Source organism: Primulina huaijiensis, chromosome 3, assembly GCF_012295235.1.
Source record: "Primulina huaijiensis isolate GDHJ02 chromosome 3, ASM1229523v2, whole genome shotgun sequence".
Classification (NCBI taxonomy): Eukaryota; Viridiplantae; Streptophyta; class Magnoliopsida; order Lamiales; family Gesneriaceae; genus Primulina; species Primulina huaijiensis.
The window spans coordinates 28,729,734-28,786,931 of NC_133308.1; the positions used below are offsets into that span (position 1 = coordinate 28,729,734).

At 35.1% G+C, this 57,198-nt stretch overlaps 7 protein-coding genes and 1 pseudogene across 14 annotated transcripts; 7 read left to right on the forward strand and 1 right to left on the reverse strand.

The window, feature by feature from the left end:
- Positions 1-9,492: 9,492 nt before the first annotated feature.
- On the forward strand, positions 9,493-12,003 carry LOC140974425 (ninja-family protein AFP3-like). The gene is made up of 2 exons (XM_073437874.1): positions 9,493-10,531; positions 11,389-12,003. Exons 1-2 carry the CDS (start codon positions 9,934-9,936, stop codon positions 11,739-11,741), a joined length of 951 nt encoding a protein of 316 aa, XP_073293975.1. The 5' UTR covers positions 9,493-9,933; the 3' UTR covers positions 11,742-12,003.
- A 909-nt stretch (positions 12,004-12,912) lies between these two features.
- On the reverse strand, positions 12,913-15,025 carry LOC140974429 (uncharacterized). Its single transcript, XM_073437878.1, has 3 exons — positions 14,746-15,025; positions 13,324-14,181; positions 12,913-13,182 (listed from the first exon to the last, which is right to left on the reverse strand). The coding sequence occupies exons 2-3, from the start codon at positions 14,172-14,174 to the stop codon at positions 13,026-13,028; spliced, it is 1,008 nt and encodes a 335-aa protein (XP_073293979.1). The 5' UTR covers positions 14,175-14,181; positions 14,746-15,025; the 3' UTR covers positions 12,913-13,025.
- Positions 15,026-18,766: 3,741 nt separating this feature from the next.
- On the forward strand, positions 18,767-22,104 carry LOC140974428 (serine carboxypeptidase-like 25). Its single transcript, XM_073437877.1, has 7 exons — positions 18,767-19,146; positions 20,216-20,419; positions 20,510-20,685; positions 20,799-21,083; positions 21,178-21,407; positions 21,499-21,604; positions 21,796-22,104. Exons 1-7 carry the CDS (start codon positions 18,867-18,869, stop codon positions 21,937-21,939), a joined length of 1,425 nt encoding a protein of 474 aa, XP_073293978.1. The 5' UTR covers positions 18,767-18,866; the 3' UTR covers positions 21,940-22,104.
- Positions 22,105-23,688: 1,584 nt separating this feature from the next.
- On the forward strand, positions 23,689-26,398 carry LOC140974426 (exocyst complex component EXO70E2-like). Its single transcript, XM_073437876.1, has one exon. The coding sequence runs from the start codon at positions 24,376-24,378 to the stop codon at positions 26,353-26,355; it is 1,980 nt and encodes a 659-aa protein (XP_073293977.1). The 5' UTR covers positions 23,689-24,375; the 3' UTR covers positions 26,356-26,398.
- Positions 26,399-32,667: 6,269 nt separating this feature from the next.
- Positions 32,668-35,876, forward strand: LOC140974430 (alpha/beta hydrolase domain-containing protein VTE7-like). 2 transcript variants are annotated; one of them, XM_073437881.1, is made up of 11 exons: positions 32,717-32,732; positions 32,879-33,188; positions 33,822-33,916; positions 34,022-34,119; positions 34,202-34,251; positions 34,369-34,464; positions 34,617-34,706; positions 34,894-34,986; positions 35,095-35,190; positions 35,350-35,415; positions 35,531-35,876. In XM_073437881.1, the coding sequence occupies exons 2-11, from the start codon at positions 32,973-32,975 to the stop codon at positions 35,744-35,746; spliced, it is 1,116 nt and encodes a 371-aa protein (XP_073293982.1). In that variant the 5' UTR covers positions 32,717-32,732; positions 32,879-32,972; the 3' UTR covers positions 35,747-35,876. The 2 variants fall into 2 exon arrangements, with proteins under 2 accessions (XP_073293980.1, XP_073293982.1); XM_073437879.1 differs by having other exon boundaries at positions 32,668-33,188.
- Positions 35,877-36,567: 691 nt separating this feature from the next.
- Positions 36,568-41,750, forward strand: LOC140974431 (ribosome biogenesis protein WDR12 homolog). 2 transcript variants are annotated; one of them, XM_073437882.1, is made up of 14 exons: positions 36,568-36,839; positions 37,020-37,120; positions 37,359-37,465; positions 37,620-37,655; positions 37,746-37,831; positions 38,410-38,474; positions 38,579-38,689; positions 38,782-38,907; positions 39,470-39,613; positions 40,182-40,290; positions 40,382-40,518; positions 40,597-40,632; positions 40,711-40,810; positions 41,349-41,750. In XM_073437882.1, exons 1-13 carry the CDS (start codon positions 36,677-36,679, stop codon positions 40,798-40,800), a joined length of 1,311 nt encoding a protein of 436 aa, XP_073293983.1. In that variant the 5' UTR covers positions 36,568-36,676; the 3' UTR covers positions 40,801-40,810; positions 41,349-41,750. The 2 variants fall into 2 exon arrangements, with proteins under 2 accessions (XP_073293983.1, XP_073293984.1); XM_073437883.1 differs by having other exon boundaries at positions 41,502-41,750.
- A 1,703-nt stretch (positions 41,751-43,453) lies between these two features.
- Positions 43,454-50,409, forward strand: LOC140974432 (uncharacterized). 6 transcript variants are annotated; one of them, XR_012174786.1, is made up of 11 exons: positions 43,454-43,624; positions 44,538-46,008; positions 46,366-46,448; positions 46,541-46,668; positions 46,914-47,148; positions 47,282-48,603; positions 48,874-48,925; positions 49,014-49,103; positions 49,184-49,243; positions 49,373-49,480; positions 49,837-49,969. XR_012174786.1 is itself a non-coding variant. In XM_073437884.1 (10 exons), exons 2-10 carry the CDS (start codon positions 44,598-44,600, stop codon positions 50,066-50,068), a joined length of 3,801 nt encoding a protein of 1,266 aa, XP_073293985.1. In that variant the 5' UTR covers positions 43,456-43,624; positions 44,538-44,597; the 3' UTR covers positions 50,069-50,409. The 6 variants fall into 6 exon arrangements, 4 of the variants coding, with proteins under 4 accessions (XP_073293985.1, XP_073293987.1, XP_073293986.1 ...); XR_012174787.1 differs by having other exon boundaries at positions 48,877-48,925; XM_073437884.1 differs by having other exon boundaries at positions 43,456-43,624; positions 49,014-49,243; positions 49,837-50,409.
- A 1,919-nt stretch (positions 50,410-52,328) lies between these two features.
- On the forward strand, positions 52,329-54,359 carry LOC140972384 (UDP-glycosyltransferase 83A1-like; annotated as a pseudogene).
- The last annotated feature ends 2,839 nt before the right edge of the window (positions 54,360-57,198 follow it).

A 57,198-nucleotide genomic window follows, 5' to 3' on the forward strand; every position in this document is an offset into this window, starting at 1 on the left:
TTATTATTATTATTTAGAACCATTTTAAAAAATATATAACAATAATCATTTTCAATTTATTTATTTTTTAATCATTACCATAATGATAATTAATATCACTGGCATGGTGAAGGGTGTATCTGCGATTCTTCACAGCTTTCTCTGCCCATCAGTGGCTGCATTAATATTCAGTACTGCTAGCATTTAAAACCCCCATTATATATCAATTACATACACACGCACATGCATAAAGGCATATCTATACAAATATACGTACAAATGTGAGCGTGTAGCTAAGCTAGCTTGGTAGGGTTTACATGTCTTTTTCATCAACAGAAGATAACACAATTCTGCCAAATTGCTCGAATGAAGGGCCGGATTTCATTTTATTGTCTCATTTTTGGGTTTTCTAAATCCTAAATCATGTACATGTTTGGATCTTTTCATTATTTTTCAATAATATACTAAATTTCAAAAGATATTAATTACTACTATATATTTTTTTATTTTAATACTCCATCCATCCGGGTTTATTTGTTTTAACACATATTTTAAAAAATATTATTAGAAAAATAGAGTTTACAGACAAATTTCTTAATTTTTTTTTAAATTTAATTCGTTCAAAATATTGTCGCTTGTTTTTCGAAACTTAATAAATTGGGACGTGAGTATAAAATGAAAAGACAGACAACTACCTATGTCCACTATTTATAAAATTTGCCTCTTATTAAAGAAGCTAACTAAACAAGACAACCGATTGTTAAGGCGATGCTGATGCTTGCTTGCATATTAATTTTCCATTTAAAATCGAGGTCTCTGAAATTAGTTAGTTATCATAGTCATAATATTTTTAATTTGGGTTTTTCTGATGTCTTTTAATTCTATATTAAATGTTCTCAAATGTATATCAATCACTACAAAGAAAACGCAAAATTGCGATATCCATCGCATTTATTGTTGTGATGAACATTCTTAGGGTGAAAGATGACAAAAATAAATGAAAGATTGTCAAGTTTATATAAAGTTAAGATCACAAGTTTATGATAAATTCTCGAATTTGATACTTTATTATAACGAAAACTCATCCTCCACCCCAAAAAATAATATAAATAAAGTAGAGCTCCGGTGGTTCACATCCATTCCAACTCCGTAAGGGATCCATTGCAAACTCGTGGGCTTGCATCAAGTTCTGGAGTTTTCATGGATGCATCTCTGGACCATTTTTATAGCTACTTAAATTTCATTATACATTTTTGAAAATTTAAAAACTTATACTTTTATACAATTTAATTTTAATCAAGATAAAATTTGCTCGTGTATAATATATATAACTATGTAACTTATCAAAATTTGAAACAATAAACTAGATTTGACGATTTATTCACATCCACTTCAAGAAGAACAGCTTTTTTTTAAAAAAAAAAAAAAACAGTGTGTATTTGAATAAATATTACAAATTGGACAAAGTTTTATCTCGAAAATTTAACTGCAAGAATTATTAAATGATTATAACAAAAATTGAATATTAGCTAACTGGTAAGTCTATAACCATAATTCCTTTATGCTTTTTGATAAGATGTAAAGTTTATTAATTAGATGAAAATAAATTCATGAGAAAATACCTATTTTAATATTTAATAAAGGAACATATATCGGACTCATAAAAGACGATGGCAGTAAATGAGAAATGGCAAATCGGGCTAATATCCAAAAACCCTATGGACTCAGACTTTTAAAAATCAAGCCCGATTCAATTAATTAAAATCATGTCTAATTATCTTAAATTTAATACTCGTAAGTCGTACCCGAGCTTAGACCCATTTTTTTTTTCACTCATACCCACCCTAAATGTACGGGTCGGGTATGGATTTTTATACTTTTTCTATCAAAACTTTGAAAAGTTCAGAATTCACCACTCCCTTTATAATTTGACAAATACTTGTGTGAGACGGTCTCACGAGTCATATTTGTGAGACGGATCTCTTATTTGGGTCATCCATGAAAAAATATTACTTTTTATATTAAGAGTATTACTTTTTATTGTGAATATGGGTAGGGTTGACCCGTCTCACAAATTAAGATCTGACCCCACTCTTATAATTTATAAATACTATATTTTCATTATATTAACTTGTTAAAATTAAGTACCGGATAATAATTAAATTTTAGGAATATCCATAATATCTAGTCTGATATTGTTCAAAAAATAAAATATCTAAGTCACCACAAAATTCCAGAGTTCGTACGGACGGAGATATATCTGACACGTCACATGCGTGCGAACGCCGCATGACGTGATCATTTGGTTCTCTGATTTACACGTCAGTCCATCAGGAATGCAACACGTGTCCAACAACCTTTTTAAATGCTTATCTAACGACTTGTCCGGGCCCCACTACACATCTCCTTTCTTTGCGGATATTCTCTCTGTTTAGGTTTGTGGCCCAGACTTCAATCTACCTATTAAATAATTATATTTGGATCCATTTATTCGATAAACTAAAAATTTGGTAAAACAAAAATTATTATAATTATTTTGATGTTTTGAATAAGGAAGATTGAAAATCGATAATAAATAATAATTTAATGGTATCAGAATGCAAATTTCAGATTTATTTTTTAAAAAAAATAAATCAGATAATTATACAGAAAGTATGAGTTGGAAAACTGGACGCAATTAGTGTTGCAAGTTGAGCAATTAGGAATTAATTAATGTTCGTTGGTCAAGATGGGATTAACAAAGCTTAATTAATTAATACATCCATCCAACTTGATCTGACTGTCCCACGAATTATTTAATTTATCTTTCGTGCTACTTGATGGGAACTATATAAAAGACGGGGATATATTTTATTACAACCCAATTTAAGGTTGTCCCAGACATGTATTTCTTTTTTGAATATTAATATTAGATAGTTATCATATTGCGTGTGAATGATAATTAAATTTTAAGAATATTTTTAAAATATAAAACACCTAAAGTACTTTTAAAATAAATTTTATGATTTAACAATGAGAATAAATTTAAGTATATTATGGATAATATTGTATTGAGCGAGCTGTTGTAAATTTTAATAAAAATTTAAAGGTTGAATAAAAAATTGTGTCTCATGAATGTGGGAGTGTCTTTTGGCTCTCCACATTCTTGAGTTAATTGAAGAGTTTTGACTCTTCATATTCTTGAGTTAATGGGAAGATTAATTGAGTTAATTAATCTTCCATGACTCTTGGTGTGCATTTTGGGGCTTATAAATAGTGGGTTCATTTCCTCATTTCAAGTACATGAAATTTTCTCTCTTTCAAGCTCTCTCTTGCATTACATATTGTTATCTTTCCATTTGGCCTCTCGTAAAATCTCGGTGATAAAGTAAAGGTACGTTTTCAGTTCGCCGTAGTAGTGTCTCGTGCTAAGTCACTGCTGGTTGTTCCGTTGTATCCTGGGAAACAGACGTCCGCTGAAACCTCGAAGCACATACCGGAGAGGGCGAATCTGTTTTAAGGAAACTGTACATGCTACAGGCCTCGGTTTGGTTTTGTTTTCTTTTACATAATAGTCATACTGTAAACATCACACTTGTTTCGGTTATTACTTTATCTCTACAAGTTTGTTTTTACGCTACTGGTTTTAGCAATTTTTCTAACAATCTTAAAACAGATTACTCATTACGTGTTGTTTCAGATATGGCTACTGAAACCAGTGTGCAAAGGGAAACTGGTCATGTTGTCCCTCCTCAAGTTGTCCCTCATGGTACCCCACGTGCTGCTGCGGTTACTGTTCCAGCCAGTCACGGTGAAAAACCTGAGAAGTTCACTGGTGTGGACTTCAAAAGGTGGCAGCAGAAGATGCTGTTTTACTTGACGATGCTGAACCTGGCAAGATTCCTTACTGAGGAGGCTCCTAAACTCAACGAGGGTGAGGGAGATGTTGAATCTGTTAGTGCGGTTGAGGCATGGAATCATTCTGATTTCTTATGCCGAAACTATGTACTAAACGGATTGGCCGATTCGCTCTACAACGTGTTTTGCGAAAAGAAAACGGCTAAAGAACTGTGGGAATCTCTTGACAGAAAGTACAAAACCGAGGATGCCGGGGCCAAGAAATTTCTTGTTGGTCGTTTTTTGGACTTTAAAATGGTGGATTCAAAGCCGGTTATCAGCCAAGTTCAAGAACTCCAAGTGATTCTTCACGAGATTCACGGTGAGGGGATGACTTTGAGCGAATCATTCCAAGTGGCCGCTATTGTTGAGAAGCTACCACCAGCTTGGAAGGATTTCAAAAATTACTTGAAGCACAAGCGAAATGAGATGAATGTTGAAGAGCTCATTGTTCGACTTCGAATCGAGGAAGACAATAAGAGCTCGGAAAGACGATTGTTTTCTCCTATTGCTGCTAAGGCAAATGTTGTCGAGCATGGTCAAAGCTCGAAAAAGAGAACATTTTCTTCTTCCAACAAAAGGTTGAACATGGGACCCAAGGGAGGCATTTCGAAGAAAAAGTTCTCCGGGAAATGCTACAATTGTGATTGTATGGGTCACAAGGCATCTGAGTGTAATAAGCCGAAGAGAAACCGAGAGGCGAATGTGGTAGAGAACATTGCTCATGAGGTTTCGAACATGAATATCTGTGCTGTAATATCAGAGGTTAATCTGGTGGGTTCTAATCCAAGGGAGTGGTGGATCGACACTGGTGCCACTCGCCATGTTTGCTCCGACAAGGAGATGTTTGCTACTCTTGAGGAACCTATGAATGGGGAAAAATTATTCATGGGAAATTCCGCCACTTCGGAGATCAAGGGTGAAGGGAAAGTTATCCTAAAGATGACATCTGGAAAAGAACTGACTTTGAACAATGTGCTGTTTGTGCCTGGCATCCGCAAGAACTTGGTGTCAGGGTCGCTTCTTAACAAGCATGGTTTCCGCATTGTATTCGAGGCTGTTAAGGTGGTTTTGTCGAAAAGTGGGATGTTTGTTGGCAAAGGGTATGTTTGTAATGGTTTATTCAATCTCAATGTGATGGCTATTAAGCCTGTGATGAATAAAGTTAATGCATTTGCTTACTTGCTTGAGTCTTCTTGTTTATGGCATGGTAGACTTGGACACGTTAATTATGATACAATTCGTAGACTAATTAACATGAAAAGCATTCCTGCATTCCAAATTGATAAACAACACAAATGTGAAACCTGTGTTGAGGCAAAACTAAAGAGATCATCTTTTCGAACTATTGAAAGAAATAGTGAACCACTTGATATAATTCACAGTGATGTATGTGATTTAAAAGGTGTACAAACTCGTGGTGGAAATAAATATTTCATTACTTTTGTTGACGATAGCACAAAATTTTGTTATGTGTATCTCCTCAAAAGTAAGGATGAAGCTATTGACAAATTTGTCCAATATAAGAGTGAAGTTGAAAATCAACTTAGCAATAAAATTAAGGTGCTAAGAAGTGATCGTGGAGGTGAATATGAATCACCATTTGCTGAGTTTTGTGCTCAACATGGTATCAAACACGAAAGAACTGCACCTTATTCTCCTCAGCAAAATGGCATTGCAGAGAGAAAGAATCGCACCCTGAAAGAAATGATGAATGCGTTGTTATTAAGTTCTGGTTTACCACAGAACATGTGGGGAGAAGCTGTTTTAACAGCAAATTACCTTTTAAATAAGGTGCCCCGAAAGAAGCAAGATAAAAGTCCATATGAGTTATGGAAAGGTAGAAATCCTTCCTACCAATACGTGCGAGTGTGGGGGTGTCTTGCCAAGGTAGCAGTACCCACACCAAAGAAAGTAAAGATAGGACCAAAAACTGTGGATTGCATTTTCATTGGATATGCTCAAAAAAGTAGTGCGTATCGTTTTCTTGTACATGAATCTCAAATACCTGATATTCACAAGAATACGATAATGGAATCAAGAAATGCTTCGTTCTTTGAACACATGTTTCCATACAAATCTAAGGAAGAACCAAGTTCATCCAAAAGATTGTATGAGACAATTGATAAAGAACAAGAGCTTGATCAAGATATTGAACCTAGACGTAGTAAGAGAGCTAGGACAGAGAAATCCTTTGGTCCGGATTTCATCACTTTCATGATGGAAAATGAACCTCAAAGCTTCAAGAAAGCAATAAGTTCATCTGAGGGACCTCTATGGAAAGAGGCTATCAATTCTGTAATGGAATCCATTTTACAAAACCATAAGTGGGAATTAGTAAATCTTCCTCCGGGAAGCAAACCGCTAGGCTGTAAATGGGTTTTCAAAAGGAAAATGAAATCAGATGGAACCATAGATAAGTATAAAGCTAGATTGGTAATTAAAGGTTACCATCAACGTGAAGGGCTTGATTACTTTGACACATATTCTTCTGTATCGAGAATAACTTCTATTCGTGTGATACTTGCGATTGCCGCCTTACGGAATCTTGAAGTACACCAAATGGACGTAAAGACAGCTTTTCTAAATGAGATTTAGAAGAGGAAATTTACATGGAACAACCTGAGGGATTTTCTGCGATTGGGCAAGAAAATAAGGTATGTAAATTGGTGAAGTCTCTGTATGGCTTAAAACAAGCACCAAAGCAATGACACGAAAAATTTGATAAAGTCATGATAGAAAGTGGATTTAAATTCAGTGAATGTGACAAATGTGTATACATAAAGAACACTGAAGTTGGATATGTCATTTTATGTCTTTACGTGGATGACATACTTATCATTGGTAGTAATGATAAGATGATTAAATCCACAAAGAGGTTATTGAACTCAAGATTTGACATGAAAGATTTGGGCTTAGCCGACGTAATCCTTGGAATTAAAATTCATAGAACATCAGAAGGGCTAGTCCTAAGTCAGTCACATTATGTTGACAAAATACTTGAGAAATTCAATAATGATGACTCTGCATTGGCTAGAACCCCGATAGACACAAGTCAACATCTATCAAAGAATCGAGGTGAGACTATGTCTCAATTAGAATACTCTCGAGTCATTGGAAGTCTGATGTACTTAATGAGTTGTACAAGACCAGACATAGCTTATGCAGTAAGCAAATTGAGTAGATTCACGAGTAATCCAGGAGATGAACATTGGAAAGCAATTATCAGATTGCTAAGATACTTGAGGTACACTCGCGCTCATGGGCTGCACTATACGAGATATGCTGCTGTTATTGAAGTATACAGTGATGCAAATAGGATATATGATATGAAAGTCTCAAAATCTACAAGTGGATTTGTATTCACTTTAGGAGGTGCAGCAATTGTGTGGAAATCTTCTAAACAAACTGTAATAGCCAGATCCACGATGGAATCTGAGCTTATAGCTCTTGACAAGTGTGGGGAAGAGGCTGAATGGCTGAGTCAATTTTTAGAAGATGTTCCAGGATGAGAAAAACATGTGCCGGCTATATGCATACATTGTGATAGCCAATCTGCGATTGGAAGGGCACAAAATAATATGTATAATGGTAAGTCTAGGCATATACGTCGTAGACATAATACCATTAGACAACTACTCTCAACTGGAGATATATCTGTTGACTATGTAAAGTCAAAGGATAATATAGCGGATCCGCTAACAAAAGGGTTAAACAGAGAGTTAGTTGCGAAAATGTCAAGGGGAATGGGGCTCAAGCCTATAGAATAAATTGGTGTGAAGGAAAACCCAACCTACTCTGACTGGAGATCCCAAGAACTAGGTTCAATGGGAAAACCTAATCGCACTGATTTGGTAGATCACTGTGGGGGTTATCCCTAGTCCGTTCCTATTATAAAACAGTGAATGTTGAGGATAAGCTTACGGCTTTTAATGATTCTGATAAGAAGCAATACAGAATCACCTATGTGAGAGAGAAGTGGGGCCGCTTCGAAGGAATTGCAGGGCTCAATTCTAGACCCTCTTGCAGAACCAGGCGTGTGTTCATGGCCAAAACGAACACAATCATGAGAACTGAATAGTATCAGGGAGAATCTTGTGTGAAGTATATCTTAATTTACATAAACGGCAGAACAGTTCAAGGACATCATATCTACTGGTCAGCTAGTAAAGCAAATATATTTCATGAGGGAAGGTTCAAAGGGTAACACCTACCTATCCTATGCAGGATTCAACTGTAGAACTTTGTCACCAAGATTTGTATCAATTTTCATTCATGTGGGGGATTGTTGGAAATTTTAATAAAAATTTAAAGGTTGAATAAAAAATTGTGTCTCATGAATGTGGGAGTGTCTTTTGGCTCTCCACATTCTTGAGTTAATTGAAGAGTTTTGACTCTTCATATTCTTGAGTTAATGGGAAGATTAATTGAGTTAATTAATCTTCCATGACTCTTGGTGTGCATTTGGGGCTTATAAATAGTGGGTTCATTTCCTCATTTCAAGTACATGAAATTTTCTCTCTTTCAAGCTCTCTCTTGCATTACATATTGTTATCTTTCCATTTGGCCTCTCGTAAAATCTCGGTGATAAAGTAAAGGTACGTTTTCAGTTCGCCGTAGTAGTGTCTCGTGCTAAGTCACTGCTGGTTGTTCCGTTGTATCCTGGGAAACAGACGTCCGCTGAAACCTCGAAGCACATACCGGAGAGGGCGAATCTGTTTTAAGGAAACTGTATATGCTACAGGCCTCGGTTTGGTTTTGTTTTCTTTTACATAATAGTCATACTGTAAACATCACACTTATTTCGTTTATTACTTTATCTCTACAAGTTTGTTTTTACGCTATTGGTTTTAGCAATTTTTCTAACACGAGCATCATGAGAAAATTGTAAAATATGTTATACTATTTAAGCATTTTAGAATTAAAGATATTTGTTTTTAATTAAGAGATAAATTGATATTTTAGTTTAAATTAGTTAAGTGTTCTCCTTTTATACCTAATAATATTTTTTATTTGTTATAATGTTTTAGAATTACACGATCCAAACTTCGAGCGAATTTGCATAAAAACCCCTAAACAAGCCGTACATTTACAGTAATGCCATTGAAAGTACATGCGAGTATCGCGGCGTGTAAAACGTGGCAACGACGTTTATCCTAAAATACAACAGCCGAGGAAAATGAAATCTTTATGCGACGTTTCGAGATCTAACGCAGCCACGACATCGCATCTGTTGCTGAAATAAATAAATAAATCGTCCGTTATAAATTTTTTTCCTATTAAAAATTTAGAGAATGTATTGTCTTGGAATATAATATGGATGGATGTAACTCAGACGAAGAATTTCAATTTATAGATTTCAAAGTGATTGTTTGACTCGAAAATTTTTAGATGAATTTTAAATTTATTTTTATAAATATCTAGACAGACAAGATATTAAAATTTCGAATTTCATATAATCTTCAAATTTTGTATGTAAAATTACAATAATAAAATTGTTTTTTTTTAAAAAAATAATATTTTAGTAGTTATTAAATAGGTAAATGAGCCGGGGAGCGTGTAAACTTAAAAAGGCCATTTGGAATGCAAGTGGAGACAGTTGTTTACAAGTCATCCTCGAAAACTGGTTGTCTCAACCACGTGGACGAACCCAACCTTTTTCCATTCATCACGTGTCAATTTCACACTACCATTTTTCATCTGCCCTCCTCCTTTTCAACTCTTGTTCATCTCTGTTTTGGCCTTTTTCACAAACAATTTTTTACTCCTATTCCATGGCTTTTTATCCATTTCGCCTGCTGTTTCCTGTGTCTGAATAACCCGGAAAAGATGCGAATTTGACGGATTTTCCTCGTCTGATGATTGATATGTTCATAGGAAGATAGAAGGTCTTTCGAAGTTAGCAGAGTTTTCTTGTTTCTTGGGTTTTTTTTTCGTGCTTTTCTGAGGGAAAGGAGAGCACCCGTTTGAGTTTTACTTCCAAGATCGATTTTTTTTCGCTTGGGTTTCGGGAAATTTGGTGACTTTACGCTTGTTTTGTACGAGTAATTGAAAGGAGCTGAAGGGAACGGAGAAAACATGGATGGGTATTCGAATGCTCTGTTAAAGAACGAATTCATGAGCCGTAATCGTTTTTCGGATGAGAATGTGAAGCTGGAAGAGGAAGAAGATGGGGAAATAGAGCTGAGTTTGGGGCTTTCGATGAACGGCAGATTCGGAGTCGACCCGGAGAGGAAGAAGCTGAGGCGCGCTTGCTCTATATCAAATTTGGTTTTCGCAGTCGGCGTCGCTGATAATGGGAGCCGCCACAAAGAGCGTGGGGCTGCGCTTGAGGCCTACGCGCCGCTGGCGAGGACATGCTCCCTCCCTACCCAGGCGGAGGAGTGGCGCCACCGGAAGGTGTTGGAGTCGACGAGGAGCATGGAGGCTAGAAAGAAGAGAATGGAGAAGTTGAAGAATGTGAGAATGTTGAAAGATACAGAGATTTCTACTGAAAATGGAAATAATGGCAATGGATCGAATGATGTTGCCACCGTGAAAGATAATGTTCGAATTATTGGTGATTGGAATCTTAATTTGGTCGAAAATGTGAAGCAAACATCGCAAGGATCAATTGGATCACAAAGAAGTGGTGGTTCCTCTGGAATTTCCGATGGTCAGAGTCAACCCACGGAGGGTATACTTTCTTTCCTTTCTCACCTTAACTTCTTCATCTTAGGCTATTTGGGAAAACAACTTGATAAAAAATAAACATCTTTTATATCTTTTATGTAAACATAGCTCTTGAATGTGTAAATAATCTGTTGATCCGAAGATCAACTGATTGGTTGAAGTTCTGTTGTGATAAAATCTGTGATCTGATTTTTTTGTGCTTATTGAACTGTGTTTTGCATCTGTTGTCTTATTTAGTTTCTCCACGCATTTGTCTGGTTTACTATGTATATGTATATTCGGCTTTATGAGATTGTGTGGCATCAAATGTGGCATTGGTTTGGGGATGGATAGTGAGAATTTATCTTTTTGCATCAATTGTCTCATCTAGTTGCGCACTCCTTTGCAACATAAACAAACATGTGGTTTTGGCATTATAATGTCACATTAGCAGGAAATGTATTTGGCTCATTTTGATTGCTATTTTCCAATGAATATATATATGGCTCATTTTTTAGGCGACATTGCGTAATCGTAAATCTGGATTTATTCCCTCATTGAACACACAATTTACGACAGGACGTTTCTACTTATCAAATCTAGAGTTTTTCCCTTGTCAATCGAGTGGCTGATCTCTGTAGTTGATCCATTCTAATGGCACTTGAGAACAGAATAGCGGGCACCTTAAAACCGGTTAACTATGTTGATCTAAAAGCTACTATATAAGTTGTCTTAAACTGCCAGAAATGTGGATACGAGCTACTGCTTAAATCTTTTGCCTAGGCATAGTATGTGTGGAAATTATGCACCAAGATTTATTAGGAGAGGCGGAGTTGCACAATGAAAGCCAAAACCCATTCATTTTTCTCTTATATTTGACAGGAGCAAAACAACTAGCTGAGGTGAAGAGCTCTTCCGGCAGTAAATCTGTGCTAGAACGAAATGAACAAAAAGCTACCATGGAAGCTGCTGTAAGGGAAGCAAAAGGACCAAACATATCACATCAGAATGTAATGCAAGAAATGCCCTTAGTTTCCACAAAGGCGTATGGACCGAATGGTACAAAAGTAGACGGATTCTTGTACAGATACAAGAAGGGAGAGGATGTTAGAATTGTCTGCGTTTGCCATGGTATGTTTCTCTCACCAGCTGAGTTCGTCAAGCATGGTGGCGGCGGCAGCAATGTGGAGCACCCGTTGAAGCACATTGTTGTTAACCCTTCTCCTCTCTTGTAATTGGACCTTTTTTTATTCATCTTTTGTTGTTTCAACACCATTAACACAAAGGATTTTTCTTTAAACTCTAGTTTTATAGATTTAGGATACAATCTTGACATTGTGTTGGACGTCAACTTAGTTTCTGAAGAAACAAATGAAAACATCAGAAACTTGAAAGTCATTGTGAAGTCTTCGTGTTGGTAGTGTTTTTATCTCCTTTCTAATGTAACTTCATTCCACTTACAGTTTATTATTTTTTAAGATAATCCTCGTACAACAAGATTTTCCACCAAATTCTTGATGTTCCTCTCAAAGGGAGTGAAAAGACATAATAGTTAATATTTATTGAAATACACTGCTGCCCCTTCCTAGAATCATTTCTTGAATGCTATCTTGTATTAAAAATTAGGAGTGACGGTAATTGTCTCTCTTAGGATAATCGTTAAAAGTTATGGTGATTGGTGACTTATTTTAAAAGCTCGAGTTATCGTATCTTATCTTATTATTATAAAAGTGTAGGTTTTTATTATTTGTTTATTAAATTGTCATCATGATGTCTTATGTTTGTCTTTTGATATGTTTATGTTTGTTTTTTGATATTACTGTGGTTATTTTCCCATTTGTCTATTTAACTTTGAAATTTTTTTTTTGGGTTGGGCGATTTCTTTCCAGAGTTACATCTCAAGGTTCAGTTTTGGCATCGTCGCTCCTTTTGACAGTATTCACTAATTCAAAACTTAATTTGAAAGTCATGTTTCGAGCCAAACATTTTCAGGATGACACTAATAAACAACGGATGACAAATGTTTTTCCTCGTTTGAATCTTATTTCAATGAAAACTTTATGAGTCAATCTACTTACACGTATTGTTTTTACTGTTATATCGTTTTTTTGTTTTTTTGTAATTTACCGGATATTTAACTTTAAATTTTCTTCTTTTTCATTTTTTGTTGTTTTTTGGTATGTCTTGTGTTTGTCTTTTAGTATGATTATAGTTATTTTATATTTTTTTATTGACTTTGACTTTTCTTTTTCTTTGTTTTTAGTTGGACGATTTAATTTAAGAATTAGATCTTAGGTTAAATTTTGGATAGCCACTCCCTTTGACAGTTTAGTGTTTTCCAAGTAGTCTGGTTTGCTCCCGGCGGAGTTCTAGTTCTGCACTGTGTCATGAATTATTAAAGAAAAGATAGATAATCAGGTTCAAGGCTTGAAATCTGTCTTTTACATAACAGTGGAAAAAACTATTCTTTGTAAGCTACTCCTTTGTTTTCAGTACGGTGAATTCATTAAAAGCTAAACTTAACAGCACCGAGGCCAACAAAAGACGCAAGAAAACCATCTTGTTTCTGATGCTTTCGGTGTCGTTGCGTTTGGACCATGGGACTGCATCTGAACTTTCTCTTGTTTCTCTGTTATAACCTTCAACGACCTCGATTTCCCACTCTCACTCGCAAATCTGAGACATTAAAAGAAAATAGATTGGTTTCACATCCAGTTCATTTTCTTGAAAATCTGATGCGGAAAGGTAAGCTAAAGATTCTCCTTTTATCAGCAAAGAAACAAAGAAAGATCATTCAAGAAAATGCAATAGTCTTACAAAGGAAATGCAAACGAGCTGCCGCTGTTTCCACTCTCATCAGAAAGGCGAGGCAGGCTCGCAGAGGTGGCCGCTGCTGAAGGACGAGCTTCTTCAACTGGAGTTATTGTCTCCTTCGCGTGATTTTTAACATTTGCACCAGCGGGAACCTTTGGAACCTTATCAGAGTCTTCTTTTTCGAGTACTTGGGAGACCTTAGCAGATTTTACATCATTCTCTTCATGTGCTGGTACTTCCATAACTGGGGGAAGGCTGCTGCTAAACTCACCAGTTTTTGGTTCAGAAGCGTAATGAAGAATGGAAGATGAATTGTTGTTCCATTCTTCAAGCCAAGGCGGAAGTTCTCCGGATTTACCAAAAAGAATGGCATTATCTCTTGAGAAACTGTTGTTCCCCATATGAATACTGAATAACGACTCATTAGAGGCAACACTCCAGTCTGTGGGAGTTGTAGGTTTTGTCGAAAAAATATTGGATGGAATGCGATTGGGATCATAATTCGCTGGCTGCCCCATGGTTTGGGTTGGAGGAGACTTCATTTGCCAAGAACCTAACGGGCTAGTCTGAGACATACTATGAGTACTAGTATCTGGTGAAGAAATGAATTCTGGCGAGGACGACAAGTTCCCATCTGATTTAGATTTTGTTGATATATTATCAAGACTGACCTTTTCACCGGTATTGAATTCTATTGATGATCTAGAAGAAGATGATGGTGAAGAAGAACGAGAAGGAGAACACGGAGAGGAAACCTCATGATTCTTTCCTATAACTGGCTTTCCTTCATCATACTTAATCTCAATGTCTTTCTTACCACGGTCATTGCTTACTTGGACATGCTCAGATTCCATAGTAACACTGCATGCATAGTGAAGTAACTTTCGATTTTTAGTAATACCACGAAACGAGGTGTTCTGTTGACATACACGAGCTTAAACATAAATCTGTTGCAGAAAAAGGAACAGAGAATCCAAATTCTAACAAAAAATCTGATATTTTTCAGTCAGTTTGTTTAATTAGGAACGTGTGTTTAGAGAAACCAATAAACATATATAGAATACCATGAAAGAAGCTACATACTACATTCATGCAAAACAAAAAATGACAAGATAATGGCTCAGCAAGAGATTTAAAGGGAAAACTTTTATAGAAATCGAATTAAAACCCATTCAGGATCCAGAACACATTGTCATAAAAAGAATGCCTATTAATGGGGGTTCTTGATAATCAAGTTGCAAATTCATATTTATTATATTGCCGGCTGAATTATTCTTTCTTGATGGTTAAGTCACTTATTCTTGGTTATCAAGATATGAGCCATATTCTGCCATGATTGATTAATTCCAATTTCAATCAAGGGTGCTGTTACCATCTTCGTGGCATGATCGATCCACGCATCAGAATCAATATAATTGACATTACCTGAATCAAGAAACACGCGAATCAAGATTCCATATCCACCTTTCTAGTTTGGTCTGTTCCTTCTGGCCAAATATATTATGGGAGGATCAATATTTCACCATAAAAAATAAACCTTTTGTTTAACAAAACCCACAAAAGTGCAGATCAAGAAACCTTGCAGCGAGCCCTTGATAATCAGAAAATTTGGACAGAAAACTTGATGAAATTTTTTTGGAAACGAAAGACCAAAACGAACGGTTGGTTTTAGGGTTTATTGTTGGAAGGATTGTCCTTTCTTGAAATGGAAGGCAAAGCGTATGTTTCGGACATTCTGATAGATTCATATGTTTGTCGACCGATTATATATGGTATGGTTTGGCGCGGGAATGTCATTGCAACGAGACGGGGGGACCAAAATCCTCTTCAAGGGCTTTACAGTCTTTACAGTTATTACTCAGTTTCATTTATTAAAAAAACAAGAATTATCAAATATTTATATATGCCTAAAACCCAAAAAAAAAAATATTGAGAGGAATATGTATTTAGTTAGTGGAAATCATTGGATATATCAAATATTTGTTAAATGAATAAAAAACACAAAAACTCTTGTGAGACAGTCTCACGGATCAATTTTAATGGGTCGAATATGTTATTTGGGTCATCCATGAAAAATTATTACTTTTTATGTTAAGAATATTACTTTTATTGTGAATATTGGTAGGGTTGACCCATCTCACAGATAAAGATTCGTGAGATCGTCTCACAAGATATTTACTCAATAAAAAAAAAAGTTTAAGCCATGGAACTCGGTATATATTTATTATCTAAATATTTGCTACTGTGATTGTTTTGGTTTTCAAATTTCGAACTTCATTAAGTTTTCGAAATTTGATTTTGATACACTAATTTTTAATTTTCAGTTATTTTGATCTAATTACTTATGTGACATTAACAAGTCGGTAATTTTCGATGCTACAATAGCATTTTTCGATATGATGTTATTAATTTGACCAAAATAGTGGAAAATTAAAAATTAGTGTATCAAAACCAAACTTTGAAAATTTAATTGACCAAAACCAAAATTAAACAAGTTAATGACAAAAAAATTAAAAAAATATCCTAATATAAATTATGTAAAACAAAAAATTATTACAAAATTTTATCAACAAAACCCAAAATTAAACAAGTTAATGGCAAACGTAGTTTGACCTGTCATTAGACATTATCTTTGAACATTGAAAAACGTAGTTTGACCTGTCATTAGACATTATCTTTGAACATTGAAAATCGTTGAAGTGATGTGCGGTCAGATTTGCTTCAATCTAATTTAATTATATAATAAATAAAAAAGAAAAACTGGTATTTATTATTTAATTAATTAATTATAATACGTAATTTGGTCAACAAAAGGCTGTGGAATGTGTCAGTATTAAATCTCATCCGTATGTATGTTTTTAGCATTCTCACGAATCACACAAATCCAAGAGGGAAAAAAACAACAAATTAATTGTGTGTGTGTGAAATTGCAGATTACCAAAAAGATTTCATTTTTTTAAGATTTAAAAATTGATTGTCAAGAAAAATGGAATTGAAATTCCTAATCCTCTTCTTCTTTATTTCTTTTTATTTTTAATTATTAGTATGTTGATTTAAATTTTTGTATTTATATACATTTAACCTTTTGTATTCTGTCAATTAACATGGTTTAATTGACAATAAATGTTGAAACAGGAGGAAGTTTTGGTAGGTTTCTGGATCAACAAATGGACCACTTACTAATTCTAGTATCCACCATATAAATTTTAAAATTATACACAGATTTTATTTTATTTTTTCCATTTCCAAATAACTAATGACTAGCGACCTTGACAATGCAAAATTCTTTCTTTTTTTCCTTTTAATTTTTGATTAAGATAACCTTATGCTTATTCAATAGCCTGAAAATAATTCTAGTCAAGTAAACCGCATTAATCAAATTATATGTTAAGGATGGCAATTTCCTCCGAACCCGTTGGAGGATCCGATACNAATAATTATATTTACTTATATTAAAGATTCATCAGTCAATCCACCGATTTTCGGAGTTTTCAATACATATAATCATAAATTTGAAAATTTAAAAAAACGATGCTTTGTATATTAAAAGAGAAGAAAATATATAAAACTTTATTTTATATATATAGATATCCGATAATCCGATGGGTATGGGGATGAATTTAATAAATGAGTATAGGGATGGATGTATGAAATCCGACCCATACCCTACACATTGTCATCCCTACTATGTGTGATATTACTTGCCCGAAAAAATGTTGATAGGAGGATAATATGAGCGTGCATAACAACACTAGCCGACCCGGCCCCTCGACTATATCGTAACCATAAACATTTATACTTGTTTCAGTCCAACACGATTCCACTTCGTATGCATACATAGAAATATATGTTTGAATCTTTCACTCTAAAATTAGAAAAGTGAGTATATATAAAATTTTATGGTAAGGATAATGGATGGTCATCTAAAACGGAAATTTCTAATCTGAGGTAAATAATAAAATAATGACGTTTTTTTCCCTCGTGACATTCTAACAAATTTTTTTGTAAAGAATGCAATTCTAAAAATAGACATGGTGAGGGCTTTGCTCATCTTAGGAAACGTCTTACTGTTTTAAGAAAAGAAATGAATTCTTTCCCCAAAATTTTTAACTTATCAAAGAATAATGATTTTTTTGACGGGGGGAACCCCTAAAATTTTGATTTGGAGTAAATATGAGTTTGTGGGAAATTGTTACATGTGGGGTTGCATTCACTTTCAATATTTTCCAATTACATACATTTTTTTTAAAAAAATTATTATATATTATTCTATCAACAAATTCATAAACATCATTTAAAAGGAAAAATTGTATTTTTAGTTATGTAAGNTTTATAATTTTAGTCTTTTTACCGAAGTAGTGATGAGATGACACCAATGTGACGCTGACGTATGTAGTGTCACGTCAGCATTTACGAAAAAAATGACTAAAATTACCAAAAATCGACATATACAAGACTAAGACCGAACTTTAATAATATCGAAAATCAAAATAAAAAAAAAATGCATTAAATCTTCGGTTGGGTATGATCACTTGTGGTACTCTAATCAAATCAAATTTTGTATTAAATCTTCGGTTGGGTATGATCACTAAATGGATAAAATCTATACATGTATTATTATATTACATACTATAAAAGTCAATTCGAGAATTAATTATTTAAGTCATCGTATACCCATTAAACCAATAATCATGCAAAATTGCAAGGGTGCGACGAGATTTTATTTTAGATACACAATTTCCAAGCAAAATGGCTTTTATTGAGCTATATGATAATGATAATTATACATATTGTGACTATATCGAAAACATCATAAATGAGTTAATTCACATGCTTATAAATATTTTGTTGTATATTGTGAATATCGAAACATCGTAAATGAGTTATCTCATTTTCTTCATAATTATTTATTTAATTATATTTAAAGTGGAGTTAATTCACATGCTTAATGGGTGTTATTATATACTATCCGATTAATATTTTTTTCCAAGTGCATGGTAGGATTGTTTTTATGAAAAAAGGATAATAAAATAAATACTTGAAAATAATATCGAAAGTATTGAAGTGACATAAAAAAATAATATAAATTTCTGACATGGCGATAAAGTGTTGATATATATAACATCTGATACGTCAACACCCCAACGAAAAATAACTTAAAATGAATAAAAAAAACGAAATTAGTACAACAAGATCATAAATTGACCGATAATATGACAAAAAAACGAAAAAATATGAAAGATATGTAAAAAAAGTATATTTTCCAAATTAATGTAGTAAAAGAAGTAGNATATATACACACACACAGTATTTGACTTATTAAAATTAAAATAGCTACTCTCAAAATGTATATATCAAATAAGATAATTTTTAAAAGGGGAAAAAAAATTGAACAAGAATTGTACTGCCTCCCTATTTATTTCAAACTGATCACCACTACGAAACACATACAGAGATTTAATGAAACCACATTTCATTTATTTTTTATAGTTACAACTGCTACACTTCCATCTTCTTCCTCCCCTCATTTTAAATAATTATATTTCATGGCGAGAAAATCTGAAAGAAATTCTGGTCTACTTTCCATTCTGGCTTCAGTGTTCTTTTTTCTCGCACTACTGCGTGTAACCAGTGCTTCCGCTAGCCATGAAGAAGAAGAAGAAGCTGACCGGATTCTAGCTCTGCCCAGCCAGCCTAAGGTCGCATTTCACCAGTTCTCCGGCTATGTTACGGTCAGTGAAGCGGCGGGCAGAGCCCTCTTTTATTGGCTTACAGAGGCTGTTCAAGTACCCTCCTCAAAACCTCTTGTTATTTGGCTCAATGGAGGTAATTTTTATAATTTTTTAATGATTATTTCATCATTGTTAAATTAATTATATATATTCAAAAAAAAAAATTCTGCAAATAGTGATATAGAACATAGCTTCATGCATGATTTACCTGTCCCTTGAAGTGTGCAGTGCATATATCTCATCTCGGTTGTGAATTTGTATGAATTTATTTAGGGTCTATTGTTATAAAATAATATAAATTTTTTCAATAATATGTACACAAAATGTTTCTAAAATATAATATTTATGAGAGTATCCAGCACACATACGAAAGTTGGCATGCGTCAACAAATTAAATGACAACGAGCTTGCCTTCAATAATTCTCAGTTCGTCGGTGGTTTTCATGTCAAAAAGAAAAACATGTAAACCACCATTCAAATATAATCTTTTCTTTTTTTCTTTGATTTAGTTAATAATCTTGGTATAATTATAAATATATTCGTTCGAGATTGGTTTATAATGTATATAAAAGGAATATTATATTGTCTCATTAGTCAATAAGATTAGGTTTAGATAAATCTTTGGAATAAGAGTTGAAAAAACACTATATAGTTGAAAGTATCTATACATCTGCCTTTTTCAACGCATTTATTTAGACAATGACTCGTTTTTTCTTTTTTCCGATGGTAAATATTTCTCAAAACATGGAATTTGAATTCAGATACGTTTTTCCTTTCTGTTATATAAAAAAATAAAATGGTATATATGTTTTAGCACGTCATAAATAATTGAATGCTGGGAACTAACTTTGAACAATTCTGATTTATTGGTCTCATCATCTGCTACAGTTCTGGATTGAATTAAATTTGTCAGCATGCGTGCTGCAACGATTCAGATGCCTCCCTCGTTCAATTCTTGATTTATATAAAAGCAATAGTTACCAACTTCACCAATAACTTGGTACAATATTTTATTTTACAAATTACTTAATTATTCTAATAATTCATTGTGCTATATATTTAATTTGTCGGATTATTTCGAAATATTGAGTCTCTATAATAAAAATTATATGCAAAAAATTAAGATTTATATAATGTTTAATATATTTGTCGAAAAAAAAAAGGTCCGGGATGCTCTTCTGTGGCATATGGTGCGTCGGAAGAAATAGGGCCATTCAGGATTAACAGAACGGCCTCGGGCTTATATCTCAACAAATATTCATGGAACAAGTTTGCCAACTTATTGTTCCTCGAAACTCCGGCTGGGGTTGGCTTTTCTTACAGCAATAAGTCGTCGGACCTCTTTGACACCGGAGATCGTCGTACCGGTAAGTGGAAAAAAAGTGCTCATGCCCAAATATGAAATAAGACATATTGTTTTAAATGGAACTGAAACCTGAAATATTATAAAACTTTAGCTAAGGACTCGCTGCAATTTCTCGTCGGATGGATGGATCGTTTCCCGAGATATAAAAACAGGCCGATTTACTTGACGGGAGAGAGTTATGCGGGACATTACGTCCCCCAATTGGCCAGAGAGATCGTCCATTATAATACCAAAACCAAGCACAAGATAAATCTCAAGGGATTTATGGTAATTATTTTTTTTTCAATTCAGTAGTAGTATTATATGCTTTTAATTAAATTTAATTTCAAGGACCAATAGTTTTATTGGCATTATAATTTATACACACACAATAAATTTAGGTGGGGAATGCGGTGACAGACAACTACTACGACAACTTGGGGACGGTGAACTACTGGTGGAGCCACGCCATGATCTCGGACAAGACCTACCACCAACTGATGAACACTTGCGATTTCCGGCGACAGAAGGAATCGAACCAGTGTGAATCCGTATACTACTACGCCATGGATCAAGAATTTGGCAGCATTGATCAATACAACATTTACGCTCCGCCTTGCAACAAATCCGACGCCTCCACTGGACCAACTCGACACGATATGCATTTGCCCCATCGACCTCACTCGGTACGCATGCCATAGATCGATCTAAATGAAAATTTTAACCATTCTTGGTTTGATAAAAAATTTAACTCGTATGGATTTTTATTTATATTCATAGATATTTAGAAAGCTCAGGGGATATGATCCTTGTACGGAACAATATGCTGAGATCTACTACAACAGACCGGACGTGCAAAAAGCTCTCCATGCTAACACAACAGGTCGGATTCCATACAAATGGACCGCTTGCAGTGAGACGTTGAATCGCAATTGGAACGATACAGACAACTCAGTTCTCCCGATATACCGTGAACTAATCGCGGCCGGATTGAGAATCTGGGTATTTAGGTATTTTTTTTAAAAAAAAAAAAACAAAGATTTACCGACGAAATATAAGTGATGAAATTTTGATTGAATTCGCTGGTGCCTTGATTTGCAGCGGGGATGTGGACTCAGTTGTGCCCGTGACAGCCACTAGATATTCTCTAGCACAACTTAAATTAGACACCACAGTTCCTTGGTATCCTTGGTATGTCGACAAACAGGTGAGCCGCAAGTACCAATTAACATCCAAATCGCTATAGGCTACATTATTAATTCATCTAAATCCCAATATGAAAGCAAAACTCAATTCACATTGAGTTTTGTATTTGATCCAGAAATTTACGTTGGTTTAGTATTGAACTTTAACCCGACATTCAAGATTTCATAATAAATCGATTATAAAACGACGTAGGTTGGAGGATGGAGCGAGGTGTACAAAGGGTTGACATTTGCGACAGTGAGAGGGGCGGGTCACGAAGTACCACTCTTCAAGCCGAAAGCTGCGCTTCAGCTGTTCAGATCATTTCTACGAGGGGAGCCCCTACCCAAGTCATGAACCTATCTTCTTTCTTTCTTCTTTTTCTCTGGCACAAATTAAATTGCAGCTCTTACTAATAATTCATGAACATGAGATAAATTAAGTTTAAGCGCGGGATAATTCTCACACATGAAACAAAAAAATGATATTTCACTCGTTCGTCTTGTGTTTTTTCGATGTTATGTTTTAGTAGTTCATGTCGTGTTTTCCCTTAACATTCTTAGTTTCACACCTTTAAATCCCTAAAAAAGGTTAATTTTTTAAGGTTTTATTGGGCACTTGGCTGGTTTATTGAAACTTTCTTGATTTAGTCATATAATTTAGAACTAAAGGGCGCCCTCTTCGGGGAACATAATGATGTTTTTCAATAAAAATAGAGGGAGACAACCCATTATGTTGCTATGATAATATTACCGAACTAAATATTAACTTCGTTATGTAAATGGATTTTGAGGTAGTTGTCGATATGCAACTTAAGAACATAGGACTCGTGAAATTTGAATGATCTCGTTCCTTAACTTATATCTTTGAATTGAATTGTCAAAGAAAATGCAGAAGGAAACCGCTCCTTCGGGGTAAATGGAGGGTTAAGTTGGCAAAGTAGATTAATTAAAATTGATCAATAAAATTTATTTAATATCCAAATTCCTATAAACCGAAAACCATATAACTTGTCTTTGTAAAATTTTGGGAAAAGTGAATTTTTTCATCTTATATATTTGATTATTAGAAATTTTCATTATCTATTATATCAAATTTCAGTTCTAATCAAATTTTTTTTTTTTTTGCAATTTTAACTATTTTAATGACGTGCCAAACGACGATATAACACTTACATTTATAATATCATATCAACACTTCTTATTAAAAAAAATGACAAAAATTGTCAAAATTTAGAATATACATAGCAAAAAAATTTGTAACATGAAATAAAAAATTAAATTAATATGCAAGACCCCTAATCTGTTTATTTTTCTGGTCAATGTTCATATTTTTATTTTCATTTACTACACATAACAATTAGGCTTCATATAATGTAACGAATTTAATACGATGGGGGTACCATAAATTTTTCATTAGCTGTTGAAAAGATGTTGATGGGTCGTTGGTTAATGATCATTTAGTATCTGAATTTTTTAATGAGTGATTGTTTCATTAAATTAAGTTTTGCTTGCAAAGGTGGATTTATGGGAGGAGCCAAATCCAACGACACCTAGGCAACACTAGGATGATCAATTGGTCCGGTTTTGAAAAAGAATTCATATAATCTGTCCTGTATTTATTTATTATATGTTCAACTCATCTACATCATCGTTTTTATCGAGTATTTAATTTTATATATATCCTTGTACTCGTTGAAAGATTAAATATCTATATTTTATCCAAATATCGTATTATTATTTATAATTATATTTTCTTAAATTTAAATTATATTTCAAATAAGATACGACGAATATTCACTAAATTGTTGAGAACAATAAAAGAAAAACTTAAATATAAAAATTAACAAATTAAATATTATAAAAAATAACACAGATATATAGATATGATTCAGACCCGCCACCATCTTGATATCCAAAAAACATCATACCTTAGTACTAATTTATTTAATCGGATAAAAAAATTCACATACTCTACTCCATTCAGGTCGAATATGAGATTCTCTATCCATTTCGAACGAAATTGTCATACCTACCAGAATTTAATGAAGCGATCACGCATTACATATATAGAAAATAAACGTAGTCCATTGCAGATTTTCATCTCTCTTTTAACTTTAACTAAACGAAGCTCTGTAATGCATTTTAGTTTTTTTTAACGCAGATTGGAATTGACTATTTTCTCTGAGTATTTTCCACGAAGACCGGAGACTGGTCAAAGATCAAAAGGCCAACAGCCAGCAGCCACGAAGCACTTCCAAGAAATTGCTAATTTGGGGAAGCAAGATATTCAGCCTTTTTGCCTCAGAATTCAATCTACGTGATTCATTTTTCAAAATCAAAGCACCTTTTCCAATCACTGTTCCATAATGGGTCAATCGTAATTATCTCTCCTCTGTTGTTTTCCTTCCCATATCTACTCAAGGTACACACTTTTTTGTGCGTGTTCGTATCCGGGTTTGAAGATATTTCGAAAGATTCGTGAACCCGGAAAACTGTGTTGTTTCTGTGCTTTCACGAGTATTGCTACTTTAATAGATTGGTTCTGTAGTCAATCTTGCGCAAGCGTTCTCAGTTTTTAGTGTCAGCCCTCCATATTTTGTGTTGATCTAAAGTAGTAGATCTTCATGGTTGCCTTGTGGATGGTGGTCGCCGAATTGAGCTGGTTTCGCTATCTCTGCGTTCTGTAGAAATTTACTGGAAAATCATAGATTTTGGGCATTTGGAAATTCCTTGTTATTTGTAAAAATCATATTACTGGTGGTATCTTTGGTAATTTGTTAAGCTTGGGGTTATGGGGGATAGTGTAGATACGACACCGGTGATGGAAACAGAAGAAGACTTTATTGCTGCAGTACAGAAAATCTTGAAAGCAGCAGAATCAAGAAAGGATTGGACGGACAAAGCTAGGAGAATCTTGGCAAATTTAGGCTCCCATTTGTGTAATATAAGTAGAATCCATGAAATCGAAAATGAAGAATTGAAAGAGGATGAGGGTCTTGATGACTTTGAGCAGCAGCTCAATAAGATTCAAGATAAAATCATGAATTGGGAGGAGGAGCAATATACGATATGGGATTGTGGACCTGAAGAAGCTTATGAGTATTTGAAAGCTGTTGATGAAGTTCGAAAGTTGATTGAGATGTTGGAGCATAAGAGTTTAAACAACAGCAGCGACAACTTGGCTTTTCTGCGTAGGGCTCATGATATTCTTCAGACCGCAATGGCTAGGCTAGAAGAAGAGTTCAAGATCTTACTGATTCAAAATAGGCAGCCTTTCGAGCCGGAGTATATGTCCTTTCGTTCTAATGAGGAGGATATTATCGATGCAGGCTCTGTTATTTCATCTGGGGATGATTCATTTGATGATTTAGTCCAAAGAGAGAGCATGGGCCGTGCCTCGAAAGATTACATCATTGAACTGCTGCATCCGGGTGTGATTCGTGACCTAAAATGTATCGCTCATTTGATGTATGATTCGAACTATGGTAAGGAATGCTCACAAGCGTTTATTAATGCTCAAAAAGATGCTCTGGATGAATGCCTTCTAATCCTTGAAGTGGAAAAATTTGGCATTGAAGATGTGCTGAAAATGGAGTGGAATGGATTGAACTCGAAAATCAGGAGATGGATTCGAGCAATGAAGATCTTTGTGCGGGTTTATCTCGCTAGTGAAAAGTTACTGACTGATCAGATTTTTGGAGAGTTCGAATCTCTTAGTTCAGTTTGCTTTGCCGAGTCGGGAAAAACTGCCATTCTGCAGCTTCTGAATTTTGGTGAAGCCATAGCTATCGGACCCCATCAACCTGAAAAGTTGATGCGAGTTCTCGACATGTATGAGGTTCTTGCAGATCTCATTCCAGATATTGCGTCTTTGTACTCTGATGAAGCTGGGTCATGTGTTAGAACCGAATGTGAATATGTCCTGCAGAGATTTGGGGGTTGTGCGAAGGCAACCTTTATCGAATTTGAGAAAGCTGTTGCCTCAAATCCATCAACTAATGCCTTTTCTGGCGGTGTAGTTCACCCGCTTACCAGATATGTGTTGAATTACGTCAAGAATCTTACAGATTACAGCAAGGCACTCGATGTCATATTGCAGGACGGAGAAAAAGAAGATCCTACGTCAGTTTCACCTGACTCGAGCCCAGTTAGCGAGGAGGAGAAGAATGTCAATGGGAGCTCCTACCATTCTCCAATGGTCGTACGCTTCAGATCCCTCATCTCGAATCTTGAATCCAACCTCGACAAAAAATCTAAGTTATACAAAGACGAGGCATTGCGACACCTTTTCTTGACGAATAACATACATTATATCACCAAGAAGGTTAAGGAATCCGAACTCAGAACAGTCCTAGGCGACGACTGGATTCGAAGGCATAACTGGAGATTCCAACAGCACGCGATGAATTACGAGAGAGCTACTTGGAGCTCGATCCTCACCTTGTTAAGAGACGACGGGATCCAACATCCCGGTTCGCATTCTATTTCGAGGACCATTCTTAAGGAGAAGCTGCAGAGCTTTTATCTCGCCTTTGAGGAGGTTTACAAGAACCAAACAGGGTGGTCTGTCCGGGATGTCCAGCTTAGAGACGACCTGCATATCTCGTCCCTCAAAGTAATTCAGGCTTATCGGACCTTTGTTGGAAGACATATCAATCATATTAGCGAAAAGCACATCAAATACACAGCTGATGATTTGCAGGATTACCTCTTGGATCTTTTTGAGGGATCCCAAAAATCATTACATGGTGGCCACAAGAAGTTGTCTTAGAGAGGTGTTGGAATATATTGGAAATAAAAAATTGTTAATTAAGCTCCATTCATGGCTTTTTGAACCATTATATTAATATTGAGATTTTGACTAAGTTCGACCACAAAAACTTGCTCAAATGAGAAGATTGTCCAAGCTCATATATACAATTCACGTTGATTTTATCTAACTAATGTGTGACAACTAACACACGCAATAAAGTCCAAGAATGAACATCTAGAACTTGAAGTTTTACAAGACAACATGTGATTCAACTATGAGCATTCCAACTCGTAACAGTGGAACTTGAGCTCTGATAACATGTTAAAATTGAGCTCAACCCGTAAACAATCAAATTTTCCTCCGCGAGGAGGGAGGAAGAAGAAAATCTTTGCCCCTCTACCAATTCTTGGCTTCGAAGGTACGACTCTTCGAATTTATAAGATCTAGGAAGAGGAGGTTGGGGAGGAAGAGTGGGAAAGAAACCAGTGAGATAGGGAAGAGCAGCCGGAAGGCGAATAAAAAAGAAACGTACTTTCTATTTCTTCTGGGAAAAAGAGCTATCATTAAGGAAAAGAGCTTTCAGCCGGGCAGATAATGAGAAGGCATTATCTTCCATTCGGTAAACAAAAAAGTAAAATAAAATCAGAGGAGTGATGAGAAGTGGACTTAACTAAAATCCCAAAAGCTAGCCATACTCTTATGAATATTTATCTAATCAACGTAGACAACTAATATGTTAGGTTGTAATTGGTATAAAAATTTCATTTCTCATCACTAGTTGTCTTTTTACCGGCTAGCAATATAATTTTTGCCCATTTCAGCAAAAGGAAAGAGCTTTCTTGATATATTTTTTTGGAGGCGAGACTGAAAGAGTCTGAATTTTTTAATTATTAAAATGACAAGAAATATATTGATTGTAAATGAAAAAAAAAATTAAATTAAACGATAAGGGAAAGATAATTTGGAGGAAAAAAATATTAAAATAATAAAAATACTTGATATTCAAAATTAATAAGAAGAGAAAATACTTGGTTTTGTAGTGAGGAGAGGAGTTTTTATAATTAGTTTTAGAATCTCTCAAATTTGATATTAATATCAGAAAACTACAAGGTGTTGTCAGGAGTAATCACATCATCATATATTGTGTATTTTTTTTTATATGAGATCATAAAATTTATGATCTCAATTTATTTGATAACTTTTTAAATTTGTTTGAAAGGGTATGCAAGATCATCAATTAAAGATGAATAAAATCTTCCACGACAAAGAATCTAAATCCGTTGAAATGACCTGTTTTTAGCTTCGCGGTAAGAACAGTGGATGTTTAATTTATTGTTCCCATGAATCTTCATGGATACTTCCAAGAAGATGTTGATGAAAAATACAAGGCCGAGTAAGAAAAATACAACTTTTTGCCTAGAAAACGATCGAATTAAATTTTTGCTTCGTCCTGTTAGGGAAAAGGAAATCAAAAGGGAAGTGTTGTTTCCCTGTTTTACATGGATGACTAGAAATGATACAGCAGCCTCATAACCGAGTGGATTAACCTGCTCCAAAAACCTCGGAGATGTGTCTACATCTACTATAAATATATAATCAGCGACAGGAGAATACGAAGGAATGAAAGATAACGAATTTAACGTTGTATAAGAAGAACTGGAATCTAAGGTAATGTTGTCGGTTGGGAGGGGGGGAGAGATGAAAATGTTTTTTTTTTTTCAGAAAAAAAAGATGAAAATAAATTTTGAAGATGGAAACTTTACCTCAGCAGCTCAGCATTCTCTCCTTTCTCAGGTACACTACTGGCTGCCTCCGTATATTTCTTTTTCCTGTTTTTACATAACGTTTGCGTGTCTCAATTTGTTGTCCTTCTTGTGTTACACTGGAATGCTGTTCTGAAATTGCAGCAGGGTGTGAACTTTCTTCTCCAAGCTGTGTTTTGAAACCGAAGTAGTTGTAAAATGGAATGTTACCCCAGGAATCTTTTTGGTGACGAGAAGCAAGCGTGTGTGATGGTATTTTAGATGACATAATTTACCTTCTGTAGGGCTTTTGAAACTGGAGAGCAATCAGTTGGGCTCCGCTTGAGAAATGTCATCTCCGATTGGCGATTCTGAGCAGTCCAGGTGACCATGCTTGTTAAAAAAAAATGCAAAATTTTGTATTTATAAACAAGGGTAGACCATCATGTGAAAAAAAGTTAGGATTTTATGTTGAATTTTTCTTTAAAGGCAGGTTTCGCCGAAAGTTTTCGAGTCTGCGTCCAAGGGTGTTTTTCTGCTATATGCATTGTATCCTTTGAATTCAAATCAGTTCCCTAAGGTGCCCTTTTTTTGTGGAGGCAAATAGAATCTTTGTTTCTGGGATTTCTGTATCTCGAGTCCTGGTTGTTAGAAAGACCGTGGAATGCAAGGAATCGAGAATTTGAAAACAGCCGATTGCGGTGCCTTCTAATGGAAGGCCAAGATTTGAAAGGAAAGGGTCCTTTGGGGGAGCTTGCTATCCAGTAATTATTATGCCCTTGATTTCTAGGTTGTGTGCTCTGTTCAATGTAATTCAGACACCTTGCGTCGATATTGTCACACAGATACCTTCCTTTCGTTTCTGTAAGAACTATACTGTACCAGGAGAAACACTAATAATAAGATTATGATGTCTATTTTTACAGGAGGCAGTAACAAAAAAGGCGGATAGATCTCTAAAATATTGCACTATCAGCTATTGCATTCTGACATAGATTTGTTAGATGCTGAATACTTTACATACAGTACATAATTTCCCCAACAATTTGATCTGATATAATTGTAGAGTTTTGAATACCTTTCAGGCCCCTAACTGATAACATGGTGGTCGGTGTTTCTAAAGTATTCGAGAAAATACTTCAATTGATAGGCACCGGATATCGAGCTATGGTTGAAGGGAAAGACATTGTTCTCAATCTTCGTTTTTCTCATCCAGTAAGAACGGAAATCCCTGATGGCATCCAGGTGAAGGTGGAAGACAACACTAGGATAGCCGTTAACGGATATATAACAAGTCGGCCTTTGGCCAATTCTCAGCTTCAATTAGGAAATGGAGACCTCCAGAGCCATACAAATGTAAAGGTGTGAAATATGCTGATGAAATATTAAGAGGGTAAAGCAGGCAAAAAGAAGTAGACCAGATACACTTTGAATTTCCTTATTTCCGCATTCATTTCTTGCACGTCTCCGTAATTTTGAAGATACTTCTGAGGAGGGAAAAACAGTGATTGTTTGTTTCACTGGCAGGACCGATAGAAACTTGATGTTGTGTGAAATAGTTCAATATTACTTGATGACACTGAGTTTTCAGTTGTTCTTGACAAATATCATACAATATGTTGCAAAATATTTTGCAATTTTAAACAAATTTCCGAGGTACTGCTGCTGTTGGTACAATGAGATTATTGTCATTATTTATAGAAAGAATGATAAAATAATATGATTTTGTTTGCTAGAAAAATGTAATGTGATAACACTGAGGTGTTTGGTCGAATCCAAATCTAATATAGTCAAGATCGACTATAAAGATGAATAGCAATTACTCCATTATTGCTATTGTCGCAAGTGAACTCCATTATTGTTTGTATTGGCCAAATAAAGGACGCTACATGAGATGCCACACTTTGCTGAAATTAAGGATAAATTTGTTTCTGTACTTCAATTAGTTGATTTGATAATATATATGTATTCAAAATATTAATGGATTTTAATGACTTCATTAAATTCTATTAAACATAAGAATTAGAGTATACGTACAACTGTCAAAAATTTGTCTATAATATTTCAACTTAAAGATTTAGAAGAAATTTAATGAAAAATATCTCAAACTCACATATACTTATATTCATTTCTATTAAAAACAATCTATATAGAAATTAATTTATTCTTATCTTTCTCCATAGTTATTTCCTATTTTTTTAGAGATGTATATTTTTTTTGCTAATTTTTTATTTATGATTGTTTAAAATTAATTAACACCGTTTTTTTATTTTTCGAATTCTGATCACAAAAAACTCACGAGATTTAAAATCATATTTATTATTTATAATAAAAAAATTATTACATTACTTAATAAAACAATTATAATATTTAATTGGCCGTGTATTTAAAGTAATTATTTTCAATAAATAAAATTTATTTATTGTATTAATCATTATGTAAATTTTGATGTTTTAGTTATTTTCTTTAATTTTTGTTAATTTGTGGCTTGATTTTGATTATAACTCAAAATTCGTCAATAAGATCTTTTATATAAAAAAAATCTATAAAGTTAGAATAGTTTCAAATATTTAAAAGTCTTTATTCTATATTTTCAGGTACGATTAATTTTTTATTTAATTTTTTTGTTAAATATATTATCAAAAATAAAATAGAGATGTTATTTTACTAAAAAAAGTTAAAATCAATGAAATTATTTTAAAATTTATTATTTATTAATATTTACATGTCATCGTTAAGTATTTTTAAAATATATTATTTAATAAACTAAATTTGTTGAAATGATTTGAATAATTGAAGTTTGATTGTATCAAATTTAATATTGACTTTTTCTTTCATAAATAAAATCGATAAAAAAATATTGAAGTATAAAAATATTTTAAATAAATAGAAGTTATTCACGTTCAATTGTTGATTCAAATAAAAAACGCAATCATAAAAAAATTCATTAGATTCTATAAAAAAAAGTTTAGAAATATCTAAAAAAAAATCGTGCAAAATAAATCTACAACATTCATTGAAAATCTTTAAACTTATGTAAGGTTGTACAAAAATAAAAATAAATCTATCAACTCCATAAAATTCTGTCATTTTTAAAAAGCTATCAAATCTCTATAATGAATACACACTCTTAAGTTAACCATAAGTCGAATTAAAAGTCACTGACTAATCTATACTATACCATATTATAATAGTTGAGGAGTATGTCTTCGTGAGACTATCTCACATATTTATATTCGTGAGATGTATCAACTCAGTCTATACCTGAAATGAAAATAATATTTTTCATGAATCAAGTCAGATAAGAGATATATCTCACAAAATTGATATTTGAGAAATCTCATTACAGTCATTAAATGTCTTACTTTATATAGTTAAAGGACATATATTTATATGATTAAAAAAAGACTGATATTCATGCTATTAAAAAGTTATAGACATAAATGTTTCCTTTTTCTTAGGAAGAGACATAAATGTTTCTAACAAAATTATCAAGGAAATGAAATAGGCTGGTACAAAGTAGCTAAAGTCTTAGGCTGGGAGGTTTTAATCAACTAAAAAAAACCCATCGATTTAGAGTTTGCTATAATTAAATTTTAAATCTTATATAAAATTTGAAAAATTAATGTCAGATGGACTACAAGCACGCAAAAAAATTATAGGATCGAGTTATTTTAGATATTAATTATTTTAAATTATGAAATATAAAATCCTCAAGCCTACTCAATATATAAGGTAAACAATACATATAGACTTAGGGTGGCGGATTTTAATGAACTAGTTGAATCAATTCCTGCCTTGTATTGTTGGAGATATAAATTATACTAAGAAGTTTTTAATTAGGTAGAATTCATCATTGCGATATTTCTTTAATTATTAATTTATTTTATATTGAAAATATAGCATATTGATTCGTGCATTGTCCCGGTCCATCCCCTAGTCTAAATAAGCAAACGTAGAATGCTATTATTTTCCCTATATTTCACTTTCAAAATCAATTTAAATATTTCTAAAAATGCTGTCTTTTTACATTTTCAATCCCTAAAAAAAAGTTCTCAAATATGGACCCGGGTGGGTAGGCTGGTACGACCTGGTAGCAACTCACGTGCCATGCTTTAACAATTTCTAATTATGTTATTGAAATCATTTTTTAAATTAATATTTCAATAAATAATATCCTTAAATATTAATGTAATGGAAATAATTTAATTAGGGATGTAACCCTGGTTAAATATTATCGAACTTTGATTTGATAGAGACTTGAACTTGATTTGTTATTTCCACGATATATTTATAAAATTGTACTAAAAAAATCACATATTATCGGTGGAGAATGGACAAAAGATAAAAAAGACAAAATATTATTTTCATGATGTATGTATTGTGGTGTGATTGTTTTTTAATACAATTTTATAATTATGTTACAAAGATCAATTTTAATAAAATTGAATTGTTTAAATGATTCTATCAGCTATTCAATTTAATTTCAGTTTCCTCGGCTTATAACATTCCAAAAATTGAGACAAAATCTCAAATTCAACAACCCCACCAAAGAAATTTGTAAGTCATTATTATTTTTCACCCAACTCAATATTTTCCAACAGTCGCTTCCCTCGTTCAATGCATTCTATCACAGAAAGGAACAAAATTCAAGTAGGACTTTAATGGCCAAATTTAAATACCATTTCCGATACTTTCTTCTTGCATGTGCTCTCATAAAGGATGATCCAATTTCCTTTTTCTATTTTTTTTCAAAGATTTTTTTTTTTGGCAATTACCCCCACTGTTACAAATTACAGGTGTTGCCTGTATATTTTGGGAAGTATATACTAATTTGAAGGTAGACAAGCTATAAATTTGTCGGTGAAGTCACTTGGGTTGCATTGAGGAGAAATGGTGGGAGCTTGGGCATTGGGATATCCGTTGTATCAATGCCATCCCGGAAAGCTGCTGGATTTCGGACTTTCTTGCCGCGGCCGCGGCGGCGATCGCGGGTGCGTTGGCGATCCCAAAGGAGAATTTCCGTCTTTTCTGCCGAAGGAAGTGCACAAAATCAGAGACCCTTTTGCGAGAAATTTGGCTCAGAGGATACAGAGGCTCCCTGTGCAGGTTGTGCTTCGCACTTTTACTATTGCATGTAAAAATGGCTGACATGGAAAATGTATTAAGGATGGGTTCTGCTAATCAGTATTTGTTTAATATTTCATTTGTTAAGCTGTTTTTTGTTGGGTATGAATTTCTTTATGTTTATCAAACTGGGAACTGATTTTACTGAAGGGCGGGTTGAAATATTGCTTGAATTTATTGAAAAAGTGAAGAAGCCCTCTCTATATATTTTTCAGAGATTTGCTTCTTCTTGAGGATTAAAAGAATCCGATTTTCCTTTTGCCCTCGTGGCATTCGATTTCAATGTAGTTCTGCAAACTGGTTACAAGTTTAAAGGGTCGATAGCTTGAGAGGACGATTTTAGGTGTGAAAAACTGTCCAACATGGCCCAGTCTGTACGTTTGGTTTTTAATGTTTTCCTCTGCACAATTGGTTTAGTACTTACGTTCAATCACCACCGAAAAACGCCACTCCTCTACTCAGGAGCAGACCACCAGGGCCACAAATCGCTACCCAAATAAAAAACTCTATGTACTTGTACAAGTTATCCCAGATTCCCGTCCGGACATCTATAATTGTGATTTGATTTATATTTTGACTTTCAAGAACCCTTGCGCATGATAAGGAGAATTACAGGTTGGGTTTTCCGAGAGTTGCATAATGAGTAGCTGTGTGACCCCAACGATGCGAAGCGCTGCCAATCCGGTGGTTCTTCTCCATTGTTTTGATAGGTTTGCATCAATGAAAGCCAATCACAGATTTTTTATTTTGTTTCTATATGAAGTATAATCATCTATTTTCTTGTTGCTGGAATATGGTTCCCCTTGTTTATTCAGCTCTTGTTTAGAATGGAGAAGTGCATATCCGCTACTGGAGGATGCTGGTTTGGAGGTTTGGGCAATCGATCTTCTTGGATGGGGTTTCTCTGATTTAGGTTTATTATACAGCCTTCACATGACACGTAACCATTATATTAGCCATGCTGTCTGTCACCTTTTATTTCTTAATTGTATTAGAATGCCGCCCACCTTGTAACGTTGCATCGAAAAGATATCACCTTTACCAGGTATTTTTCCGAGTAACTTTGCTAGTTTTTGATGAAAATATTTGATTTTTAACATTAAAATAGCATGAATATCGAAAGAGATATAACTTCACTTTTTTATATTTCCGTGCAAAATAGCTATGGAAGTCTCACATCAAAAGACCAATGACTTTAGTTGGACCTAGCCTTGGTGCAGCTGCTGCAATAGATTTTGCCGTCAATTTTCCTGAAGCTGTATAAGTTTTCTTCCTCGTCAAATTTCTTTGGATTTTTTGAATCTGGGGCATCATCGGTAGAAATTCGGAATCTTGTCGAGCCACGACACTGAAATTATAGCCTGTTACTCAAGTTAAATGCTTATGATGCTTTCCACAAGGTTTTTGCAGGTCGATAGGCTCGTTTTGATTAATGCAAATGTTTATGTCAATGGGACTGGGGTTCTCACTAAATTACCCAAACCTTTAGCCTATGCAATGGTAATATGCTTGCATTTTTATCTTTCTCTAGGAGCTGGTTCTTGACGAAAATCAATCATCTTAAGCTATATTCATTAGATATAATTTGGCTAGTTGGTTTTCTTTCTTCTCTTTTTCTTGTAATTTTGTCACATTCTGTATTATTATAAGTTCATTGCCTGGCTGTCTAAAGTGTCATCTTGATCAGGCCTCTGTGCTGAAGAGTGTGCCCATACGGTGGTATGCAAAGCTGCTGGTTTTCGAGGGTATATCACTATCTACGATATTCGACTATACAGAAGTAAGTTGATTACCCTGAAACAGAATATTTTGTGTTTTTGCTTAATTTTCAATCCCAATTTATCAATTCCTAGCTCGAGTTAACACAGTTTCTGTTTTAACCAATCAGGTGGGACGCCTTCACTGCCTCTTGCCGTGGTGGGAAGACGCTACCGTAAACTTTATGCTTAGTGGGGGATACAATGTCATGGGGCAAATCAAACGGGTAAGTAACATCCACTTGCCGCCTCCCATATTTTTTATAACAGGTTCCATTATGAAACCAAGAATCATGAATATGGCTCAGTTTGGTTCCAAACAAGAACGAATTAGAAAATTTAATGGCTACAATTGACATATTTCCGTCGATTTTTTATCAACTCAGGTGAAGCAAAAAGTTCTTCTCATCAGCTGCGAGCATGATAATATTGTCGACAATAAGCTTGCAGAGGTCAGTTTAAATCTCCTCTTTCTTCTCCAGTTCACTGAAGTTTTGTGGATGCCGATTCATGACACACGCGCGCGCACTAATCTGAAACATTTGTCCATTTTTGACAAAAACACAGAGGCTGCAGAATGAATTGCCAAACGCGACAATTAGAAAAATATCAAACTGTGGCCATATGCCTCACATTGAGAAACCAAATGTGATCGCGAAACTGATCATCGATTTCACTCGAGGAGGCACAAATGCAGCTATTCGTGAGGCTGAGACGCCGGTTTCTTACTTTGTGGATGATAAATCTTGTAAAACAAACAGATTGTGTAGAAAGGGAGAGTGAAAAAACATCATATTATCTTCAACATGTTAAGACTTTGTGGAATACCACTTGGAGATGTGCGTAATAAAGTTATTGTATGGTTATTATGTTTACACCAGATTTTATGGTCATTGAATTTTAAATCACATCCAATTTTTTCCGAATTTTTCAGTTCTCATATGAACAATATTTATATTTAGTTTTAAATTTTGTTTACACTTTTTTGTATATATAAAAAGTTTGTTTAGACTATATCACTTTTATGAGGAAATAACTTCTCCAAGGCTCGACAAAAGCTATGTTTTTTTTTTCGCCCTCCATATTTCAATTTTAATTTCTTATTTGTAGGAATCACCTTCGATTCCAGTCTTGGAACTAAACCGACATCGAGTTCGTTTGTTTTTTGGTTTCGATTTGGGTTTTGCTAAACTAATCTTGGAGGACATAGATACGAATATGGTCATAGTCTATGCATCTTTACGCATGGAGTAGGTCTCTTGTGAGACAGTCTCACAAATATGTATCTGTGAGACAGGTCAATCCTACCGATATTCACAATAAAAGTAATACTCTCAGCATAAAAAGTAATACTTTTTCATTGATGACCTAAATAAGAGATTTGTCTCACAAAATATGACCTGTGAAATCGTATAAGCAGCTTTGGAATTTTTATGTATTTATTCACATATTTTTAATCAGATTAAATATTATTTTTTAATTTTTGAGTTAGTAATTATGATTAACAAAGCATTTAATTATTTTTAAAATATAAGTTTTTATTAAAAAAAATTATTTATTCACGATTGTATAGTTTAGATAATATAAAATTAATTTTCACGTGCGTGATTATTGTTCCGGTAACGAAAGGGTTTACTTAAACCCTAATCCGCCAGAAACTCAGATCCCACGGTGCCTTCCTTCTTCCTCCTCATACTTGCGCGCAGCGGGAAAATGGATATAGATGGCGGAGAATCAGAGTCATCAAGACAGGTGCAAGTCCGCTTCTTAACGAAGTTGAAGCCACCATATAAAGTACCTCCAGCTTCCATCTCCATTCCTGCAAACCTCGCGCGCTTTGGCTTGTCAGCTCTGTTGAACAATCTCCTTCAAGCTGGTAATCTATTTTCTAAGCTGCCTTTTTCTTTCTTTTGTTTCATTTGAATTATGCAGCGGATACAGTCAGTGAACAGATGAGGTGTCAAAATTGAAATTTGGGTCCACTTCTGTTACCGGTATGGGAGTGTGGTGTTGGTTACTGTTATTTATGATATCGGGTTGTCTGGATTTTCGTCAGGAAATGCGGACTGGGAAGCAGAGCCATTTGATTTTCTCATTGATGGGGAGTTGGTTCGTATGTCCCTAGAAGAGTTTCTCCTTGCCAAAGGCATTTCAGCCGTAAGTATTTAGACCATGCTCTGGTATTGGTGATTGATTATCATTGTACTAACGTCATTTTTTCTGTTCAAGTTACTTTAAAATACCTATGCGGCGAAGATGAACGATATGTAAAATGATACAAGCAGCGTTCTTTTTTGTTATACTTTGATACCATCTTCGTATTTTGCTTCTCTATCTTTCTTAAATCTCTCTCTCTCTCATCTGATTTTTATCTGCTATTTGTTTCTTAATTCAGGAAAAAATACTTGAAATCGAATACATTACAGCCATAGTTCCAAAAAGAGAGGAAGAACCTTGTTTGCATGATGATTGGGTTAGTTCAGTTGATGGTTCCAGCTACGGGTAAGTGTACAAAATTTTAGTAGTGTTCAGGCCATGTGCTGATGGAATTGTTTTTTCCCTTTCTCCTGTGTATATTGGTTTTTGTTTATGGGTGAATTGTTATTTTCCCCTTCAAGTATCTTGTCTTATCACTCAAACCCCTGTTATATGACAGTTATATTTTGACTGGATGCTATGATGGTTTTGGAAGGTAACTCCATGAAGCTGTAATCGGGTTAGCTTTGTTTACCTTCTATAGCGAGTTGAACTTTTAAAGAAATAATTGTTTTATGCCTTTTAGGATATGGAGAACTGGTGGAATTTGTACACACGTACTGGCTGGGCATTCTGGTCCTGTTACTTCAGTTTGTATTTTGAAACCAAAAGGTAGAGGGGAAACCTTTTCTGCATGAGGCATAAGTTTCTGAGTGAATAATTTACAATCATCCTAATATTCTTGGTGATTTATCTGCTCTTAGGAATATTCTTTTAGTTACTCCAGTTTTGTTTTTTAGCCCCTATCTAGTTGTCCATGATCTTCGGATTGAGGACAAAGCAACATGTAGCTATATAGTTTGTGTTTGTAGGGTATGGAGAAAACACAAACACGCTGCTTTGAAATGAAACTTTGGCTTTGTAACATGTGTTTTGGATTTGCTCTCTCCTGCTAATTAATTTGGGTCCGAAGATTGTCTTGCGATGTGGTGGCTCCATTTGATTGGCTCATAATTTTATCACCAGTATATAAAATTACATGTAAATAGTGATTTATGCAATTGCAAGTAATTTACATGGCAGCAGTTTCCTCATGGAGGCTGATGCCATGAGGCATAAAATTAATATTTGTCGTCTGTGATGTGTGGATGCGGTCACAGTTTAATTTACACAATGTCTGGAACCTAGCTATTTGATAATGTCCTTAATATACTTTATTTTTATGATTCTTCGTGTTTTCTTCTCAACAGCCGAGAACAATGGCAATCAAATTGTTGCCACAGCTTCTAAAGATAAGGCCTTAAGGTTGTGGAAGGTAATCGCTGAAAGTTTCTTTGGTGGTTTGGCTACTTCCTACTCAGTGGGAATTAGTTTGTGTATATCAATTAGTGCATGTTTTGATGATTTTCTGTGTTAAAGTTTGTCGTGGAGGATTCCCTAGATCAACCAAAGAATGTTAGAGCATTTAAAATATTGCGTGGTCATACTGCTGCTGTTCAGAGCATTGCAGCCAAGCCTTCTGGTGAAATGGTATATGTGATTGCTCTTAATGTCATTTATAACAATTTTGTGCTTGTGCTAAAATGTCATCTTCCTCATTCTTTTCCTATTTAATGTTTTAGGTTTGTTCAGGTTCTTGGGATTGTACAATTAACTTGTGGAACGCAAATGCTTCTCAAATTGAAGGTAATATGGTTTCATTGAAGAAGAGGAAAAAGAATACTGAAGAGGAGGAACTTCAATCTGAGGTACCATTAACTCTTCATCAGTAATAGAGTTGCATTGTAAGATTCATGGGGTTGATGATTTTGAAAATTTTCTGAAGATGCTGACATTAAATGATCTGTGTGTGACCAGATAACTATGAAGTTGTAATTTTCATGAGAGGAGTTAATAAAATGTGAAGTTGCTGCTCTCTTACAAAATTCGATTTCGGTTCAACTACAGAAATAGCTGGAGATTCAAGCTTGATATCTGTAAAATGTAGCAGTCTTTGAATGACATGAGCTGATGAGCAGAACTAAATTTAGTAAAAATTATGAATGCATTAGTTGGAGAATATCGAAGTCCGACTCTTCATGCACCTGCAAGTCTATTGTCTGTTCTCCTCAAATATTAAAGAAATCCAGTATTTTTATAACAAAATTCATGAGAAAATTTGGCTTTTTGTGTGTATTAAATTGTTCAATTTATGGACTCTCTGGTTGGGTTTTTGATTAATGTAGTCAAGCTTATAAACTTTCATTTTTTTTTTCTTCCGTTCACCGCAGATTCCTGTATTTGATGTAGCTGTTTTTTGTTGGTTGACAGGGAGAGGCTTTATCAACACTTGTGGGACACACACAGTGTGTGTCTTCTGTGGTCTGGCCACAACATGAAACAGTTTATTCAGCGTCTTGGGATCATTCTATTAGAAGATGGGATGTTGAGACAGGCAAAGACAATGTAAGCATGGTAAGTGAGTGTAGGTACTCCATCTGTAAGAAAAATGAAGTTTTTCTATATGCAGGGTACCCATGTATTATAATACCCGTACTTTCTTGTTTTTTTCCTTCCTTTCAATTAATTGTAGACATCTCAATCTCAGTGCTTGTAATTCTCTCAACTTCTCATGAGGGCATATTTTCATATCGTAGGCTTTTATCTATTTTGTTATGTGCCAGTGATTAATTAAATTATTTAGGAAAAATTGCCTATAACTATTGGATCATCAGAGCCTTAATTTGTTCCCCAAACCTATAAGCCCCTGGAAACGTGGTCTCTCCCTTCAGCTAAAGAAAAATGTTTTTTGGTCATCTTGAAATCTGGTCGCTCTCATTTATGCGAGTTTGATATGAAGTTGTTGGGATATCTCATTTTATCTCAGCAAGATCCTCATGCTCAAAGGGATGAGGGGACGCTATAGATATATGTATTTATGCATCGCTATAATACTTTGATAAGTTACTGATTCAACTGTTTGCAAACGGAATCATTGTGAGTGATAATTGATATATATGGACATTGTCTTCCCTTCTCTCAGTCCTGTGGGAAGGTTATCAACTGTCTTGATATTGGAGGTGAAAGTTCTACCCTCATTGCAGCTGGAGGTTCTGATCCTATTCTTAGAATATGGGATCCTCGAAAGCCAGGTCTGTCTTTAAATTTGTGCGCATCTACTGCGACTAGGGTGCGATTCTGACCATCAATATATTGTTTGTGTCATTTGAATGTCTTCTGTAGGAACTTTGTCACCTATCATCCAATTCTCATCACATAATTCTTGGATATCATCATGTAAATGGCACGAGAAATCATGGTTTCACTTGGTTTCTGCATCATATGATGGAAAAGTGATGCTATGGGATCTCAGGACTGCGGTATTTAGTAACTTCTTTGAATTTAAATCATGCATGCAAGTATTTTCTATGGTTTCTGAATTATGCGGTCTTCTGCAGTGGCCATTGGCTGTGATCGACTCTCACAAGGACAAGGTAATCCAAATTTGAGGCTTGATTTTTGAATTTTCACCTAATGTTATAGTTGGTAAAATAAATGCATTGTTAATGTAGGTTTTTTGTGCTGACTGGTGGAAAAATGATGCTGTAATAAGTGGTGGTGCTGACTCAAAACTTTGCATATCTTCTGGAATATCAGTGTAGTGATATATAGGTATGCTCTTGCTTGTTCCCAACATTGGCTAGTTGACTTAAATTTCAGGTGTGGATCATCTCAATTTACCGAATTCAGACGAGAACTGTCTATATGTTTTTATTAAACAATCCATTGGGTACGTTGATTTAAATTCTTTTTACCCTAATTTTGAGAGAGCCATTCCTCTCCTCGGTGACATTAAAATATAGAAAAGGGAGGGAATAGAAAACTAAGTAGCAGATAGTTTTAACTTCACAAACGGTTCCATGGTACGAGTCACTGAGCTGCATCACTCTAAATATCTTATACGTACCTTTAAGACCGTAACTGAACTAATTCCACTCATTCTGGGTCAACCAAGCTAGTCATTGGGTACTCGTCGTTTGTTGATTTGGTTATCGTCACGAACCATGTACTGTATCACATCCCTCTGGGGCTAATTAGGAAACAGATTCTTTCAGAAGCTACAACAAATTTCCCTATGATTGAGATTGTCTGGTTTGAATTTTGGAAATCCTTGTTGAGTATAATCAATTAATTTTTTCTTGTTCGTCAGGCTCGAGATAGCTTTTTTTTACATCGTGGCCTGTGATTAGTCTCGAAAAAAGTTTCATCTGAAGTAATGCTAGAAATAATGGCAACACATACTTTTTATACTCGAAAAACACCTCGCAAAGTTGGGAATCTGATACACGAATCTTATACTTAGGGAAGACATTTTTCTGGCTACTAAAATGGAGGACTGAACAGGTGATGAAACAAGTTTGTAAACAAGGAAGTCGTGACAGACAAAATTTGGAACTATATCGTAAGACAAATGGATCGAGATTGTTTGGGCTGGAATTAAATAACAATTTGAGGCATGTAATATTTAACGACTTCAGCATTGAGTACTTGTTACTATTTGTCTGGAAGGATAAAATTTTGTTCGCATAATATTATTATCCTTTATAAATAACTTGGATCGATAAATTACCATTTATAGCATGCCTAACAGAGAGAACCAAAATCATCACTAGAGAGGAAACCAAGAACCACGCAGTAATTTGTAACGTTGTACATTTTTAGTTTAAACGTATAAAAGTGTAGTTTCATGTGAACAGACAGTCTCCTCATGTTGTGTATAAGACGAATATCATATATGGGAACGTGTGATGAATTTTGGATCGTTCTGAATGGGTAATAAATAATGGAACTTTTCAAGTCCAATGACATTTAAAGAAAAGGGGAAAGAAGCTTTCGGAAGGCCACTTTGACTGTTTAGGTCTACTAAGATAGCCATTAATCGTGAAAGTTTGGTATTCCGATTCTTAGGCCGACTCGAAGAAACAAATATATTTCATCAAATTCAAGGCTCGAAAAGTTTAGAGCAGGTGAACTTTAAAATGCCAATGAAGTTTTCCAGAAGGCCTCTTAACACATGTTTTGAAATGGTTTATTAATTTTACATCATAAAATAGAAGCCATTCTTGATATCGTTTTCACCTGTGTAAAATGTTTTGCTTGAATTTTATATGAAATACACGTGAGATTTATTGTTAGTATGTTTTTTTTTTAATCCGTAAATCAAAATATTATTACTCTAAAAAAGAGTGATATAGATAAATTGGGCAAATTTAGACAAATACAGAAGTGATAAAAAAAAAATCAGTACATGACTAATCAACAGATGACATTGCCTAAAAAAAATATTTGTTGGGATAAAATGTCCTCTTACATAAAAAAAAAAAACATGGATTTTAACTCTTTAAACTAGACTATCCAAATCCATCGTAGTGTTTTCTAACATTCTCTTCTTCAAATAAAGTAGACAGTTGATGAAAACATAGATTTTTGAATATCCTGATATAGGTGGATATGGTGCTAATCTTAAAATTGCACTCTTATTGTATATCCAATAATTCGTGTAAAAAAACGTAAGTAACATTGATGCTGACATGACAAACATATGAATAATTATATCAATTTTTAATATAGCACCTAAAGTAGTTTGAACTCAAGTTCTCATACATATCAAAACATATATTATGGGGAAGTGAATTGTGCAAATTCCCAAGATACCACCTTAGGAAAATCGACCAAATAATTGGCATCCAACCTCTGTTGATTTAGTATCATATCCGGTTCAGTTTCGATTTTGGGCTTGTGGGTCAACCCAGCAGTCATATTTACTACGCTAACATGTGAAATTGAAGCATACGTCTCAATCAGTAATATTGATCAAAATCAAAATCTAAATAGTATAATCTAAATTACACACACACACACACATATTAAGTATAGTATAATGTAATTCTTCTTGCCATATGATTCGGGTAAATTGTAATAAAAATATAATTTATTTACAAAATATTTTTTTTAGCCATTAGTAAAATAAAAAATTATAAAATTTAGAAACGAAAATAATTTCTAAAGTTATTTTCATTATTCTTTCAAGGAAAACGACGCTTGAAAAGAATTGTCCACACCCCAGGGCAGGGATTAGGCATCTATTCTCAATCTCCACCGTCCACAATGATACATATCTAAATCAACGCTTGAAATTTCACCTCAATTTTAACGTACAACCCGGGTCCGAAAATCCAAGCCTTTAGCCTCAGGTATGGATCCGAGGCTAAAGGAAATTTTCCAATTCCTTATTTTGCTCCAGTTTTATCTGGGAAACTTCTGTGAGAAAAGTACATTTATTCACTGTTTAGAAAGATCTCTCAGCCAGGGACCTAAAAATACGCGCTGTACAGAGGAAGAAAAAAAAAAGTAGAAACAAATTTGATCGGGGGAAGTGGATTGACGTGTATGATCTTCATTTAGCGAATTACGGAACATTACAGTGTAAGTTTCAAGAAAGTGTTTACACCAGCACTGGATCAACCAGTCTTCATTTTTTGAAGAAGATCAGTCTTTTAGACACTTCTACTTGAAATTGCTGCTTTTCTTGTCTGAAAATGGGGTCAAGACTTAAGACTGAAGCTTTTGCAGTTTTATGCAATGTTTGAGTTTCACTTTGTGTACTTTCAGCTGAGATTATCCGTGGATTCGTCTTTTGGTTTGGTGGACGTGGGGTTGAAGTGAATTCAATTGAGGGTTTTTTCTGTCTTTTCTGTTTTGTGGAATTTGAGGCCAGTTTGTCGACATGCAAGAGTCATTCAGAGTTTTCCCCCTTTTGTCATGTTTGGTTGGTGGCATCTTGGATTTGGCCCTAAATTCTTGTTTGTGCATGTTCATTTCTTTAGATTTTGAGAAAGATTTTCACTGGGTTCAGTTGAAATTAACTCCACGGCAATTTTGGTGCATTTATATGACCTCTAACTTGGTTGCTATTTGTTAATGGGGATTGTTTTAGTAGGTACTAATCAAATTTTCAGCCTACCTTCTCATTCTTTTCCCTTTTTTCTTTCGTTCTGCTATTTTCAGTTCCAGAAATTTGATTATTACCTAATTTCAAGATTCACCTGTGTATTGCAGAAACTTAAGAAACTAGCCAGAACATTGTTAGCTATTTGCTACCTTTATTGATTATAATTCTGTTAATGAGGGAATTGATATTTTGAGACGTGAGTGGACTGATGTAGTTGTTGAAATAGACTTAAAAAATATATAGATGGATTTCAGTCAATTAATTAGATCCGTATTGCTTGTTAAATGCCGTGCAGCTAGGTCAACTTCTTTTTGTCTGCAGTATTTTACGCCGCTATTTAAATTGTAGGAGTTTCTTGCCGTGTACTGACATCTTAATCTTGAGCAGCTGCAGTAATTCGCTGTATTGTACTCCTTTGACACAGCAGTCGAGGTATAGTAATGTAGGATGTTTCAGCGGCAAATTATGTTGAAACAGCTGCAGGAATTGCAGAGGAGGGGACAGCTTGAGGAGTTGGGTGATGCAAGATACCAGAATTATATAAATCCGCAGGCACCATTAAAACAAGCTTCAGGTGGTAAGTTTCCACCCACTGCCAATGGGACACCTGTTCTTGATTCGTCACAAACGTTTATGGTTGGTAACATGCGAATGATTCAACATGATGATTCTGGTGTTTTTGCAAGATCACCTAATGGATTGGTTCTTTCGCAAAGTCAGAATCTTGGTGTAGGCCATGTGGACATGTCTCAGCCACAGTTGGACATGTATTTATATGGAGCTCCTGCTACAAATTCTGACAAAAATTTAAATAACTATCCTTACCTCCAGGATTCAATGACCAATCCATTGTCCAAAAACAATAATATCTCATTAGGAATGCCTGCCTTGCACCCGTCAACCTTCGGCAATGCATTTATGAGCCAACAATGTGATTTCTCCTCTGATCAGATCAGTGCGCCAGATGGGTCATTATCGCCCAATCAATATTTTCAAGAAAAGAATTTGTTTCAGCAAATTCCTGTTCGAAGTATTAATGGAGGAGATTTAGCTGGTAGCTATCTCGAGCAAGGAAATACAACACCAAGCAATGCATTGACTCTGGAAACTGAGGGGAGGTGTGAAGATGCTGGTTGGCATGGACTTTCTACCGGAAAAGGTTCAAATCTTGGCCAGTCTTCTTTAGATCCTTTGGAACAGAAGATCTTGTACAATGCCGATGACCACAGCTGGGAATCTTCATTTAGCAGAAGTAGCAATATAGGCACTGGAGGCTTTACTGTGGAGAACACTTCTTATATCGATGCATTGTCTTCTACTCAAAGCGGTAGCTGGAGTGCTCTGATGCAGTCTGCTGTGGCTGAAACTTCAAGCAATGATACTGGCATGCAAGAAGAGTGGAGTGCATTGAGTTTCCAGAATCCTGGACCATCAGTTGATAATCAACCAACAAATTTCTTTGATAGTGACAAGCAGCATAATAATTGGGTTGATGCAAACTCACCAAATGTTGTCTCTCCTAGATTTAAACCGGAAAACTTGAATCAGAATTTTGATAGGAACTGCAGTTACCCTGGTTATCAGCAGTCAGATCACCAACATCTCAGACAGCAAGAGGAATTTCACTGTGAGTCTTCGCATACTTCCAATCAGATCTCTTCTACGTATACAAGCCAGTTGGCTGATTATAGCTCTCAGCTGAAGCGTCTGACTGGAGTGAGTCATGTGATCCAAACATCTTTACCTTTATCAAATATTTGGCCTGGTCAACATAAGGAGCACACGACAAGTGATGAACATCAGTCCTACATTCTGTTGCATGCTAAAGACAACCAGGCCAACAACGATTTCTCAGGTAATATGTACCATATCTTCATTATTGGTTTATAGGTGGTGACTCCTAGGGAGAATATTGGCGGAGGTTTGGAACTTTGGATCCTTGCGTGGTTAATTATCAAGAAACCATGTGATGCTTGTGAAAGTATTGGCTGAGGTTTGGAACTTTAGGATCCTTACATGGTTAATTATCAAGAAACCATGTGATGCTTTGGTTATTTTGTGGCAAATATAAGAATAGAAATCATATAAAAAAATCGTAAATCTACCCACCCTTTTCATGATCATTAGTTGTTTATGCTTTAATGAAGACATTCTGTGAGTGGCAAGATAGCAGTGTCAAAGAAGAAGCCTGATGAGAGGTCTTAATATCTTGCAGGTCAGGATTTGAGAGGCACTTCATGGCTTGATGGGAGTGTATCATATCCCGTGTCTGGCAGTGTTCAAAAGCCATTTGATGATGTAATAATGGAAATTTGGTTCATCAAGCACCGTTCTGGCGGGGATGTATTTCCTGAATGGTATTTTGTAATTCTATTATTCACTTGTTGTAGGTGACCCAGCTCAATATTCCCAGGTATTCAACAGAATCAGAGAAGATGGTTCCTGGACACGATGTTGAGCCCTTATTAGCTTTCCTAAGTTCTCCGGGTTTTTACAGTCAAAGCGCAGCTGCTCGGGGGTGTGTGTCTTCAATATGTTAGAATTTTTTGCGTTATTTATGCTTGTTATGGTGGAAAAATATCTGAGAACGTAACAAGACAAAAGTATATCTCCTTGAAAGTATAACTCCTGTTTTTAATTATATATAACCTTATTTTAGTTAGATGTTCCTGGTGGACATGTCTGTTCTTACTGTCAGCTTTCTTTCTTCTGATATACATTTTATGATATTTCATTGTAAACTTGGTGATTTCTTTACTGCAGTGAAAATATGCTTGGCCTACTTAATAAGGACGACATATCAGATTATCATACACCTGGAGTACATTTGAACTCGAAAGTCTCAAATCCCAATGAATTGTCATTAACTGAAACTTCTGCTGCAACTTTTTCTATACCGTGCAACACGTCTCCTGTTTCACTAGACTTTGACTTTAGACCCTGCCCCACAGTTCCCTGGAATCCTCAGCCATACTCATTTTTCCCATCTTTGTCAATGGTGGGTTTAACTACTAGTTATGCGAATCTCAATGGTCCACCGAGATGCGAACACACATTTCTAATTGATTTCTTAACATATGACCGTAATGCTTTATGTGTTCTTATAAATGATGTTAATCTCCTATCTGCAGGGGAACTCGACTGCGTCTTCAGTATGTACTGCGAAGGATGATGTAAAAAATCTAAATCCAACACCACCATTACAAAGTAACATGGCTACTAATTTTCCAACTTTAAGTGCTGCTGATGCGCAAGAATATTCCCATGTGAAAATCACTCGTTCAGATGACCCTGAATTCCCTCTTTTGGATAATGTCCCAAACTCTCGGAGTTTTGTTACATCTACTCCAAAAACATCATACTACTCCTCTAGTTTGTTTCGGCGCCTTGATTCAGTGTCTAGCAGTCAAGAGAACAGCTCAGAGGTTCTAAATGATCAGCCCAACCAAAGTTCTTTTGAACATGAAAACAACAAGCAAGATTCGTTACCATCATCTGAAGATTATGAGCAGCAGTTGGAAAAACAGAGTTCCCTCCACCACGGCTTAATTGAGATAAACAACTCAATGCCACTAAGCTGTAGTGTTGGCAAGCAAGAGATTTTGAGAAAGCAGTACTTAGAAGCAGATGTTGTATCTGATCCATTGGTGACTCACACACATCACCAGACCTCTAATCAAGCAACTCATGTGAACAAACAAACACTCGCTGTTCCTGATAGAGATATGAGACGTCTTGGTTTGAATCAAAATTTCTCCCTGCTGCACCCAATGCATCCTCCAATTAATACTGACACTGACAATGGTTTGAGTTTGCCACTTAAATATGACAACACTTATTATCAGCAGGCAGCGAAAGGTGACATGAATTTATTACCGCAGCTTGGTGCATCATTTACCGGGGATAATAAGGGGTGGAACCTCTCACCAGAGGTTCAAGGACATCTGTTAGGCAAAGCTTCATCATCAACTCACCATCAAAATTTCCAACAGATGGAGGCGTTTGGCCAAAATGGTACTCATAGACAACCCATTGGGAGAAATGAAGCTTCTTGTGTAACGTATGGTTCACAGATTAGTTTGCAAATGGCTCCAACCTGGTATAAGAGTTATGAAACCTTTAAGAATGAGCAGAGGTTACCGGTCTGTGGTCCAAGCATAGCATTTAATGTTGGAAAACCACTTACTGGAATGGCTGTTGGAAGTTTGCAGGAAAGAAGTTTGATGATGCGGGCAAATTCAGTCAGCCCTAGTCAAGAAACCTATGTGTGGCCATCTACAGATATCAACTTGATTGCGAGAAAACAATTATCATCCACTGTTGTGTTGCCATCAGATGTCATTCATCGAAATTTGTTGGTTTCAATGCCAAAGAAGCGTAAAATTGTTGCATTTGACATGGTGTCATGGCATAAAGAAGTAAATCACGAACAATCAAGGCTTCAAGATATTAGGTATGTATATCTTGAGCCATTCAAAAATTGATGTCATTTTCTGCTAATTGAATGTCTGTTTAAAGACAAATTAACTTTGTTCCCCTTGCAAGCGTCTCCCCGCCCACAGCTCTCCAAGGAAAGAAGCAAATGAATGACTTGTGGCAGCATTTTTTGGTTTTAGATAATACATGATAGCCTATTTTTTGTTGGCTTTCCCTAATTAACAAATTATTGATTTGAAAGTGACCAATGTTATGCATATTATCTAACATTCTCTTTTTAATATAGCAGCACGGCTGAGTTAGAATGGGCACAAGCTTCAAATAGAAGACTAGAGGAGGTGATACAAGTCAATTATTTTTATAACGCATAACATGTTTTTACAATTCGAAACCCATCCATAATGACATTTCCTCGAACACCACCAGGTGAAAAACGATGTTGAAATTGTTGAAGATGCATTCCCGTTAGTTCCAGCAAAAAGAAGGCTAATATTTACAACACAGCTAATGCAAAAGGTCTTTAAACCTGCGCCTGCAGCTATTCTCTGTGCAGATGCCTGTTCAAACTATGATTGTGTCGTATATTCTGCTGCCAGATTAGCATTAGGAGATGCATGCGGCTTGATTGGTCAATTATCATCAGAGACCAATGTTGTGTAATAGTTTCTCTACAAATTTTATGCCTTTGTGTTTACTTTTCCTCACGAAGACCTAAAATTTTCGCTGGCAAAAATATCTCGACGTTTAGTTCTTCAGCACTTATTTTCTTGTTCAACCATGTTCAGGTCACCTGACAAGCAAAAGACTTCAAAGAAAACAAATGGTCGTGGTTTCACTAAAGTTGTGGAAGGTTTAATATGTCGAATGAACAAACTTGATCGTGATTTATCAAGGTATGAATCCATTTTTTTTCTACATTTTTATGTTTAGATTGGCATGAACATGTTATTAAGTCATCTTGACTTTGAAACCTGTCGCTGAAGACTCAAAGTGTGTATACTGTTTCCTTATATGTTATCTAATTGCTATCTGATCTTTTGTCTATGAACTTAATTGAAAGAAACTAACCATGTGTACACCCTGGTATCCTGAAAAATGGTTGTGTATAAATGTTCATTTGGTGCAGTCTAAACTTGTAGCTCAAAGAGATAAAATTCTCTTTTTTGAGCTACATAGTCTTGTAGCTTTAAGTAGTCAATTTTTTTGAATATTCTCTGGGGAAACTAATGTATGTGCATGTGATATGCAGACTGCACAAAACTTCATTATTTGCGGACATCAAAGTGGAAAACCAAGAATTGGAGAAAATTTCTATAATCAACCGTTTCGCAAAGTTCCACATCAAGGCTCAGTCGAGCGCAACTGATCCAGCTACTTCTTCTAGCAAATCAATTGTACAAAGAACAAACATCCAAAGATATGTAATGGCCCTTCCAATGCCTAGAACAGTACCAGATGGCATAGATTGTCTTTCCTTGTGATCTTGGAGACATCAAGCCAAACCCTGCAGTTCCTCATTCCTGTTATGCAAATCAGTGCTTTTCTTGATCCATGTAGGTGGACAGCAGAGCACATTTAGTATCATGCAAGCTAGGTAGCTGATCTTCAAGATGCAACGGTGTATATAGTATATTGATCTTTGTATATGTGCATGAACTACTAAGGTAGATTTAGAAGCAGGCTGCTTACCTTTCTTTAATTTATCAGACGACTTGTATTGAATAACTTAGTGTTTTCCAAGGATATACCTCCATCACCAACTCAATTATAATTTATACATGTATCATGCAACTAATCTTAGCTATAAGATTTTGTTCTTTCCTCCCTTGTTCTCTCTTTCCATGGGCGATGGAAATGTGATATCTAGCAATCAAGAAAAAACAGATATGTGGACAAGCATTTATTGTGTGTATGTGTGGGTTTTTTTATATAAAAAAAAACCCTTTCTCGGTAAAGCATAATGTTTATGATTTACAGATCTTACCGATAAAAAAGGCAATTCTTGAAGGGGAAGCAGTCTTGTTTCTTGCAATACCACCATGTTAGATATGACATTGCAGCTGAAAATAAGTACTTTATTAAGGGGGCGATTTATTTAATATTTATTGACTCACTTGTGATACATGTATAAATATCCGTTATACATGTATGAATTAGTGAGATCTTTATGGGGCCAATTTTAAATATCTGCACACAACTTGAAAATCGTGGTACCTTTTTATTTTCTTTGTTCCCCGACACTGATTCTGTGGGCCCCGAAACTTGGGATAATACCAGTACAAAGACCCGGACACACTTTTATTTGTCCGTGTAAAGGTAACAAAAAGATCATTTTTTAGTTGGATTCTTATGTACCTTTTAAAATTTTGTATACCGGTCATTGGTTAGGAACATCGGATTTGGTGGCACGTCAGCAAACAGAAAGATTCATGCTGAACAAACAATATTACATTCCCCACTGTCAACATCCCCACAGGTACAGAACATCAGAACCTCATCAAATCATTTAATGATTCGTATCCATTGGCAGCTGCAGAATTGTAGAAAAAACAAAATCTTGGTCAATTTTTGTCATAACACTAGTTGTTTGTGGGGTTGGTGGGCACCAAAGGCAGAGTCTTTCTTAGACAAAATGTATAACACACACATATCTATATAGCTTGTTTGAACTTTTGCAATTAATGGTATTAGGACTGGGCATGTTTTTGTTTTTGTTATAATATCATGGTATGAAGAATTATTTTGCTTTACGTGAGGTCAGATTCATTCATATCTTTATAAGAAATATTTATGTCACTTCATTCAACTCCAAATAATATTGATGGTTTATATGGCTTTTTTGTTACTAAAATAATAACACTCGGCGGTGATGAGTGTCAGATATTTGTTATTAGTAGTAGTTTGATAATTTGATTATTTAAGTGATGTGGGCTAATCCTTTTATTTTTATTTTTATTTTAACTATGTGGGCTAATATTTAGTATTATGATGTAGTGACATACTTTTATCGTCAATTTATTCAAAAGTAATAAATTAAAATCAAATGAGGATATCTTCGAAATTAGAGATTTCATTTCCGTTTACCTGAAAAGCACCTCATTCTTAAGTAAAAAAAACTAAACATTTTTTTGGGCATGATGATGCCAGATCCGGCCAACACGAGCTCTATCCCGAATCCCTCCGACATCGAAGTCATTAAACGGTACTCGAAGGGTTGTATTTCATCAATATTAATACACATCTATGAATATAAATATAATGATAGAATAAGCACAAGAGATTAACGTTAATATAATGTCACTCGAATATTAAGAAATTAAAGTTCTCCAAATATATGTACATATATTACCTTGTTGTGCTTCTTTAGTTTAAAGTGTTGGGCTAAAATGTTCCAAAATTATTGTTGTTGATTTTTGGTCCGTATGGTTCTGTTTTGTTGAATAATGAATAGCCCACTTAAATATTAATAGATGCATTCACAATTGAAATCAGATTATTTATAAATAAATAAAAATTTCACGCTCATACAGAAGGTCGAGCTTGATACCAGCAAGAGGAAAACTAAAAATAATAAAATGATGTAAAAAAGTTTTTTATGAAACTGAAAACTCTGAACCGAACCGAATTTAAAGGTACCGTGGCACATTATTTGCAAGTATATATTTTATGTGGCGCATATATTTGCAAGTAACGATGAATACAGCAAAAAGTTAACAAAGTTTGTACTTGAGAGTTTCCGTCACCTAGCTAGCATAGCACATTGTAAAAGGCATCAACAAATCAAATCGAAGCTTGCATAATGCAAACATGCAAATGGAAACAGAACTGAAGAACAAAGCAACTAACACTTAGTTTACATAAGCAACTGCGAACACGCCAGAAGGAATGGACAAAGATATGATAGCAGACAACACAGATAGGAACCGTTTGATTGCCGTTGAAGCATATACCCCGATGAGAAACTTCTTACACGATGCTTCTACAGATTCGAAAACATCTATAAAATTGTTGAGAACTTAGACTTGGAAGCACAAGAAAACAATGGGAAGTCCACATGTCATAGCTATACCTTATCCAGCACAAGGCCATGTGATCCCTTCGATGGAGGCTTCGGTTTGGCTGGTAAAGAATGTGATCAAAGTCACCTTGTGAACACGGGGTTCAATCACAAGAGGGTTGTCAAATCCTTGCAAGAGTCGGAGAAAATACGAGGAATGATAAATATGATGTGTATCCCAGATGGGCTAGAGCCGTGGGAGGATAGAAATGACTTGGGGAAATTAACACTAGGGATTTCCAGGGTCATGCCTGGAGAGCTTGGGGCTCTCATTCAAAAAATAAATGAGTCGGAAGTCGATAAAATCACACGTGTTCTAGCTGATTGGGGAATATGATAGGCGCTTGAGGTTGGGGAGGCAATGGGATTGAGAAAAAAAAAAAAAACATTCTTCTGGCCTGCGGCAGCTGCAGTGTTGGCCTTGCCGTTTAATATCCAAAAGCTGGTGGATGATGGTGTTATAGACAGTGATGGTTAGTCTTCATCGAGGGAAATTATCTGTTTTCTTTGTCAAGAATGCTACACAAATTAATCTTTTGATTATTTTTGACAGTTTTGTTACTTGTGCAACCTATTTATGCCATACAATGCAGGAAGACCCTTAAAGAATGAGATGGTTGAGATTTCTCCAACAATACCGCTCATGAATCCTTCGAACTTCATCTGGACCTGCATTGGTGACCAAACCACACAGAAGATTGTTTTCGATGTTCTGGTGAAAAATAACCAAGCAGTCAACTTGGCAGATTGGCTCATATGCAACTCATCTCATGATTTGGAGCCAGGGGCCTTCTCCTTGTTTCCAAATATTTCACCAGCAGGCCCTCTTCTAGCAAGAAACCGGGTCGGAAAATCTGTAGGCTATTTCTGGCCAGAAGACTCCTCTTGCGTGACATGGCTTGATCAACAGCCAGCTAATTCTGTCATATATGTTGCATTCGGAAATTTCACTGTATTTGATCAAACTCAGTTCGAGGAACTCGCTTTGGGTCTTGAACTCACCAATATGCCATTCCTGTGGGTTGTAAGGGAAGATACAGTAGCTGGTGCAGAAAAAGCTTATCAAAAGCTTTCAAAGAGACGGTGCAAGGCCGAGGGCGTACGGTGACATGGGCACCTCAACAACAGGTCTCATCCCATCCCTCTATCGCCTGCTTCGTCAGCCATTGCAGTTGGAATTCTACTATCGAAGGTTTGAGCAATGGAGTCCCTTTCTTGTGCTGGCCATACTTTGCAGAACGGTTCCTTAACCAGTTCCTCAATGAGAGCTACATGTGTGATATTTGGAAAGTTGGACTAGGTTTTAATAAAGATGAAAATGGAATCATTAAACAGGAAGAAATCAAGAATAAGGTGGAACAACTCCTGACTGGTGGAGGATACAAAGCAAGGGCATTGGAATTCCAAGCTAAGGCGAAAGCTAATGTCGCTGAAGGAGGGTGCTCCCAAAAGAATTTCAACAAGTTCGTTGAATGGATCGAGTAAAATTAAGATTACGGTTTACGAAATTAGCATAGATTAAAGTATTTCGTGTTAGATTAATTGATAAGAGTGAAATTTTTACCTATCATTTTTGTGGTTTTGTTTTCCGCAGTAGTAATCTTGAGTATCATAACTGTTTCTGTGTGCTTCTTTCTGCTAAGGCCATACTGTTGTGTGCATAACGGGCGCTGCAGCAAATAGAAAATCTGAAGATTTGAACTCCACAGACATATGTGATGAATAAAACCACTTGTCTCAATAAATAATTTCACTTTTAACGTATTTTGTATTTATAAGCCAAAAATCGAAGAACATATGCTCGAAATCTTTGATCACATTGCTCTCGTAACAAATCAAAAGCTCGAGTTCATGAAAAGCAACACAATTGTTAGTTGATATTTTAACAATATGTATCCGTGACAACTAGTTGAGCTTAAGAGGACCGAAATTATTCAAAAGCTGATGCTTATTAAAATACCCTACAAATGTTTATAAAAATCAAGTACTGGCTTGTGATATATGTACAAACTCAATTTGATTTGCTACTCAAGAGTTGGATAGGATATTTTCTACAAGATTCAAAGGAAGACCTAGTTTTATTCAAAGTTCAAACATTAGGAAAGAAGGGACAAAAACATTCACCAATTACTGCAAAACTCTGTCCCTTCCACGCCACAACATGGCATGTGGACGCCATTACAAGGTGGGGGCCGGAGCTGTCTGTTTCATTCAGATATCATGTGAAAATTACTACTGTCTAAATTCACGGAGCATTTATTGTTTTGGAAAAATTATTAATTTGATCGGCATGCTCTCTACAGGGAGCTGCTGCTGTCAAATTGTCGTGAAGAGTGAGAAAGTGATGGTTTTGTCATGAAAAATGGGACTGAATTTTCGAGAAATTCATGAGCTGAGTTGATTCATCTTGTTTTAAAACAAGAAAGTTGAATCTACAAATTTTAATTATGATAGAATTCACAAATTAGCCGTGAAAAATGGCACTCTCTTTTATGCTCAGATATGGTTCACTGGGCCTTAAGATATATTTCAGAAATGAAACAAGAAAACTGATGGCAGTCAAAAGTTAACACGGAGTTCTGGCATTGTACAGATTATTTCCCAAAAAGAGAACGCGCAAATAAAGATAAAGAAAGTTCATTTATTAAATTATGAAGTGAATAGTAACTAAATCTATTCCAAAGAAAAGGAGGGAGAAACAGCAAATTCTAACAAAGAAACCCGATTCCAACTGAAAAACAACAATGGTTTCTAAGATTCTAAGAAAACGATCCGGGATTCAGAATGCCAAATACCAACCAAGAAACTATAATGTTTTATGGGAATAGTCGCATTCTCGAATGAAGCATACAAAGATTGACAGAATGAAGATACCCAATCCAAAGAAAAATAAGAATCGACCATCAAAATTCGAGCTTTTAATGATTAGAGGGGGAAAAGATGCTAAATTTATCGTTTTCAATGTATGATGAGCACGAATGTAAACTTATCACATAATTAATTATGTGGTACGACTTCTCCTTCTTCTTCTTTCTCTCTTTTCTTTTTTGGATATCGATGGCGATGGAAAAATGGCACTAACTATACAGCATTTCGATTTTCTTCGGACTCAGCCGACCCGTAACACTCGATCAAATTCTGCAGAACAAAAATCCGAGCTTTGAGGAGTACAATGTAGTCGGCTGTTTCTTGAAAAAGCTGGTCGGGCTTAACATCTGAGCTTTGGGAAGGGATGAGGTTTTTAAGGGCCTCCAGTTTGTCGGAAACCGAAGCGCCGTCGCGAATATGGGCGGTCCTGCGGTGGCAGGCTTGAGGTTTGCTTGGCTTTCTGTTCGAGTTTGATGATCTTCTCATCTCTCTCAAGGCGGCAGGCGATGAAATCCTCGCCCTCGAACCCATTTAAAAGTTGCAAGCGGCGGCGAAGGATTGTTGGGAGAGGTAATACGGAGATATCACGGCCTCGCGGGATAAGAAGCGAATGGCGTTATTTATTTCCACACCACCTGAGTCAATTTTTTTTTTAAAATTTATATGATATGAATTTCAATTACATCAATAGAATTTTATTAAAAAATAATAAATTTAAATTAATGAATAATAGAAATATCTTTAAAAGAAAAGTATTTATTTCGTAGATACTATTATTTAAGAACATTTTAAAAGAAACTCATATGTCCAAATAATGGCACGTTGATCATTTGACTATCTTATAAATTATTTATTTAAAAATATTGCAATTCAATTTTTTTCATTATTGCTAGAAATTTAATGTGTTACACGATCATTTAACCCAATAACGTGTTGTGGAAAATAAATCAATAAATTACTAGGAAACAAAAAAGAAATTCTTTATTTATTTTGAAATAATCACGTGTTCACATCATTAAAAAAAAATTTTTGCTCATTTTCAACAAATAATAATAATAATATATATCTTCAATTTGTACACGAGTAATTGTCACTTTTTCATGCATGGAGGGGTGCTTTCGTAATTTCAAATTATCTCGGTTGAAAGTAAACGCTTATAGCGGGAAAACGGTACAGCTTGCGAACAATACGAAATCTACGCATAGAATAGAAGGCCTGCCCCATCTGCAATGGCACATGTGAACCCGGGGTAACCCTTCGGTTTTTTTACTTAAATATCCCCCACAATAATAACAATAATAATAATAATAATAATCCATTATATATATATCTAATCGAACTTCATTCTCAGTTGTCTAAATAAATATCCCTTTTTCCTTTCAAATCTATGACGTCGTACAATAAGGGTATTTTAGTCATTTCACAAGAGACGGGATCGTTTTGGTGGTGTGTGAGGTTTGTATATATCAAGGATGGATGGCATAATGACATGTGAATGTTGGTTATGGGGAAGAGTAATGTGTAACATGTGAGAGTGCACATGGCGGTGGATTAATTGCATGTGAAGAAAGAAAGAAAGAAAGAAAGGCGAGACCGACAGTGAAGCAGAATGATCAATTGTAGTCCATTTTCACCACATTCCCTGCATCTCCGGGGACCTCCACCCTTTTTCCTACGAATATATAT

Coding starts and splice junctions, on each gene's coding strand:
- LOC140974430 (XM_073437879.1), top strand. CDS start 32,973: ATGGTGGGAGCTTGGGCATTGGGATATCCGTTGTATCAATGCCATCCC. Junction 34,707..34,893: donor AACCTTTAGCCTATGCAATG/GTAATATGCTTG, acceptor CATCTTGATCAG/GCCTCTGTGCTGAAGAGTGT. Junction 35,191..35,349: donor TCATGGGGCAAATCAAACGG/GTAAGTAACATC, acceptor TTATCAACTCAG/GTGAAGCAAAAAGTTCTTCT.
- LOC140974426 (XM_073437876.1), top strand. CDS start 24,376: ATGGGGGATAGTGTAGATACGACACCGGTGATGGAAACAGAAGAAGAC.
- LOC140974425 (XM_073437874.1), top strand. CDS start 9,934: ATGGATGGGTATTCGAATGCTCTGTTAAAGAACGAATTCATGAGCCGT. Junction 10,532..11,388: donor TCAGAGTCAACCCACGGAGG/GTATACTTTCTT, acceptor TATATTTGACAG/GAGCAAAACAACTAGCTGAG.
- LOC140974431 (XM_073437882.1), top strand. CDS start 36,677: ATGGATATAGATGGCGGAGAATCAGAGTCATCAAGACAGGTGCAAGTC. Junction 36,840..37,019: donor GAACAATCTCCTTCAAGCTG/GTAATCTATTTT, acceptor GATTTTCGTCAG/GAAATGCGGACTGGGAAGCA. Junction 40,519..40,596: donor TATGGGATCTCAGGACTGCG/GTATTTAGTAAC, acceptor GGTCTTCTGCAG/TGGCCATTGGCTGTGATCGA.
- LOC140974429 (XM_073437878.1), bottom strand. CDS start 14,174: ATGGAATCTGAGCATGTCCAAGTAAGCAATGACCGTGGTAAGAAAGAC. Junction 13,183..13,323: donor AGCTCGTTTGCATTTCCTTT/GTAAGACTATTG, acceptor TTAATGTCTCAG/ATTTGCGAGTGAGAGTGGGA.
- LOC140974432 (XM_073437884.1), top strand. CDS start 44,598: ATGTTTCAGCGGCAAATTATGTTGAAACAGCTGCAGGAATTGCAGAGG. Junction 46,009..46,365: donor CAACAACGATTTCTCAGGTA/ATATGTACCATA, acceptor AATATCTTGCAG/GTCAGGATTTGAGAGGCACT. Junction 49,481..49,836: donor CTTGATCGTGATTTATCAAG/GTATGAATCCAT, acceptor TGTGATATGCAG/ACTGCACAAAACTTCATTAT.
- LOC140974428 (XM_073437877.1), top strand. CDS start 18,867: ATGGCGAGAAAATCTGAAAGAAATTCTGGTCTACTTTCCATTCTGGCT. Junction 20,420..20,509: donor CACCGGAGATCGTCGTACCG/GTAAGTGGAAAA, acceptor ATAAAACTTTAG/CTAAGGACTCGCTGCAATTT. Junction 21,605..21,795: donor CTTGGTATGTCGACAAACAG/GTGAGCCGCAAG, acceptor AAAACGACGTAG/GTTGGAGGATGGAGCGAGGT.